We start from the raw sequence: 72,089 nt of genomic DNA, 5'->3' as shown, positions 1-72,089 counted from the left end.
GACATGATCGTGATAAGTTGCTGGTATGATCAACATGGGTTGCTGACATGATCGTGATAAGTTGCTGGTATGATCAACATGGGTTGCTGACATGATCGCGATAAGTTGCTGGTATGACCAACATGGGTTGCTGACATGATCACGATAAGTTGCGACTACGACCAACATGGGTCGCTGACATGATCGTGATAACTTGTTGGTATGATCCACATGGCTTGCTGACATGATCGCGATGGGCAAGAGGTGTGACCAGCATACTTTTAGGTTGCTGGCATGCCCATCATAAGTTGCTGGTATGACCATCATAATTATCTGGTAGGAACCAGATGGTATAGGTCTCCAATTCACTACACTTCATTGTGATGATAGGATTCCCTGATAGAGCTGGTCGAGCTGATCCAATGCTCGTCGTCGAACATGTATTTGATGGACAGGTTAATGAGTTGAGTATGTTTCAGGCAGGAAGAGTTATTGCTTAAAGTAAGGTCTTTGTTATTCAACAATTACTGCGCGTGACTAATGTAAATAATACATCACCTGTTGTTTTGCTATGAAATGGTGCTGCGGGCGAACAGTATTGTTAAGGATTACGAACACGATTAATATAAATGAAATATTTTCTGTGAAAGCTGTTACATGTAGTTCGGATGCTAATCTGTGGGTTATGTTATATTCACGTACATTTGCATTTCCAATTTGTGCTACTGGTACAACGGTGAATATCTACCATGTCAAGTAAACTGAGAACCACTGCCCTCGTAAAAATATATTCTATATATACTTTGCTAAAAATAGTCCATGTACCATACGCATTTCTCCACCCATAATGCAGACTCGAAGCACCCAAACAATCTGATTATTATTACCCCGGATAACCCAAGCTGCCTGTTAGGCGCTAGAAGGTTATAAATCACATGACTTATTCCACCGGGTACCCATTTTCTGCTGGATGAACAGAAGCAATTTTTAACAAACTCACTTGGCTACGCTGAGACCACAAGCATCACATGTGCTTCGTTGTGGGGCAGGACTGAATACCTCGGAACTCTCAGGAGTCAAGCTGCTAAACACGGTCACTCATCCAAGAACTCTCCGCGTCCATCGTTGCTTAACATCACCTAATTTGTGACCTGAGCGCTATGCACAGGACCACACAGCACCACATACTCCAGACACATACTCCAGACATGTACCCCGACACATACTGCCGACATATACTCAAGACATGTACCCCGACACATACTCCCGACACATACTCAAGACATGTACCCCGACACATACTCCCGACACATACTCAAGACATGTACCCCGACACATACTCCCGACACATACTCAAGACATGTACCCCGACACATACTGCCGACATATACTCCCGACACATACTCAAGACATGTACCCCGACACATACTGCCGACATATACTCCCGACACATACTCAAGACATGTACCCCGACACATACTGCCGACATATACTCCCGACACATACTCAAGACGTGTACCCCGACACATACTCAAGACATGTACCCCGACACATACTCCCGATACATACTCAAGACATGTACCCCGACACATACTGCCGACATATACCTCCGACAAGCAAAGCCACGGATGTAACGAGATGGTGAGTTGTGATTTAGGAGTAATATGCTCCAAACGTGATGTTCCCCATATTACAGGTGTTGACAGCCATAGAGTTTCCTCATTCAAAGACCTTACGGTGTAGTTGTATTTTTATAAATAGATAGTGATAGATTGGCTTTTGTGGTCATAGTTGAATTGCAGGACATGTAGACATATCATCAGTTATGCATATCAACTGCTGGAATTTATGTATAAAGAATATGTAAGTACATGTATATGTGTATACCATTCCGTGCTTTGTCTAGGAACCTCCCTGCAGTCAGACTCAGCTTCAAATGATATCAATATACTCAACAAAATTAGAAACTTGACACCTACATTATTTGTGTTCTGTCCTGCACAATGTAATGGCATGTTGACTGTTTGAACTTGGTTTTGGAGGCCGACGTACAAAATGTGAAAAACGTATGACACAAAAATCACGAACAGAGCGTTACGTAATCATAGCGATCACACGTGTGTTGGAATGCAAGAACACATGCATTGCTGAATAGGTAAGCGTATCAAAACAGCAAGTTTAATAAGAAAAGTGAGTATACAAAGACTGCGCAATGGTGGTGTTCATTATGTAAATGCATAATGCATGGCCAAAATTCCAAAGGCCCAATATAAGGCGCAATAACAAACGCTATCATTAACACCATTCATATGGATCTAAACGTTTTCCATTGTTATTTAATAGACGTTCACAACATTTCCGCTAAAACCTACCATTAAAAGATGGAAGATATGGGACATAATGGGCGATTATCAACACATGTGCTAAAATAATGATGTTAATGATATATATTTGTTCCGTTCCATGTATTGTGTGTCCAATTTCGTAACAATATCGACCTGACATGCAACATCAACGTTCATGTCGGTGTGAAAAAGGGTGTGTGTCGTTTATATTTCATGTAAAGGCGACTTTCGTGTCTCAAAACCGCCTAAAGGAGATATACAGTAAAACATTTAAATCATATCATTTATTAAGCATGTAAATATGAAATATCTTAAAAAAGAAATCTTTTTTCGCAAGTCAAAATTTGAAGCCAAATACATTTAAAAATTAGTCGTGTTCGAGTTTTCCTTCTCTGGAGTAAAGATGGGCATTATTCTGGTGACGTATGCTTTGCTCGATATTCGTTGAAAATGCTACGAAAAAATTCTAACCCCCTCGCCCGGTTGTGAAGGCCGCCAATGGGTAGTCAGCCTGTCATGGAACGTGAGGCATTGTTTTCTCAATAATAGGATTCTGCAATCCACGTATTTGTCTGTATTGTTACCTGGATGATAGCAGTATGGTATACATCTGTTTTTGTAATATTGCACATACTACTTCCATTGTGAGATTCAATTAAACAAGTACCAAGTTAATATTCTGCTTCAATGACACTATTAGTATTTATTTTTATGAAATTGTGTCATCTGCAGAATAACTTTTAACAAAAAGAGATTTTAATAATCCTTTTCATATTTGTAATAATTTGTAATATATTAGTATTATTTCGTTTCGCTATTAATCATAAGTTTATGATGTCTTTTGTATGTTCCGAGTGAGAATGCCCGTCTCGATTTTATATGCAATTAGTGTAAATATTCATGGCGCGTTCAGAAGCAGCATGAAAGATACCGAAGCCCATCCACGTGTTATCGCTGAAATTCCACAGCATCGACACCAGACAATATCCAACAATGAGTAAGTTTAGTTTTGCACCGCTTTTAGAAATATTCCAGCAATATCAAGGCGGAGGACACCAGAAATGGGCTTCACACATTGTTCCCATGCTGGGAATCGAACCGGGTCTTTGGCGTGACGAACGAACGCTTTGACCACTAGGCTACCCCACCGCCTCCAATATCCAACAGGCTACCACGCAATTCTTGGTGTATGTTGTTGGGCCTTCTTACACTGTGGTTTCGCTGGTTGTGATTCTAATATTCCAAATCAATATGTTGTGGTGATATGGTTCTGTATCTTGGGGTCAAGTATTTCTGAGTCACAGTTCACTGAAGCAGCCCAGTGCATCCGAACAATAGACAAACAGCTATGTCTCAGGGCTGGATCAACTCCATGTTCCCAGATACATCCCGCATCCATATGGACAGGTGATCTGATTTAATACTGCACAGTATTTTAGTAATATGATCAGTCATGAAAGTTCACACTACTGTCAAAGCCAGTAAAACCCGTAACGACTATCCTAGTATAGAGACTACTATACCTGCCACATAAATAAGATAAGATAATACTATATTATCCCGAAGAAAATTTTGGTTACATCGTAAAACACATGAGACAGAACAAAACAAGAAATCGCAAGATATCACATTTCAGTAAGCACTGAGATAGTAAACAAATAAATGGATGAGAGCACTAAAACGGGTGAAGAGTAGAATATGATGAACTGAAATGATGAGGTACAAAAGGCAGTGGTGTGAAATGGTATACATGATGTTAGATGATAGGTGAATGTATATATTTAAGATTAACTGTTGTTAAAATAATGAATACCGGCTGGTACAAAAAAGTGACGGAACCAGTTTGTTCTAGCTATCGGCATGCGCAGACGACGACTGCAGTGGAAGAAATTCAAAATCTTAAAAAAAAGAGTGTGAGAGCTGTCTTTCACACTTTTTTATAATTTGCTGCTCGTAAAGTAGGCCGATAGATGTTATTGACTCAGTGCCATAGATTTTGCGTGCTTGGTTAACACTTTTGTTGAGTTTAGCTATATTTTGAACAGACGGGTTACCAAACCAACAAAGAAGGTTACAAGTTAAAATGCTTTGGATAAATGTTTTGTAAAACAGTACCATAAGAAAACAATCAATGTAAAAGTTGTTTAAACGACGTAAGAAATACAATCTCTGCTGGCCTTTCTTGTACAGATAACATTGTCATTCCATTTAAGCGTACAATCAATGACTGCCTAAATATTTGTATTTTATCACTATTTCAGTTTCCTCGTTGTTGATTACAATAGGGTCCAGAGAGTTAGATGATATCTATAATCTGAACTGTGAAAATTACTATCTATTACGCATAAAACCGAACACTACTATCCACACTCCATCACTGCAACGGGCACTACTATACACATCCCACAACATTACTATCCACGAAACACAACACCGGGACTTCTATACATGTTATACAACCAGCAACACCCCTGAAGACCGAAGACCCGTGAAGAACAGGGTTAGAATTTGGTCTTCCGTAACCCATGCTTGTCGGAAGAGGCGACTAACGGGACCGGGGAGTCAGGCGCACTGACTTGGTTGACACGTGCAATCGTATCCCAATTACGTAGATCGATGCTCATGCTGTTGATCACTGGATTGTGTGGTCCAGACTGGAATATTGCAGCATGCGCCGAAAAATTAATCTCAATCACTCACTCACTCGCTGAGCTTCACCATCAAAATCACATAACACAGCAATCTACTATCCACACTACATACCAGTGGACAGTGTCACTGATATTACAGAACACTGCCAGATGACACCAAACATTGCAATCCATGTCAGGTAAGAATGAAATATCGATACCACAGCACTGAACACTCATTTCTATGTCAACACAACATTGAGCACTATTACCCCCCTTCCTAACACCAGACACCACTATCCACGCCCCATAACACCAGACACAACTATCCAAGCCCCATAACACCAGACACCACTAGCCACGCCCCATAACACCAGACACCACTATCCAAGCCCCATAACACTGGACACCACTATCCACGCCCCATAACACCAGACACCACTAGCCACGCCCCATAACACCAGACACCACTATCCAAGCCCCATAACACTGGACACCACTATCCACGCCCCATAACACCAGACACAACTATCCACGCCCCATAACACCGGACACCACTATCCACGCCCCATAACACTGGACACCACTATCCACGCCCCATAACACCGGACACCACTATCCACGCCCCATAACACCGGACACCACTATCAACGCCCCATAACACCAGACACCACTATCCACGCCCCATAACACCAGACACCACTATCCACACCCCATAACACCGGACACCACTATCCACGCCCCATAACACCAGACACTACTATCCACGCCCCATAACACCAGACACCACTATCCACGCCCCATAACACCAGACACCACTATCCACGCCCCATAACACCGGACACCACTATCCACGCCCCATAACACCAGACACCACTATCCACGCCCCATAACACCGGACGCCTATATCCACGCCCATTAACACCAGACACCACTATCCAAGCCCCATAACACCAGACACCACTATCCACGCTCCATAACACCGGACGCCAATATCCAAGCCCCATAACACCGGACACCACTATCCAAGCCCCATAACACCGGACACTACTATCCACGCCCGATAACACCAGACACCACTATCCACGCCCCATAACACCGGACACCACTATCCACGACCCATAACACCAGACACCACTATCCACGACCCATAACACCGGACACCACTATCCACGCCCCATAACACCAGACACCACTATCAAAGCCCCATAACACCGGACACCACTATCCACGCCCCATAACACCGGACACTACTAACCACACCCCATAACACCAGACACCACTATCCAAGCCCCATAACACCAGACACCACTATCCAAGCCCCATAACACCGGACACTACTAACCACACCCCATAACACCGGACACCACTATCCAAGCCCCATAACACCAGACACCACTATCCACGCCCCATAACACCAGACACCACTATCCACACCCCATAACACCGGACACCACTATCCACGCCCCATAACACCAGACACTACTATCCACGCCCCATAACACCAGACACCACTATCCACGCCCCATAACACCAGACACCACTATCCACGCCCCATAACACCGGACACCACTATCCACGCCCCATAACACCGGACACCACTATCCACGCCCCATAACACCAGACACCACTATCAAAGCCCCATAACACCGGACACCACTATCCACGCCCCATAACACCGGACGCCTATATCCACGCCCATTAACACCAGACACCACTATCCAAGCCCCATAACACCAGACACCACTATCCACGCTCCATAACACCGGACGCCAATATCCAAGCCCCATAACACCAGACACCACTATCCACGCCCCATAACACCGGACACCACTATCCACGCCCCATAACACCGGAAACCACTAGCCACGCCCCATAACACCAGACACAACTATCCACGCCCCTTAACACCGGACACCACTATCCACGCCCCTTAACACCAGACACCACTATCCACGCCCCATAACACCGGACACCACTATCCACGCCCCATAACACCGGACACCACTACCCACGCCCCATAACACCGGACACCACTGTCCACGCCCATTAACCACCAGAAACCACTATCCACGCCCCATAACACCAGACACCACTATCCACGCCCCATAACATCGGACACCACTATCCACGCCCCATAACACCGGACACCACTATCCACGACCCATAACACCAGACACCACTATCCACGCCCCATAACACCAGACACCACTATCTACGCCCCATAACACCGGACACCACTACCCACGCCCCATAACACCAGACACCACTATCCACGCCCCATAACACCGGACACCACTATCCACGCCCAATAACACCGGACACCACTATCTATGCTCGATAACACCAGACACCACTATCCAAGCCCCATAACACCGGACACCACTATCCACGCCCCATAACACCGGACACCACTATCCACGCCCCATAACACCGGACACCACTATCCACGCCCCATAACACCGGACACCACTATCTATGCTCGATAACACCAGACACCACTATCCAAGCCCCATAACACCGGACACCACTATCCACGCCCCATAACACCAGACACCACTATCCACGACCCATAACACCATACACCACTATCCACGCCCCATAACACCGGACACCACTATCCACGCCCCATAACACCAGACACCACTATCCACGCCCCATAACACCGGACACCACTACCCACGCCCCATAACACCAGACACCACTATCTACGCCCCTTAACACCGGACACCACTATCCACGCCCCATAACACCGGACACCACTATCTATGCTCGATAACACCAGACAACACTATCCACGCCCCATAACACCGGACACCACTATCCACGCCCCTTAACACCGGACACTACTATCCACGCCCCATAACACCGGACACCACTATCCACGCCCCATAACACCGGACACCACTATCTATGCTCGATAACACCAGACAACACTATCCACGCCCCATAACACCGGACACCACTATCCACGCCCCTTAACACCGGACACCACTATCCACGCCCCATAACACCGGACACCACTATCCACGCCCCATAACACCAGACACTACTACCCACACCATATTAAACCAGGCACAGCTATCCAGATCATATAACATTAGGCACAACTATCCACATCATGTAACACAAGGCACAACTATCCACTGCATAAAACATTAGGAACAACTATCCACATCATATAACATTAGGCACAACTATCCACATCATATAATACAAGGCACAACTATCCACATCATATAACACAAGGCACAACTATCCACATCATATAACACTAGGCACAACTATCCACATCATATAAAAATTGACCAACTTCCAAAGGCGATAACTCCAAATTTCTTGAAGATATCGACATGCCACTAATCTAAGTAGTCCCGGGTGCGGGCTTTACAACGATATATCACACAAGATTGTACTATTTGCCGTTCAGAAGAAGAAGATTATGAAACACAGGCACCGTCAAAACGAGCGGAAATGTGAAAAATGGTAATGTTTGTGTTTGTGTCGTAATTGTGACTTAAGTATTGATTATGACATAATACTAATGTGAAGCAAACATGTTTCCCTTTCAATTATCTACCATTTGGAACCCACAAAAACTCGATCCATTGTGTTTTCGCAGAGTTGTGACATTTTTATAAACCCTATGAAAATGCGCCTTAGAAAAATTCACCAAATTCCAAGGGCGATAACTCCAACACAATTCAAGATATCGATATGCCTTGGGATTTCTATGTAGTCCAGAGTGTGGACTTTACAACGATATATCAAACACGATTGTACTGTTTGCCGTTCAGGAGAAGAAGATTTTTAAACACAGGCAAAAATTTGGTCAATTTATCTATTATAGTTTTTGAGATATTGAGGTGTAAAGATTTTGACATTTTGGGCAGTCGTGAAGCCCATTTGTGGTATTCCAATCCGTGATATTGCAAACAGCGGCGTAAAGACCAATTCACTCACTCACTCACTCAAAACTGTGGACACCAGAGAGCAAGAGCGACACAGATGTGAACCGACCGTAAAGAAATGATTCATTATTGCAGCAAACAGCATTACTGCTAAGTATAAACTTTATAAACAGGTTTGAAAAAGAATCAAGTTATGACTCACTGCTCAGTGTTGACTGACACGGTTATATTTGTTAAAATATGAATCTACGCGTTTTCGTTTGTGTCATGGTGTATCACATCAACGCGGGACAAAATCCCAGATTGAAGCAGCCGAAAGAAGACTGTAATTTTTGTGAAAACCGAGAGTAGGATTAAGATGCCGACGAATCCAGTATCCGTATTATGATCTAAACAATCGAAAAAGGCACATATTGGACCTCGATATTCATATCACGAGCTGAAGATTGCATATGCCTCGGAACAGTCTGTACTGCATACAGCGTATTGTACGAGGTAAATGTAAATATATGATACATGGCTTTGCGACCCCTGTGATGCGTGTCACTGTCAGACCATGAGCTGAAGAACACTTTAACCCTAACCCTGCCATGTCGTTACTGTATTGTACTCGACAGTTCACAGCCAGCACGTATCCAGCTAACCGGGTGGGGCTATTTGCATAACAATGTCGAAAGCAGGCCCGCACCTGTGAGCTTTGTCAGATTGCTGCATGGTTTTTGGTTGTGCGGTGGAAATTGCAGCAACGGAAGAAGACATTCGACGTGAATGTGCATATAGAATACGGTCCTTCTGACTGGTATTGTCAGGAGGGATGGGATTGACAGTAATTGCAGGTAAGAGCCACCTCCTCCACAAATATAATCTTGCTTTACACAAACGTGATGGTTTGAAATGAAGACCCTATAGAGGTAGGGTATTGATTATCCTTTTCACGAGCTTCACGCCATAACAGTCACGGGTGAGTCAAATCCAGTAATACAGACGTGGTGTAGCCATGAGTCAAATCACGTGTAGACGTGGTGTAGACCTGAGTCAAATCACGTGTAGACGTGGTGTAGCCGTGAGTCAAATCACGTGTAGACGTGGTGTAGCCGTGGTGTACACAGTATGTACGGACAGATCAGCGTTGCGTAACACTCACGTCTCTACAATCTCTGTCTTGCAGATTGGTCTTTTCAGTACACGACGTGGAGAGGGTCAGCCTGTATCGAAATACAAATGAACACATATACTACCCGTCAAAATGTTAATGACTGAGTTGAGTTGAGTTTTACGCCGCACACAGCAATATTCCTGCTATATGGCGGCGGTGTGTAAATAATCGAATCTGGACCAGACAATCCAGTGATCAAAAGCATGAGCATCGACCTGCGCAATTGGGAACCGATGACATGTGTCAACCAGGGTGCCGTTATACAAAGCAACCTTAGCGCTACGCCAGTCGTAAGTCTATGTTAAGGTATGGGAGTTACGAACACCTTAGCCCTGAGATTGCTTTGTACAACGGCACCCTAGCCAGCGAGCCTGACCACCCGATCCCGTTAGTCGCCTCTTACGACAAGCAAGGGTTACTGAAGGTACATTCTAACCCGGACCTTCACGGGTTTACAGTTTAAGGCTCACTTAAAGCACTCACTATATGTTATGTTTGTATATGTGGTTACATCGAAGAAGAATTTCTCCACTAACTTGGGGGAACTAACTGCAAACCTTATGCAGATGAATTGCACGGATATCATGAATCAAATTGCTGAAACGCATGTGCACATATCGTGCATGTGAACAGCTGCGTTTTGGTGTAAGGTTTTGTTAAGAATTCACCTATTTTCACTGAGTTTCATCATTTATTGAACTCATGACAATAATCTTTTCAACGTTACGCATTTGTTTTACAATGCATCAGTTCATGTGTAAACTGTATATTTGAGTTGAGTTGAGTTGAGTTGGGCTTTACGTCACATAGGCATTATTCCAGCCATATAGTGACGAGATCAAGTCTACATTAATACACATTGTAAGTACAGAGTCAAAATGAGTTTTATTTCAAAAACATATATTCATTACATCGTCATTTAAAACAGAAAAAGTCATAGCACTAAATTTAAAGGCAGGCAATTTGTTAGCCACATTACACAGTTACAATTTATGATACAGATCAACTTCCCTCAGGTAGTTCACTATCAGATGAGCGCTCACGCGGGAGAACAGATCTTTCAGATTTGTTGCAGCATAATGTGTCAAGTCCACACAGTCAAGCAGAATATGCTTGATGGTGAAAGCCTCATCGCAAGAGACACACATGGGCCATCCGTTTTCAGCAGATAGTCATGAGTAAACCGACTGTGGCCAATACGACATCGTCGTAAAATTACCTCATCACGTCTTGACTGACAACCCAAGTAGGTATAACCAACTGTTGGCTTCAATTCATACAGTTTATTTCTTCCTACTTGAGTGTCCCACCTTGTTTGCATGAGGTCCCGAGTATAGCATTTGATAGTGGGTTTGAAATCACTGTACGGGATCAGCAGTGGAGATAAGGGCTTGTCAAGAGCTGCTTTTGCTGCAGCATCGGCTCTTGTGTTACCAGCTATGCCGACGTGACCCGGCAACCAGCAGAGGACGATGTCACATTGGCCAGTAGAGTGGTCGTTGTAAAGTTCTAAAATGTCCAGCATGATTGGGTGACTTGAAGTAACATTTTGAAGTGCTTGAAGGAAAGATAATGAATCTGTGAAAACGATGAAGTTTTTGGAATGATTCTGCTGTTTAATATAGGTCAAAGCTGAAAAGATAGCTTTGGCCTCGGTAGTGAAAATGGAACTGTTGTCGGGAATCCTAGAGGAGACAGTCCAATGACTGTAGCACTGGCAACTTGGCCCTCATCCTTGGATCCACCTGTGAAAATGGATCTATGGGTGTCATACTTGGAACGTAACTGGTTGTATTCCTGTTGGAACACCAAAGGATTTGTTTCGGACTTTTTTTAGTTTAGTGAAGGTAAGATCGACCTGTGCTTTCACCATCTGCCAGGGTGGCGAAGACAGGAGTCGGTAGGGTGCTATGATATTGAGATTTAGCTGCAGATCAATTTAGCTGCAGATATGCGTGGTTGAGTTCTGATTCCAAGTGGTGGAACCAGGCTTGGCAGTTTAGGAAACAGGCTCTCATAGAGAGGGTTGAAAACACAATTGTATGCTGGATTGGACTGATTTGAACGTAATTTAGTGATATATTGCAGTGAAAGTTTAATGCAGCTTTGTTCAAGGGAAGGTTCGTTAGCCTCTGCATATAGACTGTCTACCGGAGAGGTCCTAAAAGTTCCCAGGCAGAGCCTCAGACCATGGTGGTGGATAGAATCTAATTTGTCTAAATTGCTTTTGCAGGCTCCACCATAAACAATGGGGCCGTAGTCTAGTTTAGAGCAAACCAAATATCTGCACAGGTGAAGGAGGGTAGTCTGATCTCCTCCCTACTCTGTATTTGAAACGACTTTTAGTAAGTCAAGAGCCTTCAAACACTTTGTCTTCAAATATTTTATGTGTGGTAGGCCTCGACGGGCCTTACTTAAAAATAGTTTACGTGGTGAAATCTAACTTTGATTTAGGAGGGGGTGGTTCCGTCGTTACATCCCTTTCCTTTTATATAGAACTAGGGAAGGGTCTATATACCTATATGTCTTTCTAACGCTGTTTCTAAGCGTGACACGCCCCTGTGAATCAGACAATGTGGAACCTACCCGTACTTGAAATTGTCTGTTGTTTAAAAACTGAGATATGAACTGAGGTAATCTGCCCCTAAATCCAAATTCATGTAAATCTTTTAAGATACCATGTTTCCACGTTGTATCGTATGCTTTTTCTAAATCGAAACTTTGCAAAATCTAGTTTGGATCAGTTGACTAAAGTAATTGGCTACATTTACACTAGTGAATCTAATCTTTTGATGGGTAGTATATTTATAATTACCTTTAAGGATACATATTGAGGGTATTTCTTGTAAGATTGCGTGGTTTTAAGGCTTAACAACTATAAAACTACTGAAAAGCAACTGATTTAGGTAAAATTGTTTAGTGGGGCAAACATTTTCTTGATTGTGTACATACCTGAGCAAAACGGAGGGGATGTCCATTGTTGTAGCAGCTATTTATGATGGTGACACTTGCGGAATGACGGTCATACCAGCAATCTAAGATGTTGATCCCACCAACCGGTGATGATGTTGACCCGCAACCTTTCAATGTCACATCAGCAACGCATGGTCACACCAACACCCTATGGTGGTCAAACCAGTAACATGTAATATTCATCCAAGAGACTCGTGATGAGCAAACCAAGGTCTTCATACCAGAAACGTATGATGAGCATACTGGCAACCTATATGTGTCATAGCGACGTGCTATGGTTAGAACAACCAATGATGGTTAAATCATCAACCTAAGTCTGTCATACCAGCAACCTAATAGTATGTAACTCTAACCCAATTTGATCATGTCAGCAACCCATATTGGTCATACCAGCAACTTATCACGATCACGTCAGCAACTGATGTTGGTCATACCAGCAACTTGTCACGATCATGTCAGCAACCCATGTTGGTCATACCACCAACTTATCACGATCATGTCATTCACCCATCACGATCATATCAGCAATCCAGGTTGGTTATACCAGCAACTTGTCACGATCATGTCAGTCACCCATGTTGGTCATACCAGCAAGTTATCACAATCATGTCAGCAACCCTTGTTGATCATACCAACAAGTTATCACGATCATGTCAGCAACCCATGTTCGTCATACCAACAAGTTATCACGATCATGTCTGCAACCCATGTTGATCATTCCAGCAACATATCACGATCATGTCAGCAACCCATGTTGGTCGTACCAGCAACTTATCACGATCATGTCAGCCACCCATGTTGGCCATACCAGCAACTTATAACGATCATGTCAGCAACCCCATGTTGGCGATACCAGCAACTTGTCACGATCATGTCATCAGCCCCATGTTGGTCATACCAGCAACTTATCACGTTCATGTCAGCAACCCATGTTGGTCATACCAACAAGTTAACACGATCATGTCATCAGCCCCATGTTTGTCATACCAGAAACTTATCATGATCATGTCAGCCACCCATGTTGGTCGTACCAGCAACTTATAACGATCATGTCAGCCACCCATGTTGGTCGTACCAGCAACTTATCACGATCATGTCAGCAACCAATGTTGGTCGTACCAGCAACTTGTCACGATCATGTCATCAGCCCCCTGTTGGTCATACAAGCAACTTATCACGTTCATGTCAGCAACCCATGTTGGTCATACCAACAAGTTATCACGATCATGTCATCAGCCCCATGTTTGTCATACCAGAAACTTATCATGATCATGTCAGCCACCCATGTTGGTCGTACCAGCAACTTATCACGATCATGTCAGCCACCCATGTTGGTCGTACCAGCAACTTATCACGATCATGTCAGCAACCCATGTTGGTCGTACCAGCAACGTATCACTATCATGCCAGCAAACCAATGTGGGTCATACCAGAAACTTATCACGATCATGTCGGCTACCCATGTTGGTCATACCAGAAACTTATCACGATCATGTCAGCAACCCATGTTGGTCGTACCAGCAAGATATCACGTTCCTGGCCCCAACCAATGTCGGTTATAATAGCATCCATTGTCGGTCGTACCAGCGACTTATGTTGGTCATACCAGAAACGTATGATGTTCAGGCGGCAACCTAAATTGCTGAATTATGAGGGTTTACCTTGAATTTTCACGTTGTGTTTGCATTAAAATTTGGGGGCGTGACCTTTTGATGACCTATACTTACACCCGTGAGTAACCTGCATTTGACCTCTGATGGGTCATTGTCTAAGTATCAACGTTCACCTAGCTGGGCAATCTCTAACACCTTCTCGTGTTGTACAGTGTTGACTTGATATCAGCAGCGGTATTCAGCCATACTTCAGGGTGGCTGTGCTGTCTATGAGGCTGTGCAAACAGACTAAATGCCTTCAGCAAATCTCCACGTTAATGATAAGCGTAAATGCAACATTGGCGTGGAGTTCGGATACTAACGGATGAATCAATGAATATTAGGTCGGTGCATACAATCAGAAAGATATCTATAATTTACTGAATAAAAATATGTTTTGCATAGAGAACTAGCTAGTGATATAATTGTTCGAAATCGAGTTAGTGTAATCAGTACTTGTTCGAAATCGAGTTAGTGTAATCAGTACTCGCTCGGGCGAAACGCATCACGTGTTCTCCGTTTCGGTCTGCCAGGAATTACACAATGAAGTCATCCGCGATACTCATACAACTACCGCAATTGTGCAGCTTGTCGACATCGATGTAAAGTGTAAGTAGTTATGATTCATTTGTAATATGCAACATCATGTAACTCGCTGATATAGATTACAATACAGGATCAATATATGGTCAGCCATGTTAGTGTATTGACAGGCTAAATTAGTCTCAAATGTTCGACTCAAAATGAACCTCTTCATCAGCATGTAAGCGTATTTGATACAACAAACCTTCTGATAAATATCTAATAACAGTCGCTTTCTCGCCTCTGTTTAACAGACAAGCAATAGTTACAAAATTGCCCAAATGTAATGGGGCTTTAGTTCATGCATGAACAGCAAAACGAAATATGGATTTGCTTCTCCTTTTTATGACAGATGGAGAAACGTGGGGGAAATACATACACTGAGTTCAAACGTGTCCTGGGTTCATATTTCTGAACAGACGCCTCCAAACATGTCATTCTGATTACGTGCATTGCTTCTATACACAGACTGCCATTCCCTGAACCCGTGAAAGATGGCGCACAGGAACGACATCGACCATGGGTACGCATGGGTGGCCCTAGGCGCAGCGCTCAGCATTCAGCTTATGGTGGCTTTCGTTGTGTATTCATCAGGAGTCATTAACATCGCTATCATTGAAGAGGTGGAGAATGACATCACAAAAACGTCCTGGATTGGATCATGTCAGAGTGGCACATTCAGGACATAGATGTAAACAGTGATATACACTGTATATTTATGCATCAACCTTTTACCAATAGAAGCGACAGGTATGAGAGAAAATAGGGCAACAATCATTTTCATATATTGGTGTAGCATGTCGCACAAGAACATTCAACACAGGAGAACAATCGAAATCAGGGATTACATCGAACACATGCAGCCAAAATGCTGATGACGAATGTATAATGAAATTATTATTATTTACCATAGGATATTTATAAAGCGCACATATCCACGCAACTAGTACATGATCAAGGCGCTGGGTTTCTTTCACTCGATCATTGGATGTCAATCTCAAAGGCACATCATATTATCAATCTCAACTCTCATTTACCAACTGATTCGTAGGTTCTTTTAAGTGCACAGGTTTGTGTACTGTACACTAGGGGTTGTGACAACACTGAAAGAGCTGCACACAAAGTTGTACACCCGGTCACAGGTGGGCTCGATCCCGTTACCTAAAGCTCGCTGGATCACTAGCCTAGCGCCCAAGACAGCTCACCTACCATGCATATGAAATATACTCGTATGATGGCTAAGCTACGCCTAACTGGCAACATGTTTCTATAACTATTCGTAGTCGCGCTTGCTTCTTTTCGAGAAACACGCAACAAACTATCATTTGCGTACATGCAAATCAGTAATACTGTGAAGGCAACACATTGAAATGAGGATTAATATATGTCATTAGATCTCTTGTGGTCACCCGAGGATATACGTTTGCATCCAAGAACATGAATACCGTACGTGCGTCCTTTTTTGTATTGTCATGTTTGAATTTGTCGGATACGCATAAGATTCACGCCTCTTATTTCAGCTATATGGTGGGGGTCTATAATAATGGACCAGGCAATCCAGTGATCAACTGTGTACGCATCGATAAATGCAAGATCGATACGATGACATGTGTCAATCAATTCTGACCACCCGATCCGGTTTCTCCCCTCTTACAACAAGCAAGACCAATTCTAACCTAGATATTGATGTCAACCGGGGTTCCTTAAGTGCATACGTACATAGGCAAATATCTGTCGTTGTCAATGCTTCATGAAAGATGTTATCCCTTTCAAATATGTTCTTCCCGCAGGTCCTGTGTCTGGTTTCATTCAACATCGTGTTGGTTCCAAATTGACAACATTTGGTGGTGCAATTCTGGTGTTATTAGGCATGACTATCGCTTCGTTTTGTCGGACAGTAACAGGGCTGTTGGTTACATACGGATTTATTTCAGGTAAGCTCTCGCATTATATTCCAAATTCCAAATATGTAGCCTTAATGTATCAAACCATTGTGTCTCGCATTTCGCAAAGATATTAGATATGAGGCAATATGAGGCAATGCGTGTGAAACGACATCAGTGAGTGAGTGAGTTGGGTTTTACGCCGCTTTTAGCAATATTCGAGCAATATCACGGCGGGGGACACCAGAAATGGGCTTCACGCATTGTACCCATGTGGGGAATCGAACCCGGGTCTTCTGCGTCACGAGCGAACGCTTTTACCACTAGGCTACCCCACCGCCCGAACCGACATCAAGGTATATATTGCCACTAACTGAGCCTAACCACTATATTACTGAAACATGTTTCGAACCCACAGCCTCAGAGTCAGGCACCTAATCGCCAGCACACAACGTCAGCCGTCTAGCCCGCTCAGCCGCGAGTTCCACAAAAGCGGAAGTAGGACAGATGGTAGTCTGGACCACAAACCCATCTGATAAGTGTAAATTGACCCGACTCCCAATGCCGAAAGCTATGAATACGCAATGTCATTTAGAACGTGGTCAAGTGTAACATACGTTATATCTGAGATTACACTTTCTCTGTAACGAAGAAACTTTCTCTGAGGGTGTGGTTTCGAATCCCGGATGGGACTCAACCCAACACGCGTACTAGAATCTGTACTTTACTGAGAAAGTGTAGTCCCAAACGCAACATGTGTTACATTCGACCACTTTCTAAATGGCATTGTGTATTCACACGATATCAAAGGAAAGGGGTGTCACGAGGTCTACACACCATGTTCGTTTCAGGACAAATTCCTTTGAAACAGTACACGCTTTTCAAGCCAATAGATTGATCTACAAAATGAGACATAAATCACAAAATATCGAAGCCGTATTTTGTAAGTTAGGGTCTTCGGAAGCTCGGAAATTCAAAGCCACAATACCTGCTCATTTGTACTGCATACTAAATCTATTCGCTTAAAAATGTGTGTGTATTGGTTTATATTGGTAAATATAGTCTCGTCAGTGACAGTTTGTATATTGATGCTATGTTTTTGCGTTACAAGCCCCCGTGAAACAATACGGACACGATTTCAATAACATAATATTCAACAATACAATATCGAACTTATAATGCTCCTCTATGAGTTTCTCCTCATCAAGAACCTGAAGGTAACCCTGGTAAATATCGTTCTGTATTGTCACTGAAAACATTTGCGTAGATCGTATCATGTAGCGACATTGAGTGTAATCCTATAACGTCGATATACTTTCCAGTGTACACAATGCTCCCATGTCACATATACAGTCTAGAGCGAATGTTTGGAATATATAAGCAGTCCTACTGTTCACGTGCACCAAATACCACAGCACTGGTTGCATAACGTTTATTTGCTGGTGACATGGTATATTCCTTGCATGGGCAGGGGTACATACAGGCTAAGCATAGATGATAGATGGCTTGTGGAAGCCGCGCTGGCTGACCGGGTTAGACGGCTGCCTCTATGGGTGTGGGTTCGAATCCCCGATGGGCTTCAACCCAACAAGAGTACTAGAATCTGCACTTTATTGAGAAAATGTAATCTCAAATGTAACATGTGTTACATTCACTTTCTAGGCATTCATTATATTGCTTAGTGAAACGCTTGCATAGAGAAACAGAATGGAAGACTGTATAACGCATAAGAGACGCGGCGTGCTTGCGCTAAGGCTTGCAAATGTATGTTAACGCTCCGAAAGGAATTACCTTACACAGCAGATTGCCGTCGCATGCCTTTGTAGTCTTTTCCATATTGATGTCTGTTGACTTACTTGACGGAGGACCAACGACCGTCACGGTCATGGCTGAATAATATATTAACCAGATCTGTTATTTTGCAAGTGTCGTAGTGAAGTAGCAAGCAACACTCCTTGTCGATAGAACAACATATAGCTGGAATGTTGCTGAGTTAGACGTTAAACAACAAACAGACACACTGTTGTTCGTGTTGTTAATCACATGTGTTACCGGCGGTGAGTTAATTAATGATTAATCAGTGGAATATTGCTGACTGCGACGTAAAACAATATGTATTCGCTACTTAATTTATAATCTTTCGCCTTTTTAGGCTTTGGATTATCCCTTTGTGGAAACGTGGTAGGCGTGGTCCCTGGTCACTACTTCGAGAAGAGGAGGCCAGCAGCCTATGGCGTATGCATGGCAGGAGGTGCTCTGGGGCTGTTCATAGCAGGTCCACTCACAAGATACCTTCTTGACCAATATAACCTGCATGGAACTTTGTTGATAATGGGTGCCATTTCTTTCCATATGTCAATTGCCGCATCCTTACTGCGAAAACCATCAATACCTTCCAACGAATCTTTCATAGTTGTCCACAAAGACGAAGATGATGTATCAGCCAAAGAAGCATCCATTCAAGACTCCGATGAAATGTTTCCGAGAAGTGATACGACAGTTGCTGGTACAAACCCTACGAAGGATACCAACACAGATCAAACAACAATTCCATTTCTCTCAGAAGACATCACACCTCGAACACAGACCAACGAGGAACCGAAAATCCAATGTTGTAATATACGACTTTTGTCAAATATAATGACAAAAAGGGATTTTCTTATGTACAACTTTGCAATCTTGTTCTGGTCGCTAGGTGACGCTGCCTGTATATTCCATCTTCCGAACTATGCAGAAAGTAAAGGCAGTTCGCCACGACAGGCAGAAAGTCTGTTAAGTGCAATGGGAGCCGGTGGCATCTTCACGAGGGTAGTCATCGGTCTCATGGCTTCCAGTCCCAGTACGGAATACACGTTGCTTCAGTTTGGGATTGTTGGTGTTACCGGACTCATCACCATCTTCTTTCCCCTGTTTTCCAGTACATATCACTGCCAGATAGCGTTTGCATTATTGTATGGCTTGTACAGCCATGGAACAAATTCATTGATGGGACCATTAACTATACAACTTACCAGTTTGTCTGACGTTGCCATTGGTTTCGGTATAGTGTATTTCTCTTGTGGAATTGGATATCTCTTGGGACCAGTCATTGCAAGTAAGTTTGGAAGACATGCACAATTTGTATTAGTTAAATTCAATTTAAATTATTAAAATAACATTAGAGTTCACAAACCGCCTTTCCCAACTAGTAGCTGCTAAAATGCGCTTAACAAGGGGCATTTGGTTCCCGTGCAAGCTGAGTATGAAATTACGTGCCCATTGAAATCTGTATGTGAATAAACAGTACACAGTTTGATAAATGGGATCAGATACAAGATGGCAACAAGGGTACAACTACGGGAGGGATTGGGTGGGGGTGTGTGTCCATTATCAGAATAGTTCCCTGGGAACCTCGTGTTTGAAAAGCTGATTTAACTTAGGAGTTAATCCGTTGTCAGCAGGTCAATGTAGCACAAATAAGAATACGTGATGCACGTTGAATTTTACATTTGAGAACGTTCATGTTAAAAGTACAAGACAACCTTAATGTGCACAGACATGCTAAACTCGTTTTGATTATATTTATCATCGATAATATATTGCCGAGCAAATTGAGTATACACCAATATTGAAGAGTTGCTAAACATGAAACAATACTAAAACGTTTTATGATGACTATATTGATTATGGGTTTCAATTTGGACCACATGTTTGCAGCGGGTCGGTGACTGTTCTCTATCTAGCAAAGTTTTTAGATGTTTGCATCAAATACAATATTATGAAATGTAATAATTCTTTTGACAGGAATACATGATTCAAATAAGGCGTGTTTATGATGTTTATGTGTCTTTTCAGGCTTCATTTATGACGTCACACAAGTGTATGATTACACGTTCGTGTCCGGAGGTATGACTTTCAATAATAACACGTCACAATTTAATTCTGGACTCACGAAAGTCCAGAAACTCTACGCACTGTGGACACTTTCTGACAAGGGATTTGACCAAATCGAACATGCAGTTGTTATAAATACATGCCAAGGATGAAAAAATGAAAAAAAAACGTTTCGAAAACTGTCAATTTCAACTCGCTCGCCCATGGGCCTGCCCATGGGCGAACAGTGGCCCATGGGCGAGCGAGTGTAAATTAAAAGTTTTCGACATTTTTTGTGTGCATTTTTTCATCCTTGGCATGTATTAATAACAACCGCATGTTCCATTTGGTCAAAACCCTTGTCAGAAAGTGCCCACAGTGCGGAGAGTTTCTGGACTTTCGTGAGTCCAGAATTAAATTGTGACGTGTTGCACTCAGTTTCTTTCCCACTCTGTTGTTCTTCACGGGTTTTTCAAAAGCAAACTTAACAGGGAAAAGTCTTCAACAAGCTGGTTTAGATGTTGTCTGTTGTTGCTGTACATTTTCTGTTCTTAGTCGTATGTCAAAAGTCACGTGGTTTGGCGGCCATATTGGATTGAAAGTGTGCAAAAATGCGATATGCTATCAGAACGGCCTTAAACAGCATATATCTCCGTCAGCATCGACCCAATAGCGTCCATATTTGGTATGTGTCTCTGCCATCAGATTCCGATGATTTTCGACCGCTTTGTTCCAAGGGGATACTGCCCGCCGTTTGGCCGCCATCTTGGATTTCAACTTATTATTATTCAGATTGCCATAGCAACGAAAGCTGAAAAGTGAATGACTTGACATTTACTATATTGGTAGGCACAGCTGATGGGAAGCTCTCTGCACAATCTCAGTTCTGTACGTTGAATAGTTCCGGAGAAAATAGGGGGGAAATAGTTTGGCGGACAGACGTGCAGACAGACGTCGGGATCAGTTTTGCCGAGTTTGACCATTCCATACGCTACACTAGGTCCGGGCAAAGCAGAAACACCAATTCGTTTTAGCTCAGAAGCAGTAACAGCGGCGTCTTAGCTCGTCACAAAAAGTACTTTTTCTTGTGACGGACCGGTCAAATGACCATGGACCATGCCAAGGATGAAAAAATGAAAAAAAAACGTTTCGAAAACTGTCAATTTCAACTCGCTCGCCCATGGGCCTGCCCATGGGCGAGCGAGTGTAAATTGAAAGTTTTCGACATTTTTTGTGTGCATTTTTTCATCCTTGGCATGTATTAATAACAACCGCATGTTCCATTTGGTCAAAACCTTTGTCAGAAAGTGCCCACAGTGCGGAGAGTTTCTGGACTTTCGTGAGTCCAGAATTAAATTGTGACGTGTTTAATACATGTCTATATACAAAAACATTCACATTTATGTGTGGCGTATTGAGTAAGTGAGTGAGTTTAGTTTTACGCCGCACTCGGCAATATCCCAGCTATATGGCGGCGGTCGGTAAATAATCGAGTCTGGACCAGACAATCCAGTGATCAACAGCATGAGCATCGATCTACGCAATTGGGATAAGATGACATGTGTCAACCAAGTCAGCGAGCCTGACCACCCGATCCCGTTAGTCGTCTCTTACGACAAGCATGAGTACTGAAGACCAAATCTAACCCGGATCTTCACGGGTCGTGGTGTATGGAGTAAGATTATATACTAACCCGGTTTGAAATCAAAGCAATGTTAATTTCTACCATAACATTCCCTAATGTTACGATGTTACGAAGACAAATGTTCATAGCATTCGGCATGACATACCACTGTTATTTTGACGCGAGGGGGTTGGGGGGTGGGGGGTGTTTGCACAGAAACACGGATATCATGGGATCGCATCCCAATTGATCCATATTGGGTGTCGTGGGCTTGTGAATGACCTGTTGCTGTTCATCGTTCCTCCGTTTCGATCGTATAAAATCTTATGTAAATGACACCGAACAGTACGAAGCTGATGGTACAGTGCACCAGTATTTTCACACAGCTGAAGTAATAAGGTAGGACCAGTTGCTGCCTGGTTAAAACTGTGTGGAACCAAATTATTTTACCCTAGAATAAAGATTCACATTTATTATAACGTACTATTAATGGGAAAAGTACATTAAACAAATCGAGACAAAGAATAATTGCTATTTCTGCATTTTCAGGTGCATGTTTCATGCTAAGTTCTATGTCAACGGCAGGAATTAGTCTTTTCCAAACAACGGTGATTCCAGACAGAACATTATCGATATAACGGGATACTGTTTTGTGAATGAAGACATAAGAAAACCTGCGATTTCCAACATCCTTCACCATGCAACACATCGAATTGAGGCAAGTTGTATGTCTACCGGAAAACCAGGATCTGCTGATTGTCTTTGTGAACACCTGGTGTCATCACTAGTGATCTTGTCCTACAATTGTCATCCTCATTTTCAAGCTCGATATAATCTGTTTCCTCAGGTAATAGGGACTGATGTTTGAAGGGACGTGGTGGTGTCCACGACGTTACCTACTCGATGTGAGTAAATTTAGTTTTACGCCGCTTGTAGCATCATTCCAGTAATATCACGACAGGGGAACACCAGAAACTAGCTTCCGTAATTGCACCCGTCTGTGGAATCGAGCCCGGATCTTCGGTGTGATGAGCGAACGCTTTAACCACTAAGCTACTCCACCCTTCCCAAGTACATGTATATGTGAGATGTACAAAACAATAATTGTATAAAATACGCTGGTGTTGAATTTACCCGTCACAGACCACAAGTGACATACTCCATATAGTAATGCCCGATTAACAGGGTTGGGACGAAGCTGAATGTATTCTCTATGGTGGACCACGTGAGGTTTGTTTGTGAAGTAAAACTGATTTAACCACAATTAGCATTACCATATTAGTTTGATATAATTTGTAAATACTATTCACAATTTAAATCATTTCTAAGCGTCGAACCATATTTAACCAGTGAATTGCTACCAAATCAACGTAAAATCATAACTCAGTTTCGGTGCTGTAACTTAAGACTCGCAGTGGAATGTGGCCGTCATACAAACACCGCGTATAATGAACGTCTCCGCCTCTTTTGTCATGCTGCTGGCCTTGATTACATCGAAGATGAATTCCATATTTTATTAATATGTCCAAAATATTCCCAACAAAGATCTGATTGTTTTTCAATATATCTGACTCAACCACCGACAATTGAAACCTTCATCCGATTGTTGTCATCAGACAATATACATATTTTAAAATCATTGAGTAAATATCTTTCACAAGTTCGCCGTAGAAGGAATGAATAACTGTAAAATAAATCAATACTAAACTTTACTTAGCTTTACTCAGTATGTATTTACTTTTGCCAAATGTATGTATTATGGGCCTTGGGCCTAAATTACCGAATAAACCTGTCTGTCTGTCTGTCTGTCTGATATAATTTTAATTCTAACATCGGTTGCATTATGCTTCGATTGTCTTTGTGAGTGAGTGAGTGAGTTTAGTTTTACGCAGAAAACATATTTTATACAGATAGATTTTATACTGTATGTACCTATATAATTATTTATTATTTAGTATTTATAATGTATTAATACATTAGTCTCTCATAACCCTTAAAGGGTGGCTCACTTATGCTATATTTTATAAACATATTTATATATGTATTTTATGTGAGGTGAGACTGAAATAAAATATATGTCTGTCTGTCTGTCTTTTAGCAATATTCCAGCAATATCACGGGGACACCAGAAATAGGTTTCATACATTGTATCCATGTGGGAATCGAACCCGGGTCTTCAGCGTGACGAGCGAACGCTTTAACCACTAGGCTAGACTAACAACTAGTCTCTAAAATGAACATATTTTACTGAAAAAAGTTCATAGTAAAAAAAATATATATATAATGAAAAGGAGCCCTGAGACTTTCTTCATTTTCAGAAGCTGAGGAAATCTAGACTTGCCACATTTTCTAGACTTGTGTGAGCTTTCTTGGATATATTTGCTTCAGGGTCTGTACGAGAGACTACCACTAGGCTACTCCACCGCCCTGAACTCATTAAGCCCGAGAGCCACCTCACTTCTCAACACCTGGAACCCCTCGCTGATTGCCCACTCGCTGTGCCGAGACTAATTAGTGCTAATCAAACCTGATTTCCCTGGCAGGTTTCGGGGATGACAGGAAACTGTCTAGTCGTACAAACAATTCCTGATTGTTTAATTGTGTCGTAAAGATATATGTTGAAAGAAAGCAGGTGTGAATACATATCGTGTATTGCAAAGTTTTATGTAATTTTATTGCAAGTCTCTGTTGTAGACCTTTGGCGGCTTGTACATTTATATTTTATCACAATATGCATGTATTCTTTGTATGTATGAGATGAGACACACATAAACAAATTCTCTCTCTCATATCATTGTGTGAGGTTTAATTTTACAAAACAACTATGACAATGACATACTGTAAAGAAGAATTTACTTACATATTTTATAATCTTCGACGAAAATAGCGTTTTGCCGATACATTTCTAGTGTATACGAATTATTTTAATGAAAGTACTACATAACGCTAGTCTGTGACTAACATAGAGCACATTCATAGCTTGGCACTTTGTTTCATCTAGATTTAATGCAGAAAACATACGTGACCATACCAACATACATATAAAAAATGTATACTACATATTCCTTGCATAGACATAAAACAAAGAGTCACGTGATAGGGCGTCATCAAATTTCCTGAATAGAACGTTCTGTATCTCAACTGTTCAATATAGTGGCTGGTCATATGTTATCTGTAACCAATCGTATCATGAGATACCTGTCACAGAGAAAAGGACAGGTGATGGGGCGTGGGCGAAATTTCTGAAGAGCACGTTTGGTCACTCAACAGTTTGGATAGAGATTGATTATTGGCTATATCGTTGACCAGTCGATATGCTGGGTTTCGGCTTTATCAACTCAAGCTATCATGTAACAGTTTGTGTATTGTAAACAAACACACTGGTAACGATTATGAAATATACACATAAGACAAATAGGAGTAGATAGACACTTTGGCCAGTTTATTTGTCCCCATATTAGTGTTTTTCGATAAGTAAAACAAAGCGATTGAAATCCAAGCATTGAGTAGAGATAGCATTTATTTTCATATACATTTTACGCACACAACTAGTACATAAAACATAATGGTTTGCTGTACATGTAAATATAATCGTCACCTTGATAGGAATGAATATCCAAACTTAAGTACACGTATTACGGAATTTCATATACATTTTACGCACACAACTAGTACATAAAACATAATGGTTTGCTGTACATGTAAATATAATCGTCACCTTGATAGGAATGAATATCCAAACTTAAGTACACGTATTACGGAATTCACCCACCACCCACCCCACCCCAAATTTATGAAGGCGGGTGTGCCTATATTTATACTGAATGCAAACGAGGTTCATAAGATTACAGATGTACATGCATGCATAAACATTACAGAGAGGGGCGCGACTCCATAAAGCAGGTTGTCCAATGATATAACAGCGCATCTGTTTATTTTACACTTGTCACGGGGCAAACCTTTCAACAAGGACGTAACTACATATGCATTCTACCGGAGGCTGTTATTTCCAGGTCGAAATAGGTGTTTAATTATCTCATTACTGTAATCTGATTGAATGATTACACGCATGTGTATCGATACCGTAACTGTTATACTATCCAGCCTTTATTGACGATGGATCAATAGAGACTGAGTTCATTGATAAATGTGATAATTATACCGAATTTGATAATTACAGAGATCAAATACAAATGTTTTACACAATGCTCATGTAAATTGCATAGAAAACTGACAATTCAAATCAACATGAAACTTTCAACAGCTTGAACAAAAAAGCTTGAAATACCTTCGTATGGTTTACATGTAATAACTTATGATATTACTTCTGCCTATGTGTGAGATTTTTTTGAATTACCAACATACTGTGTTTTGTAACAAACGTAGTAAAATATTTCATTGTTGTAATAACACTGACATGAATATATATTCGATGCAAAGGTGCGACGTATCACTTTATATTCGATTAGGTAACATTATCAACTTTAGATTATGGAAAATAACTAGTTACAATTCAGTAAGCTTCAAATTAGTAAGTTAAATTATGTCTAATCTATTCGAGCTTGGATGTATAATTATCTGTGTTTATACATTATGTTTCATTATATGAAACATGACAACGTAATAATACCAAAATAGTAAATTCAAACTATTCTATTGTGTTTGAATTCTTTGTGTGTCCTTGAAATTTCGTATATTGTTTCCTATTTATTAGGAAATTGAAGAAAATATAATCTTCAGTAACCTCTAAACCATTACATCTAATTCAATCAATAAGCATACGAAGTATTTTAGTATCCATTCCCAATGAAGAGTACCAGACACTTACCTCTGTAAAAACATCATAATCCCCTTTCTCGCCGACATGTGTTCATTTGCTAAACGCTGTATAAGCCTATGATAATGATTAGCAATTGCTATCAAAACACTTTAAATACTTCTTCTGATTGACACTAAAGGCAGCATCTCTCGTTAAGAAAAGCTAATATTTGCTCAGTACTACTGAATTGGTTGAAATAATAGGTACAGTGCGATTTTTAAAAGTACAACACACATGTGCGTCTCTCGCTGAAGAAGAGGTGCTTTCTGTTGACGAATAAATGTGGCTCTCGCTTTGATAAACTGCCAATTACCTGCCACATACACACGTCACTTGCTGTGAGGAGCTGATTAATTTGCCCCATATATTCGTCTCTCGGCCTTAATGAGTTAATACGATTGTATTAAATATCTGCCTCATGGCCATAAAAGTGACTGGTTGCATGACGGGATTGGAACTCCGAAACTTGCCCACATGATCAAGGGGGTTAACCCATCAGCAAGCGGTGGGATGACACTCTGCAATAAAATACATTCTATGCACGATGTACATGAGGTCGTTTAAAATCATAAAATGTCAGGTTGTTGTAAATTCCCGATGATATATGTACATGTTTTAAGTGTGCGGCTGTCTTTCGGAACACGGCTCGCATTCAAATGTTGAAAATGTGTTCTTGACATCGTGATCGTTATGTGTTATCATATCTCAATATACACTTTCACTTACATTGGGACCATGTGCCGTATGTGCATATTGGTTTCTTATGGCGTCTTCATATTATTATTATAGGACAGCGCACATATCCACGCAACTCTTACATGCTCAAGGCGCTGGTATTTTTTCCGTCGATGATAGGATGTCAATCTCAACAGCACATCGTATTATCAATCTCAACTTCCTGGGGAGTATACAACTCTTGCAGCCTCTAGCTGCACCGAGTTATTGTGGCTTTCCCATCCTAACGAGGTTCCCTGGGTGGACTGGGACACATAGTCACAGTACTTTGTCCAAGTTCACTGCACGTTGCTGTACCCGCAACTAGGTGTTTGCATGCATTCATGTGGTCACCATCTGGATTCGTGGGTTCTTCTAAGTGCACAGTGTTGTGTGCTGTACACTAGGGGTTGTGACAAAACTGAAAGAGTCTGCACACAAGCTGACTACAAGGTTTTTACACCCGGTCACAGGTGGGCTCGATCCCGACACTTCAAGCTCGCTGGATTGTTTGTTTATTTGAAGCCAGCTTCAAACATGAGTCTACGCATTCCTTTGCCAGGTACTTTAGAGTAGTGATTAAAACGGATGCCATGGTATGTAGGTAGCATAGAGCTTATTGTGGACGTTACTTGACAGATGTCCTTTGCCAGGTACTTTAGAGTAGTGAATAAAACGGATGTCATAGTATGTAGGTAGCATAGAGCTTATTGTGGACGTTACTTGACAGATGTCCTTTGCCAGGTACTTTAGAGTGGTGAATAAAACGGATGTCATGGTATGTAGGTAGCATAGAGCTTATTGTGGACGTTACTTGACAGATGTCCTTTGCCAGGTACTTTAGAGTGGTGAATAAAACGGATGTCATGGTATGTATGTAGCATAGAGCTTATTGTGGACGTTACTTGACAGATGTCCTTTGCCAGGTACTTTAGAGTAGTGATTAAAACGGATGTCATAGTATGTATGTAGCATAGAGCTTATTGTGAACGTCAGTTGACAGATGTCAGCTCACGGCAGAGAGCTCATTATGGACGCCAGGCGATAGCATGGTAATTTGGTATGCGTTGTGTTATGTCCCGAGGTTACCGTGCGTGTCATATCATGTTTGGTGCTCATCCTCAGTGCTTTATGTGTCATCGCAGGGTGACTGAGCACTGGAACTCTATATAACTGGATCAAGCTGTCATAGTATGGCCTTTACAACATTCACTCCTTTACAGGGCAATATTTGGAGCCATTAAGGTGATACAGGAGAGAATCCCAATGTGCTGACCGTAAACGGGACAACCCGATTATACTGGCCATAAAGGAGGGCCCCGGCCTATATTATTATGGGCACAAATGAGAGATCCATGCTATACTGGCCATAAAGGAAGGGCCCTGCCTATATTATTATGGGCACAATTGAGAGATCCATGCTAAACTGGCCATAAAGGAAGGGCCCTGTCTATTTTATTATAGGCACAAAGGAGAGATCCATGCTATACTGGCCATAAAGGAAGGGCCATGCCTATATTATTATGGGCACAAATGAGAGATCCATGCTATACTGGCCATAAAGGAAGGGCCCTGCCTATATTATTATGGGCACAAATGAGAGAGCAATGCTATACTGGCCATAAAGGAAGGGCCCAGGACATATTATTATAGGCACAAATGAGAGATCAATGCTATACTGGCCATAAATAACGGGGCCTGTCTATATTATTATGGGCACAAATGAGAGATCCATACTATACTGGCCATAAAAGAAGGGCCCTGCCTATAATATTATGGCACAAATGAGAGGTCCATGCTATACTGGCCGTACAGGAAAGGCCTTGCCTGTATTATTATGGGCACAAATGAGACATCCATACTATACTGGTCACAAATGAGTGATCCATGCTATACTGGTCACAAATGAGAGATCCTTGCTATACTGGCCATAAAAGAAGGGCCCTGCCCTTAATCTAAATGAGAATGTCCTTCATCATCGGGCATAAATGAGAGATCCTTGTACTGTTCACAGATAAGTGTGCCTTGCTTTATTGGTCACATATAAGTGAGCCTTGCTTTGTTGGTCACAAATACGTGAGCCTTGCTGTATTGGTCACAAATAAGTGAGCCTTGCTTTTTTGGTCACAAATACGTGAGCCTTGCTTTTTTGGTCAATGGGTTCGGGTGTTTATACAAGAACCCTAATCCCAGAGGAAGGCGACAAACACAAGAGGTTCATGTTCATGTTATTCATACATATGTACAAATCATTTTATAAAATCATTTGATTTCACTTCCACTTCCACGTACGTGCACTGTCCTTCTTAATCATTCAAATATGTGCAAAATAACAGTTTATCATCGTATCATTTTATAAAATATTTCACTTCCACTGTCCTTCTCAGTCATTACAATTTGTACAAAGTGTCATCTAACATGCCAAGAACATATGATGCAGTGTCTGCATACCCACACACAGTCATCTGGTTGAAATCCAACTCCCACTAGAGATCCTCAAACTTCCTTTGCAGATCTCTGTACTTCTTTTTCTTTGGTGGGAGGCGCTGAACGGCGGCATATTGCACCATGTTGATTTCCGTGGATTTCTGCTCTCTTAATAGGAATAGAAGGAATTCGCAAAAGTGTGGAAGGGCCTCCTTGCCAACCAACGTCTTCAAGCGTCTTCAAGGTTGTTGTTTTTTCTCGGACCCGTTGTGGTGTAGTGTTTCCAGGTTATCACCGGGAGATTGCCTTTTATCCAGGTTGTAAAAGTCGCCTTCTTGCGAATGAACCGTCAGAAATGTGTGAACTGTGAGTGAGCCTTGCCATACTGGTCAACGAGGAGAGAGACCGGCTATCTGGTCATAAATGAGAGAACCTTACTGGATACTGGATATACATGGGATGACTCCGCCTTTATTGGTCTTAAATGGGAATGTCCGACTACACTAAGCTTAAATGAGAGAACCTTGCTACACTGGTGATACATGAGAGAACACGGTCTTACTGGCCCTAAAGGAGACAGTCCGACGATAGTGGATCCCCTTTCACAATGAGATCTTAGCGCTAAGGTGATCGTAACTCCCATACTTTAGCATTAGCCTACAACTGTAGTAGCACGGGAACCTGATCCTACACGAGAGCGTACCAAAATAATAATTCTATCAGTCAGGGCTTCTGTTTTCTAATATTGAAAACATGGGAGAAATATATGTCCAGGTTATTGAATGGTATAGTTTGAATATCGAAATCATCAATGGTTCGTTTCATTTATTATTAGTGGATGTTTGCTCGACGTATACGTACCATTAGTCGAAGGCGTGCCTTCAATCAGGAGTGTCGAGCTATCGACAAGGAATGTTGCCCGCTACTTCACTATGCTATGATGACTACACATACAAGATAACAGATCTGGTATAATATTATTCAGTTATGACCGTGAATGTCTTTGGTCCTTCGTCAAGTAAGCCAAAAAACATCAATATGAAATAGACGACAAAGGCACACGGTGACAACCTGCTATGTAAGGCAATTCGTTCCAGGGCGTTGACACTATATCCATTGAGCAAAGTCGTTAAACCCCTGACACACATTTGCAAACCTTTACGCAAGCACACCGAGTCTCCTATGCATCATACAGTCATGCATTCGGTTTCTCCATGCAAGCGTGCCACCAAGCAATGGTTGCTATGAAGTGACACTGTAAAGCCCTACCTAGCGATAGCTTTGTTTATTGTTAACGCCGCACTCAGCAATATTCCAGCTACATGGCTGCGGTCTGTAAATAATCGAGTCTGGACCAGACAACCCAATGATCAACAGCATGTGCATCGATCTACGCAATTGGGATACGATGACACATGTCAACCAAGTCAGCGGGCCTGACCACCCGATCCCGTTAGTCACCAAGCATAGGTTGCTGAAGTCCAATTCTAACCCGGAACTGCAAGGTTAATCGGGTCATCTCTAATCCATTAACAGTTGCAGACAGCACTTAACTATTGCAGGTTGATGTCGCCTTTGGCAACAACATCAATCCTGGGGACACCAGAAAATAATTTTCTCATAGCGTATCGAGCGTGGCGTGCTCACTTTACGTTCTGAACATTGGGTTAATGTCCTGATAAAAACGTTCCCCTTGAAGATCAGGGATAGTCTTCAGCAACCCATGTTTGTCGTAAGTGTCAACAAAGGCGATTGGGTGATAAGGCTCGCTCACAAATAGTGAGTGAGTTAATGTTTAATGTCACATCGGCAATTTTTAGCCATATCGTGACTATGTTAACAACAACAAATTAGACGTTTATAAACAATATGTACAGATTATAAAACCTGTCGTCACAGTTAGAATTAAAACTAGCATGTCAAGTTAAAACTAATAGCATTATTTGGACAATACATAATATAAACAGGCTATCGGTAGCCAACAACTTGTATCCAAACAGAATCATATAAAGTATTGCTCGTGGTATCAACCACTGGATTGTCTGGTCCAGAATGGATTTTTTACAGCATGACGCAATAGAGCTGGAATGTGGAGTGTGACGCTCAACAACATATAAACCGTATATGAACTGATTGAGACAACACAAACAATGAATCGGTGATAAAAATATGCCCATCCAGGAAACATAAACGCTGTTTTACTAAATATTCAAAACACAAGTCGCACACAAAGATTGATTCATACTGATCATCTTAATTACATGACTTTTAAAGAATGGTTTATAAAATGAAAGAAATGAGAAATATACCGTCTTGTTACTTGGGCATCTCGTGTTAAATACTCAACATTTATGGATTTGAATATGTTCGACATGAATGGTGATGGTAATTGCCTCCTTACATCTATTTAGGGCAACTTTTGACGGATGGCTACAGACTGAGTGTACAAGCATGAGTGAATGAATTAAGATTTCTAGTCACACCGGCAGTATTTCAGCCATGTAGTAACTAAAACACATTATACAGTCTTGACACATTAAACGAGCATATAAAAACCTGAGGACGTACTACTTTAAAAACAACGATAAAATCACAGATACAGATGTAAACCCAGCATGTAAATCTAAAACCATAGACAATACAACGTCGAAAACAAGATACTGACAGGGACGTACCTACCATTATAAAAAAAACCCGGGTTTACACATGATTTTTGCTAAAAAGGTTGGGCAAGCCCTCAATACTATCTAAACATAAAGCTTTGCAACCTATCGGGCTTCCACGAAAAAACTGGCTTTTTACGCGCCTGACTGATCATCAACAGATGATCATGAAGGTAGATCACCATACTAAGGATCATGGGGTCTAACGGTACGTTGGCTTCCTGCATGAACCCTAATTGGATTTACGCCATTACGACGACAGTGCTAGTTATATATTTACGAAACATATTTTCAAACAATTCAAGTTCATTTTTAATAAAACCCAAACCCACTCAACTATGTAATGATAAATGACCTGGTTAAAAAGATCACTTATTGATTTTACACTGTACAGTCACGACAATTGAGGTGTTTGGTAAATGTTTGTATACTAAATATGGAACATTGTGTTACAGCTTTCAGGAAAAGAGGGTACGTAAGTAGCTTTAATCGTAGAATATGTGTCATTTTAATGTATTGCTAGATTTGTCTGAATTGCTAGCAATTGAAGGGGTGGTGTAAATCCGGCTAGGTTCCATCTACAAATGACGAAATGTATCAATTTGAAAGTTGAAATGGACGATAATTCCCAACAACATTGAAAAACACCTTTTGCATGTGCAGCTCCAAAATTTGGGTCTTTCCTGCCCTCTGATGACATACAGCTAAGAAAAAACACACGACCCCGGGAGTTGTCTGCCCTTCACCAGTGCGGTCGTGTTCACGCTGACTCCCGAAGAACTGGAAAATCAAATCCAACAATACCGGACATTATCCAGCCTCATGTAAGAATGTCGAGTTTTGATTGGTTCACGTGACTCTGATAAAATACCATGTACACCCGTCACGATCCGCGAGCAGGGAGTACAAAAGCCATATTATCCCGCCACGCCTCGGTGACCACGCGAAGTGAGAAAAGCGTGCATCGCCAAGCCTTTAGTAACGTGCGCTGCATTGAGGTCAATCGATCAGCTGTTGTCAACATGACATCTCACATAAATAAAAACAAGTCGATTCGATGCGTATTGTTTTCTTTTGATTTAGTAAAAACATTCGGCTAGATAAATGCGTTATCACATCGTGTCGAGGGCAATACGGGGTTTTTTACAGTCCCGAGTAAGGTTGTTTTCCCCGAGCCGGAGCGGGGAATACAACCTTACTCGGGACTGATAAAACCCCGTATTGCCCTCGACACGATGTGATAACTTATAATAACAACGCCATCTAAGGGTAAATAAATGAAAATATTGCGGAATAACACCTGAAATATATTCCAAGAACGTATGAGCTGTGAATTTCCCATATTTTGATGTTTATGAAGCTATAATGGACTTAGTGGTGAAATTTTGCCCTCTGGAGAAGTGTCCCGAAAATACCCCAGTCATACACAGCGCCAGATAATTTTGTTAAAGCTGTAATGGTTCAGTCCCCTGTGATTGTGCCTAATAACGAGAAAAGTGGACACAATTGTGGACCCTCGTTGGCATAAAAGGCGAGAACCTGTAACTCTACAGATGACAGCACGTGTGTACCCACCGAACATAAGATAAGCGGGACGAGTGACAAAGACATTACTTATGTTGGTATTAGGCAAGCCATTGATAACACGAAAATGAGGTTCCGTGCACAACTTTCAGAAAATGAGGACAGGGTTATGAACCGTATATATTCCATGAGAGCAGTCCTATGTGAAGAGACGTGACTTTGATGGGCAGTTTGATAAAATAAATGACAAATTTTCTAGAAAATTCGCAGAAGTTTCAGAGAGGAAGCTAGGAAAGATGTCCAGTCGACGGGAGAGAAGATTTGTTATTTAGACACTAAATACACCGATGTTGTAAAATATTTGCATAAAGGCAATGATGTGAAATGCAGTGTGGCAATCAGAAACCTGTCAACTGATCAACGGGAAATAGACAACCACAACGTGACCTGTCAGTTAGTGAACCGTCTGATACGTGATGGTCTAAAGCTTAAAGATGTCCGTGCACTTCGTGCTAAACGCAAACGCAGGGCCGACAACAAACCAGGTGTGATTATCTCTAAACTTGACAGTGGGACAGAAAAACAAACTTCTGAAGGCGAAGGAGAGTCTGAAGAGTAGTACAGAGTTTCCTCGTGTGTATGTTGACCGTGCTATGTCGAAGGAAGATCGCATCGAGCGGTCGAACCTCCAGGCGGTCATCAAGGAGATCGGCGTGGATAAGAAGCTGAAATTTCAAGGCAGAAGACTGGTGAATGTTCGTGATTAGGACAGATTGCGGCTCGGGCTATGGAACAGTTGCTGGTGGCCCGTAAATGACTCCGCAAATAAACAGTTTAGGGAATCTGCGCTGGAGAGAAGCAGTCTCCGGGGTTTGTTAAACTTTCTTGAAAGATAAGAATAAGCTATCCGTGAAAGGATACTCAACGTGATCCAAGGGCGAGACGGGGCTCAGGAGGAGTCGGAGCCTTGTCTTAAAGAATCTTTTGTACAATTTTGTAATGTGGACATTTTAGACGATGACACGGACGATATTATTTGGATTAGATTATCGCATAAGTTACTGCAAGATTTCGTTTTAATTTTGTGTGTTTGTTTCTTACCACCCGCTGGTTCATCTAGGGTAGAGGACGCCGAGTACTTCTTCGAACTATTGCTTGAAAATATGGTTGAAATATTGCCGATGTGACTTTAAATCTTAACTCACTCACTCAGTCACTGTAAATACCGGCGGCAAACCTAACATACGTGTACACGCGCGCTCTGGCGCGACCTTCCCTCGTCCAACAAGACTGCGACAGTCCATCAGTGAAAGTGACTGAAGTGGACATAGATGTAACGAGCAGAAATATACTTCAAATATACTGGATTATGAGTTAATTTCACGCAGCCCATTCATCTTTCGATCGTTGAAAAAGGTTAAACGTTCAAACGACAGAACGAAATAAAAAATGTGTGATTTCGTCTTCCTCAACCGTCTTCATTGTTGTAAAACGCATCTGTCGGCGTTAATTGAATCCACACACCGTTACTGATGTCGGTACAGTTATAAAACCATAGAACTGCTTCATTCAACACTTGAATAACGTAGAAAGTTGACAAAGTTTTGACATCCATCTCTGACCAGCGGTTGTAACATGTCGCGACACACTTACTGTGACGGTGTAACTGTGAAAGAGACTGAAGCGGACATAGAAGTAACCTGTTCGTGTGGTGTATGATGAACACAGAAATGTCAAAACTACCCTAAAACACGATACTGTTAAGTTTATTTGTTTATATTACGTGACAGATTCATATAGAATCTACACACAAACACTTTTGTTGAGAAATCCACTTACTGAGGTCGTATTTTACTCACAAACATCGTCCACGTCTGGCAGATATCACAACAATGGGGGTAAATCAGAAATTTACAAAAAATTGTCTTATGTTAGGTGTTTCTGTAAACTAATCAGGGGCACCTTTAGAATACAGCACCACAACTGCTCGTGAGGACGATCTCTGTCGTGTGTCACGTGTCATTAAGACAAGTAACCAGTTTGAAAGGTGCATGCATGAATGAAGCGCTTTTATAAAAATAAGGTGATTTTGTGACAGAAAAGTGATGTAGGGACACTGTAGGGATAATGTGGATCGCGCTGAGGAACGAGGGAGACATGAGCATGTCTAGTGATGGCACGAGGGTGAGTTAGCCTTCGAATCATTACTGAACAAATGTCGCGTTAAAGAGGATTGAGTGTACATTCGACGTTTGTGGTTTCCCGTTTTTAGGTGAAAAAAGTATTAAAATGCAAAAGGAAAAACAGCAAATGGTACTCACGTATTACACCGGACCCTAAACCCAAAGCCCAAAGCCCAAAGCCCAAGCCCAAGCCCAAGCCCAAGCCCAAGCCCAAGCCCAAGCCCAAGCCCAAGCCCAAGCCCAAGCCCAAAGCCCAAGCCCAAGCCTTAAGCCCAAAGCCCAAAGCCCAAAGCCCAAAGCCTAACCCCAACCCCAACTCCTTGAAATAATCCTAATAAATAGAACAGATTGACCGAACCGGCACGAACATTATATTGCTGACGTGTCCAGTGTAACCCATTCTTACCGCTTCGAAAAATAAAATACGGATAAAAAACATTTCTATGTAATGGTGCAAATTACTGAATGCAAAAAATAAATATGTATGTCAGTTCGCATTTGTAAATCATTTAGACCTAATAGAAATATATAAAATATTTATCCATAATTTAAATAATTAAATGGACCAAAATTGCGAATAATAGAATATGGCAGAATGTGACCGGTGTAACGCATTCTTACTAAATTCAAAAAAAACAAAATACAAAAATACACAAAATATAACACCTCAGCATCCCGTAATACAAATAACCGCCATAGAGCGCGTTCCGCCATATTGGATAGTGTTTACAAAATCACGTTTCGCGAAGGCCGGTATTGAGACGCCTATTACATCACGTATATTTCATATTCAGCTTCGAAAAATGCATCACTAAATTCCCCATACATTTAAGAATCACATTGCAACTGGTCGTTGTCACCAATACCAACTGTCTAGATAAATGAGACGAAACATATTGGGTGTGTAAACAAACGCTGTGCTGGAAAGAATGCGCTTGTTTGAAATGTAAACAAAGACAAATTCCGATTTTACACTGCGTAGCATTTTCTGAAATTTTCCAACATCCACCCGTCTATTCATTGCTTGCAATGGCTCAATACCTTTGGAATACGCATGGAAAGAGTATTGTAGCGAGAAATAGGAAATTATAAATAGATACAATGCAATGATTTGATAATTCATAAGAAATTGTCAAAATTTCTGTGCAGCGTGACGCCATGACTGACGCAAAATCACGCAGAACGACAAGTGTAATTATCAGCATTTTTGGCTTCTTCTCTTACTTACAGTGAAAATGATGAAAACATAAAACAATACACAGATAGTCAGAATTATTCTGATTACTTACATGTCATATTTATGTACAAACGATCCCTGAATCAATGGAAGGGTCCTCGCAAAATCCAGCTGTGTATCCTTGTCAGCAAAGCCGCCGTTTTGTAATCGGTAGTGATATAATATGTTGTACAAATTAGGCGGTTATCTCCCATTTGACAGACAGTCAATATTGACAGACACCGAACTAGAAGGTTAATTAGGGTAACACCTACGGATATTTATAATGGAACAGTCCACTGTCTAGTGAAAAGAGCAGGGTGAGCCTGAAACATGTTCGTTTCTGAGGAAGTTTGATTGTGTATAAATAGAACTTTGTTGTGATTAAATGATAATCTGTCTTCTCTTCTCAAAATTGTTTTTACTATCAATTACTATCGAATATAAAAACAGCAAAAAAACAAGCAATGACGTCAACTTAAATGTTGTATTATTTTCGGCAATTTCATTACATTTGAAGATATGGCTAGTACTCTGGTAATAACGATGCAAAATTAGTCAAAATACATCTACATAAACAGGAAAATATGGGAATCTAAGAACTAACTTATATATCGGAAAGGGCCATCCAAATCGTTATTACGTGCTTTCACATTTAGTACGTTGTCATCTTTTCTTATAAATTGTGAAACTACCAAAGCGTATCCGCTCACATTGGGGAACTTTGAATTGGAATAGTTTGGGTCACCGCGTGAACAAAAAATAACGAAAATATAGCGTCCGTATCCACAACAAATTCTCTCCATGTGATCTGAGTTACATTGACCAAATGTTAAGCATAACGGAGTTATGCCCCTTATCATTATACGTGTATGGCCTCTCTGTCGTCGTTTTACGTCATATAGAAGATCCATTTTTGACATTTATTGCGAGTCATTTTTAATGTTGAGCGTATAACGTTATGCATAAGCACATAAACCCAATTCATATACACTTACGTCGTTCAGATATCAGGCTGTATTTTCTTCGCTCACACTTTCCGTAAAGATGCCAAATTAAAAAATTCGTTTTCTTTTTAGGGTTTGGGGAGTAATATTTCATGGATTATTTATTTCAACATTGACAGTAGTGATAATAATCGAACGGTTGTTGTTTAATAAGACCACGTTCACGGTCTAATTAATATAACGAAGCCAACACGATTATTCAAGACTAACAAACATTTTGCCTTTGTGGCACTTTTAGTATCGGCTAACACTGACTTACGTAACTGAAATTTGAGTAAATGAATTACATTACTGCGTCTAATACATGCCGCCCCTGTTGAGAATGAGATTCGTTGGACTGTAAGTTTTAAATTGATCATTGATTTAAACATTTAAATACTGCTGCACAACCTCAGCAATACACTGTGCATAATATATTACAATAATGTTATCACCAGAGCTCCTCATATATATATATATATATATATATATATTAGCCATTAATATATATATATTAGCCATTACCAGCATGTACAAAAATGTAACCGTTTAACTTGAATTTAATACTCATCTGTTTATTATGTTTCAGTATGTTTCTGCTTATATATTTGAGACTTTAGAGACATTGTCTTATGAATCTTTAGGCTGGTTGATAGATTGATAAATATAATTCTACTTAAAGATATATTTAACAGGTGTAACCTATCCTCTGATATTTAAATATACTACTTCTGTCTGTTCTTTGCCCCCTGTTGGCACAAAAGCACTTATGGGTTTTACGGGGTCTTATATAAGGCATGGTCCCCCCACCTTGATGTAGGTAGAGTCTTATTTAGCGGACACTGGTAGGCGTCGACAGTCTCTAGCACTCCTTCCTCTCCTCTCTCTGTGTAGTGTGTATCCCGTGAAGATCCGGGTTAGAAATAATCTTCTGTAACCCTCGCTTGAGACTAACATATAGTTTCCGAAAAGGACATATTTATAGTAAACGTGTTTTTTTAAAATTAATAAAATATCAAATGAAAGAAGCCCAGAGAGTTTCGAGATTTGCATGGACTTTCTTGGATGTTTGCTTCAGGGTCTGCATGACAGACAACCCACGCTTGTAAGAGGCGACTAACAGGATCGGGTGGTCAGCCTCGCTGAATTGGTTGACACATGTCATCGTATCCCAGTTAAGTAGCTCGATGCTCATGCTGTTGATCACTGGATTGCCTGGTCCACACTCTAGTTTTAAATTAGTTTTACACCGCTTTTAGCAATATTCCAGCCACATGGGCGTGTCACGCTTAGAAACAGCGTTAGAAAGACATATAGGTATATAGACCCTACCCTAGTAATATAGTACTAGGGTAGGGTCTATATACCTATATGTCTTTCTAACGCTGTTTCTAAGCGTGACACGCCCTGTGATTCCAGCAGCATCACGGCGGGGGACACCTGAAACGGGCTTCACACATTTTACCCAAGTGGGGAATCGAACCCGGGTCCACACTCTATTATTTACAGACCACCGCACAGAGCTGGAATATTGCTGAGTGCGGCGTTAAACAACAAACAAACCTAAACCAAAGGCTCGTGATAACAAAAGATGCCAGGTTATGCATCTTACTACGGTTATAACGAACACGTTTATAACGAACTTTTTGGCCCCCGAGACTTGCTGTATATGCTGGTCGAAATACGTATAACTACTGTTCTAGCGAACTAAATTTAAAGGTCGCTTTGAGTTGTGGGCGTAGTTTACTGTTATTCGAAATACTTAATGTAAATACCATATCAAATCATTTGCATATATCACCTACACAACAATAAAAAGGTTTTATTTATGATATGTGCGACTAGGTCATAGAACTGCAATATCAGGTAGAGGGAAGGCAAAATGTTAAAGTGTGTATTGAAGATAAATAACATTTAGGACACGAAACGCAGTTCTTGATTATTTCACAATTCAGTATTTACTGGTAGTGTGTCGTACGTTTGCGTGGGCAATTCAAGATCACACGCTAGAAACTTGTTAGAAGAATCTATTCTTGAGCTGAAGTTAGTGACTCGGTTGGTTTGTTGTTTTACGCCGCACTCAGCAATATTCCAGCTATATGGTGGAGGTCTGTAAATAATCGAGTCTGGTCCGGACAATCCAGTGATCAACAGCATGAGTATCGATCTACATAAATGTGAGCTGAAGTGTTGCCCGAGAATTATTAACTGATGAAGGATCTGACGTGAACGGTACAAGAAAGAAGAATAACGAAGGAAGGTGACAAAATATTGATGTATCTCTACGAGAGTGTCTTGTTAGAAGACGAATATCCCTTCTTATTGAAATCCTGTGCTTATAAAGATCTTTGGACCGATTTTTGTCTGACGATTTGCAAGTTAATGTGGTATCTTATATCTTTTAGCAATATCCTTAAATAAAACAAAACTAAAGGCATGATCATGCTAGCTCCTTTTATATATTATGCATATATGGAATGAGGGTAAAGTTAGAAAATGAGAAAATATGAACTAATATTCTGGCCTACCTCCATAACATAGTAACACTATTTCCAAGAAGTGACGCGCATTCATACGCAAACATTTATCCTCTTGCCTGGTAACACCTGTGAGAATAAAGGCGTGTGGCCTTGCCTAAATTTCCGTTGACATTAAATGTACTCGTTTTTTCTGGAAGCAACTCAGAAATAAGCACTAGAGCAACTTTATTTACATAGGGATCTTTCACACCTCAGGATTTCAGTTCACTTCGTGAAAATGCATTTGGTATTTCGCTCTAGAAGCGTAATAAAATAATCTGATGAGTTTCCCTCATTATCTCCCTTTAGGAAGTACTCTTGCGTTAGTGAAACGAAAAGTATTCTACTTCCGTTGTGATCGCTGACCATTGCTTGCACCTCTTGTTTTCATTACCTTCGCTTTCCACTACAGTGAATATGCCTGGCATTGATAAAATAATCAAGGGAATTTTGCATTTTAGAAGATTTGATCGACCTTTCATGGTAGAAGAGTTTCTGAGGGTGAAAGCGGACCCACAGGTGTGTATTTGTTGTGATGATGTAAACACTACTAAACAGCTGATGCTCCAGTAAAATCCCTCCAAATAACACGTTAATCATGTGATCGCAATCACAAATATCACGAAAGAAATCGAATATACCGCAATACTGGTATGTGCATGGGTTTTCGGAACAGTGGTAGTTCCCGGGGACAATGCTGCACAATGAATGTCGCATTTATTCCTGACCAAAGTCCACGCATTGATCATGTTGATAGTATCAAGTCGTTGATTTATTACCTGCTTGCATCAAGGGTAACAGTTGGGTAAGAGTTCCGCCCGTGGGAGTACTGCACTTTACCGGGCGCACTTTTTCAGATTAATTAGCGTTGCTGGGGTTCCCTAAGGATCGTAAAGGGTGGCATACCCTAACCCTAAACCCTAACCCTAAGGATCGTAAAGGGTGTAATACCCTAACCCTAAACCCTAACCCTAAGGATCTTTAAGGGAGCAGGAAGGGCTGTGCCCGGTAAAGTGCATTCTAGCCTCGTCCGTAACCCCCACTTGAAATGTCAAAATGTAAAATTGGTGTTGTAGTGTAAATAAGAATTAAGGGTAGGGTTTGGGTTGGGTTGTGTTTAAATTATGGTTAGGGTTAGGTTAGTGTTAGTATGCATCGGAGTGGATACGAACTCACTAATACTAATGAAAAAACCTGGGGTGCGGAAATCTTTCCAATAGTCGAGAATGGCTTTCCTCGTGTGCAGCCAGAAGTGTGTATTATAATATGTGGTCTGTGTTATTATATTTTTTAAATTGGAGCACCTTTAGAATCCCCCACCATGACTTGTACAGATGTATCATCCTACTGCGAATGACATTACAAGTCACGTGACCATCCTTCACATACTCCTTCAATGTGAAGAAACTTTTGCAAATGAACCTTACACAACAGGACTCGAACCGGTGACACGCTCTCTACTGATTGCGCTACGGGGCCCTTGAGAATAACATGTTCAATACGTCGCGTCACTGATAATGATTGGGTAATAGTTGCTGCCAGTAACCATGTCACGGTCACCGCCACGTTTGGTTTACACCAAACACCAGCATGCATGTGTTTATCGTGTTTATGAGTAATTGCAAATACTTACATTGACATGTGAATAATGCTTGGTAGAATAACATTGACAGCATCAGCAATGAGGAAAGGAAAGATAAAAACCCAAGAAAAATACCCTCCCAGTAAAGTAAAAGTAAGGGGCAAGCCCCCCTATAATCACCCATTGAAACGAATTTGTTAGTTTCTGTTTACATTACAATGTTAACAAACACTGCACTGAAGCCTTACAAATGTGAGGCCAGTTTGACCACTGTCCCTATGGGAACACAACCAAGAGAGTCAGTGTAATACATTTTTACAACAATATTGCAACATCATGGTTTAGAATACAAAGATACAAATATGTTTGATTTCATGTGCTCTTATTTGGTTGGGGGTTCTAAACCCAGGCCACAGAGGACTGCATAGAACAGAAACATATTGTCTTGATTCAAGGTGCTGCAGCAGTGAAAACCTGACTAAAACATTAAGCAGTGACTGAGCCATTCATAAGTAACTGAATGAACTCCTCCTTAAAGAATGTATGAACCAAACAATTAATGATTATAATCGTTGTACATGATTTTCCTGCAGTAGTGGTTACCATGTAAACTAGATTACTTCTGTAAATCTGTTTATTTTGTTTTAAATTCTGTTCATCTCATTTCTACATAAGTATCATATAATATAAGCATATGATATAGGGTTACCCTCGGTGTCCGTCCGTACGAAACAGGGAATGTATTCTATCCACTTCTCCACCATAACCGCTCTGTGGAATTCAATGAACTTATACATGGGCTTTCTTGGGACTCTAATGGTGTGCATCTCATATTTTGTTTTTTTTATTTTATTGTTTTTTTGTAAGTTTAGAGACATTTGAACTTAGGTACATTTTGCTGAATTTCTCTATGATGATAGTGTAATAGGGGATGAAGTCTATCCACTTCTCCACAAAAACTGCTCAACAGAATTGTAGGGACTCTAAAGGTGTGCATTTCATAATTTTTTATGCAATTTCTTAATTTTGTCACTTTTACAGATGTTTGAACTTAGTTGAATTTTGTTCTATTCAGCCAGTGTTCGTTCCATCCAACAGGGGGTGTACGTTATCCACTTCTCCTCAAAAACTACTTTATGGAATTCATTTAGATTACACATGTGCTTTAAAGGGACTCTAAAGGCGTGCATCTCATATTTTGATTTTGTATTTTATTTATTTTTCCAATTTTAATGCCGTTTGAACTTAGATAAATTTTGTTGAATTTCTCTCTGAATATAGTGTTGTAGGGGGTGAAGTCTATCCACTTCTCCACAAAAGCAGCTCAACAGAATTGATTGAGCTTCTACGTGTGTTTCATTGGAAACTAAAGGTCACATAAACCCTAGGGGTAAAAATACATAAATCACTAACTGGCATCGTTATAAATGAAACCCCGCCATTAAAACTACTCATTTCGACCTTTAATTGACTTAAATCGACCTTTTGACAACAGTGCACAATTCTCACCACGAACGAAATTTCAACCAATCAGAGCTGCCGACTCTGTGACGCCATATGAGGAATAGCTTTGAGGGCCGATGCAGAATTCATCTACATTTTAGGGGTAAATTATCTTGTTTACAGGCTTGTATAAACCTGAAATCGTGACAATTGTTGTGGAAAATGAAAGCTATATGTTCTCACAATCTACTGTCATTTAATTTTGTCTCCTGCTTTGCCTAGTTTCCGAAGTTACAACTTGTTTTCATAGACGCTTCTGTCACAATTGATTGGTGTCGTTAGGCCCTATTTGTATAATGACTGATCCAAATTGATCCCATTTCTGTGTTTTTTTACCTCGATATTTAATCATGTCATGTAAAAATCTGTTTGTATTCTCAAAACAGTGTCGGCCCATAAGTTTTCACATGCAATACAGCAATTAATACTCCCTTGTTGTAACCCGTGTTAGGTGGTATAAACCTACACATGTTATTTGTCATCATTCACTTGATGGTCAGTTAATGAATTTATAACAGGTATAATTAGTGGTAACACACTTAGATTACCCGACAAAGGTTCCCATTTGGCATTTCTTGTGTCTGGAGTAAATATTCAACATTATAAACATCGATCAAAGGATTAACCGATAACACGCTGATTGATTAATTACTTTTATCTTACACAGCCGGAATTGTCAAAAGGTAGTGTTTATGTATGTAGATTTACTAATCTATACTGAATACACTCTGCCGTGGTCGGTGTTCATGTGAAAAACAACGCCCTTCTTCAAAGGATTAACCGCAATACATTGATTGATTGCCCATTATTGGCTAACTAAATTACTGTTTTAATGAAAGGCGGACATTATGCAATTAGTTGCCAGGTGTGCTATCTTGGGTGACCAATGAGACTATACACCAATACCTGAAAAGATTTATCACTTTTTCGTGATATTAAACTGTTAAAAGACACATCATTTGGAACAGTTTTGTGGATATTGATGGATACATTCCTCAAACAAGGTAATGGCCTGATATTGTTCCTATAACTTTAATCTGTTTTAATTTTAATATTTGCATTTTGTTTTTATTCATTTGTCGTAGCATTCAACAGAATCATTGTTTTCGCCAAGAAGTGTAATGAGACAGACAACATACACTAGGGTGTGTGTGCTAATTATGATTCACATTGGCAAACTATAAAATGTCTAGATATTACAGTTCTGTTATAAATTCACTATAAGTATCAGCAGATCGCCAGCTTTTTATTTAGTTTCAAAATGCATAAAAGTATGATAATAAACTAATTAGGATTATAAGACCAAATATAAAGACGCATTACTGACTAGTATCTACATACTGGTGAGTGGACATTAACCATGTGAATGTAGCAAGAAATTTATCGCAGTATTGTGACTTCGACCCCACCTCGCTTCTCGTGGAAGAAATCGCTATGTTATAAGTTGTGTCATGCAAAATCCTTTTGGTTATGATTCCAATACATATTTAACTATTTAGTAGAAAGTAGTTTTGATTTTCTAACTTGATGAAAACAAACTATAATCTCATTAATTCTAACAGACTTTACGATTTTCAAAATGGCGGCGCTCTGTCGGGAACATCCGCCAGTCTGTGGATAAATGCTATTTAGGTTTGTTTTCACCGAAGTTACAAAATCAAAACTACTTTCTACTGGTAGTAAAATATGTATTTTATTGATGGCCAATAGGATTTTGCATGACATAGCGATAACATAACAATTTCTCTCCTGGCAGCCAGGTGGGTGTCAATATAATACTACTTACAATATTATTGTTACTTCGACCACAACCTCACTTCCGAGGAAGAAATCGCTATGTTACAAGTTGTGTTATGGAAAATCTTTATGGTCATCAATCATATACATATTTTACTATAACTAGTAAGTAGTTTTGATTCTTTAACTTCCGTGAAGCCGATCTGAACACAAGTAAGATATCGCTTCAGGCTTCCACAACGCCGCTTCGCGACTCACAAACATAACCCATTTAGCACCTAACTGCGGGTCCTGTGGAAATCTGTGCATGGTGACACCATCACCCGACCCTAGGAGCAATTGACGACAAAGCAACGATTCGCATGTCGCCGCTCATGTCGAGAAATCATCAAAATGATGAGCGCATACACTACACACTTTCTATACAACTAACTGAAAATCGCTCCTCATATGACGCCACTGCAGTGCTCTGGCGACAGAGTTACGTGAACCTGTCTGTGGTTTCAAGGCGGGCGAGAGGGAAGCAGGCTTAATTTTTGGCCACTTTTAATCGCCGGTATTAATTAACCACAAGTTTTAAAGAATAAATTTGGTGTTCCGCATAAGACTAACCACAAATCTTTCATATGTAATGGTTAAAAGAGTAACAAAAACAAAGTTTAGTGGTTCTTTAATTGTAGCATGTTTTTGCATAGATTATTACCAAAATAGGGTCTTGAACATAATCTAAAAGCAGACCATGAAGAAAGACCTATATTTGTATATTGTAGAAAGTTATGATGTTTATCTATGACAAAAGGTAATGTAAGATATTATCGATACCACAATTTCCTTATTGATAATCATTATTAACTTATCCTATCGACAATATTTCCAATTATTGATCATTTTAGCCAGCAATAGCTACAAACATGATTCTACAGCTGTAACCTGCTCTGAAATTTGAGGTGAAGCAATTTCCACACAATATGACGTAAATTTGCACAAAGCTGTATGCATCGTATAGCGACCGAATTGTTTAAGACATGAGATCTTTTAATCCCATGATTGTATGTATTAGAGTCACATATGTCTCTTCATTTTCAGCCCAGCTCGGTGTTCTTTACCTGCATGGACAGCCGAGTGCTGGCATCGAGGTTCACCACCAGCCATGTTGGGGACAACTTCTTCATCCGTAACGCTGGGAACCTCATCCCGAATGCCAAGCACTTCAGCTACGAGTCTGTCACAACAGAACCCGGTGCGCTGGAGCTAGGCTGCATCATCAACAACATTAAACATGTGGTGGTGTGTGGACACTCCGACTGCAAGGTGAGTGTCTTAGCGAACACATATGCCGGGGCACATTCCACAAAGTGCTCTAGTCTTAGCGCAAGGCTATCGGGAATCAATGTATCAGAGAATCTTAGTGCTACAATCACTTTGTGGAGCATGTGGTGGTGTGTGGACACTCCGACTGCAAGGTGAGTGTCTTAGCGAACACATATGCCGGGGCACATTCCACAAAGTGCTCTAGTCTTAGCGCAGGGCTATCGGGAATCAATGTATCAGAGAATCTTAGTGCTACAATCACTTTGTGGAGCATGTGGTGGTGTGTGGACACTCCGACTGCAAGGTGAGTGTCTTAGTGAACACACATTTACTCCACCAGGCCACATTCCACGAAGTGCTCTAGTCTTAGCGCAGGGCTATCGGGAATCAATGTATCAGAGAATCTTGGTGCTACAATCACCTTGTGGAGCATGTGGTGTGTGTGGACACTCCGACTGCAAGGTGAGTGTCTTAGCGAACACATATGCCAGGCCACATTCCACAAAGTGCTGTAGTCTTAGCGCAGGGCTATTGGAAATCAATGTATCAGAGAATCTTAGTCCTACAATCACTTTGTGGAGCATGTGGTGGTGTGTGGACACTCCGACTGCAAGGTGAGTGTCTTAGCGAACACATGCCTACTATGCCGGGGCACATTCCACAAAGTGCTCTTAGCGCAGGGCTATCGGAAATCAATGTATACGAGAATCTTAGTGCTCCGATCATTTTGTGGAGCATGTGGTGGTGTGTGGACACTCTGACTGCAAGGTGGGTGTCTTAGTGAACACACATTTACTCCACCGGGCCACATTCCACAAAGTGCTCTAGTCTTAGCGCAGGGCTATCGGAAATCAATGTATCAGGGAATCTTAGTGCTATAATCACTTTGTGGAGCATGTGGTGGTATGTGGACCCTCTGACTGCAAGGTGAGTGTCTTAGCGAACACATGCCTACTATGCCGGGCCACATTCCACAAAGTGCTCTTAGCGCAGGGCTATCGGAAATCAATGTATAAGAGCAGCTTAATGCTCCAATCACTTTGTTGAGCATGTGGTGGTGTGTGGACACTCCGACTGCAAGGTGGGTGTCTTAGAGAACACATGTCTATTCTGCCGGCCCCATTCCTCAAAGTGCTCTAAACGCTACAACTATAGAAAACCAATGTTAAAGTATAAGAGCATCTTTGTGTTTGGATCACTTTGTAGAACGAGGTCCTTGTGATAATATATTTGACTTACTGACCAGATCTGGAAAATTAAAATTATGACCAGTATACAGGCATAATGCAATATGCCTTTACACTGTTGGTAATACAATACGTTTTCTGTGGTCCAGTATATTGGGTAAAATATATATAACATATTTCTTCATTATTTGAAGATTCCAGCTGAAAATATACACAAATGTTGTTTCACTTAAAAAATGATTGGCATAAAGGTGGAAGTGATTTTTCGCAATTACATGTACATGTGTGCTTAGTCTAGCCTTCAAGCAGGAATAGAAAGAAAATAAATGAGTACCTTGACCATTTCCTGTTCAACATACAGCAAGCTAAACAGACCACCTCCAGTTTGGCCTAAAATGTCACCAGCTTGAAAATATGTGATCACGTTCAGCATAAGTCATAACATTAAAAATTGTAGCTCTAAATATTTAAAAATGTGGTTGGTTTTAATTACTGGATGGATTTACATTTACAAAAAAACACAAAATGTTTTACAAAAAAACAACCAATCATAGATGTTTCAGTCTGCACTGAAGGCTCCTTAAAGAGCTTCTTAAACTGCGCACTTGATGATGTTATCATATCATCAAGTGCGCAGTTTAAGAAGCTCTTTATTATCATATCATCAGATCATTAGGATTTCATTTTCCAGTTAAACTTATTAACAAACAACAGAATGGCATTCATAAAATTGCTCAGTGAAGGTATATAGTTTTGTGGACATTAAGGTCCCGAACCATCTCGATGGTCCAGTAGATAGGGCACCTGCCAAGAAAGCACATCCTACCACACAGTATTTCAGGGCTGGAAATAACTTTAAAATTGCTAGTGTACTCCGGTACAGTGGCACAAGTAAAATCACTTGCCCTGATTATTTTTCCACTATACTGGCTGATTTTCTTGTTGAGTTTTTAAATAAACAACATAATTAACATTGGAAAGTCAACTGGACACCGGTACAGTGTGATATACAAATATGCTTGCCCGACAGAAAAAAACACTGGACTCGCACGTCAGGCAATGGGTTATTTCCACCCCTGTATTTAAGCAACAACTTGATATGGTACTTGTTGTTACCCTGACTGGTGCCCAGCATTAAGAGGATGAAACAAGAACCGGTCAGTCTGGAGTTTACTGTGTATTAGTGGGGTGTCCATTTCAAACAGTGGCAAGCAGGGCTGTTGTGAGTCTCTTGCATGTTCTGTGAATCGAACCACCTTCATGAATTTGTTATTTGTGATCACCAGTATTGAATATTCAGGAGTGGTTTTACATTAAATTAGTTGTTTATCAAAACACGATCTGCAAAGTGGAATATATCCAATCCTGGCAGGATATCAGCCAACAGATATACAGTCGTGCCCCGTTTATCCGAACCTCAGATATCCGGAAAACTCACCTTCCGAACGAAAATTCCTCAAAACGAATTCACAATGTTGTAAAATTACTCACTTATCTGGAAATCCGGACAGTCATATTCACATACAAAACGCTAAATTATATGCATTTTTTCTCGTATATCTGGATGGCAGAGCACCTGTCAGCATGTTTACACACGCATTTTACCGAGTGGCTTTGCGTGCCCTAACATAAAAGAAGTCGGCAGTCTTTGAAGCGTGAGAGCATTAACTACCTGTAATTAGCAAGGTGACACTGAGTTAATTTTGAGTTGTGATTGGCAAGGCAAGACGTCCCTGTTGTTTTGGTAGTGACTTTAATCCGGAAGTTTATGTTAGGTACAGCAACAATGCAAACGTCTTGGGTCTATTATGTTCGTTTCTTTGTATGTCTTTTTACATATGGTCCGTGGTTCAGATATCCGGAAATTTGTTTATCCGGACAATTTCAAGAAAAACACAACTGTCCGGATAAACGGGGCACGACTGTATTATTTTGACATTAGTGTGATCACTGGTCTGTGTTATAATAAATTAACATTGTAAATGTAGACATAACATGCCAAAGAATCCATTTTGTTATTGTTACAATGAATTTAATGAATAAAACATCATCTCCTGACTTGTTATTGAATTTGTTTCTCAAAATATGTGATATGTATCATATTTGCCTTATAGTGGATATGACCGCCTCCGTGGTGTAGTGGTTAGAGCATCCGCCCGGAGAGCGGAAGGTCGTGGGTACGATCCCCGACCGCGTCATACCAAACTATGGTACTTGTTGGTCCTTGCCTGGCGCTCGGCATTAATGGGTACAACAAGGACTGGTCGGCTCGGAGTCAGTATAATGTGTCTGAGTGGGGTATTCGTGCTTCACTGCGGCATGATGGGCTAGCACTATTAAACCAGCTTAAGTCTGGGCTAGTACAAGCAGCCGCACATACACATACACACGCATGCACGTCGTCATATGAGCGAAATATTCTCAAGCACGACGTTAAACCCAATTTCACCTCACCTCACCTATAGTGGATATGTTGCAGAACTTGTGACTGTGGATCTCAGTAGAATAGTATTATAAAAGCAGGCTGAGTTCAGACTGGCACTTCAGCCACACCCACTCAAACTACCACACCACACCACACCACACCACACCACACCACACCTCACCACAGCAGTATCGGTGTAATACTCTTGAACCTGATATTTCAGGCCATGAATGCACTGTACGGCCTCCGCCACGACCGTCAGCACCAAATAGGCACACCACACCACACCACACCACACCACACCACACCAGTATCGATGTAATACTCTTGAACCTGATATTTCAGGCCATGAATGCACTGTACGGCCTCCGCCGACGACCGTCAGCACCAAATAGGCACACCACACCACACCACACCACACCACACCACACCAGTATCGATGTAATACTCTTGAACCTGATATTTCAGGCCATGAATGCACTGTACGGCCTCCGCCACGACCGTCAGCACCAAATAGGCACACCACACCACACCACACCACACCAGTATCGATGTAATACTCTTGAACCTGATATTTCAGGCCATGAATGCACTGTACGGCCTCCGCCACGACTGTCACCACCAAGTAGGCACACCACTACAGATGTGGCTCAAGAAGCACGGCCAGCCCACAGTGTCCAAGTTTGAAAAGCTGGAAGCAGGAAACAACTACTCCGGACCTCTGACATTCCAGGGCGAAACCGAGAAAAGCAACTTTGACGCATACATTGATCCAGAGAACAAATTTTCAATGGCGGACAAATTTTCTCAGGTAGGTTGGCTATTGGTGTCTGGTACTGTGCATAGAGCTCCGCCACAAGTTAGTTGAAGTTAAGCAACATTGGTCGTGAAGAGTCCTTGGATGTGTGACTGTGTCTGGCAGCTTGACTCCTGAGAGTTTCTAGGACTTCAAACCTGTCCCACAATGAAGCACATGTGATGCATGTGGTCTCACCCTGAGCAAGTGAGTTAACATTTGTTCATGAATTGTGTCTGTTTACACAGTGAATGGGTACGCACTGGGGTAGGTCCTATAACTGTTGACCTTCTAGTGCCTCTGTTCCAGGTGAACTGTCTTATCTATAGTTATGACACACCCCTGTATAGATATGACACTCTGTTCCAGGTGAACTCCCTTGTCTATAGTTATGACACACCCCTCTTTAGGTATGGCCCTCTGTTCCCGGTGAACTCCCTTGTCTATAGTTATGACGCCCCCCTCTGTAGATATGACCCTCAGTTCCAGGTGAACTGTTTTGTCTATAGTTATGCCCCACCCCTGTTTAGATATGACCCTCTGTTGCAGGTTAACTGTCCTGTCAATAGTTATAACCCACCCCTCTGTAGAAATGACCCTCTGTAGATATGACCCTCTGTTCCAGGTGAACTGTCTATAGTTATGACCCACCCCTCTGTAGATATGACCCTCTGTTCCAGGTGAACTGTCTATAGTTCTGACACACCCCTCTGTAGATATGACCCTCTGTTCCAGGTGAACTGTCTTGTCTATAGTTATGACCCTCTGTAGAAATGACCCTCTGTTCTATATGAACTGTCTTGTCTATAGTTATGACCCACCCCTCTGTAGATATAACCCTCTGTTCCAGGTGAACTGTCTATAGTTATGACACACCCCTCTGTAGATATGACCCTCTGTTCCAGGTGAACTGTCTATAGTTATGACACACCCCTCTGTAGATATGACCCTCTGTTCCAGGTGAACTGTCTATAGTTATGACACACCCCTCTGTAGATATGACCCTCTGTTCCAGGTGAACTGTCATGTCTATAGTTATGACCCTCTGTAGAAATGACCCTCTGTTCTATATGAACTGTCTTGTCTATAGTTATGACCCACCCCTCTGTAGATATAACCCTCTGTTCCAGGTGAACTGTCTATAGTTATGACACACCCCTCTGTAGATATGACCCTCTGTTCCAGGTGAACTGTCATGTCTATAGTTATGACCCTCTGTTCTATATGAACTGTCTTGTCTATAGTTATGACCCACCCCTCTGTAGATATAACCCTCTGTTCCAGGTGAACTGTCTATAGTTATGACCCACCCCTCTGTAGATATGACCCTCTGTTCCAGGTGAACTGTCTATAGTTATGACACACCCCTCTGTAGATATGACCCTCTGTTCCAGGTGAACTGTCTATAGTTATGACCCTCTGTTCTATATGAACTGTCTTGTCTATAGTTATGACCCACCCCTCTGTAGATATAACCCTCTGTTCCAGGTGAACTGTCTATAGTTATGACCCACCCCTCTGTAGATATGACCCTCTGTTCCAGGTGAACTGTCTATAGTTATGACACACCCCTCTGTAGATATGACCCTCTGTTCCAGGTGAACTGTCTATAGTTATGACACACCCCTCTGTAGATATGACCCTCTGTTCCAGGTGAACTGTCTATAGTTATGACCCTCTGTAGAAATGACCCTCTGTTACAGGTGAACTGTCTTCTCTATAGTTATGACCCTCTGTAGAAATGACCCTCTGTTCCAGGTGAACTGTCTTGTCTATAGTTATGACCCTCTGTAGAAATGACCCTCTGTTACAGGTGAACTGTCTTGTCTATAGTTATGACCCTCTGTAGAAATGACCCTCTGTTCCAGGTGAACTGTCTTGTCTATAGTTATGACCCTCTGTAGAAATGACTCTCTGTTCCAGGTGAACTGTCTTCTCTATAGTTATGACCCTCTGTAGAAATGACCCTCTGTTCCAGGTGAACTGTCTTGTCTATAGTTATGACCCTCTGTAGAAATGACTCTCTGTTCCAGGTGAACTGTCTTGTCTATAGTTATGACCCTCTGTAGAAATGACCCTCTGTTCCAGGTGAACTGTCTTGTCTATAGTTATGACCCTCTGTAGAAATGACCCTCTGTTCCAGGTGAACTGTCTTGTCTATAGTTATGACCCTCTGTAGAAATGACCCTCTGTTCCAGGTGAACTGTCTTGTCTATAGTTATGACCCTCTGTAGAAATGACCCTCTGTTACAGGTGAACTGTCTTGTCTATAGTTATGACCCTCTGTAGAAATGACCCTCTGTTCCAGGTGAACTGTCTTGTCTATAGTTATGACCCTCTGTAGAAATGACTCTCTGTTCCAGGTGAACTGTCTTCTCTATAGTTATGACCCTCTGTAGAAATGACCCTCTGTTCCAGGTGAACTGTCTGCAGCAACTACAGAACATTGCAAGTTATGATTTCCTGAGAGAGAAGCTGCACAGGAACGACGTGCGGCTCCATGCCATGTGGTTTGACATCTACACCGGCAACTGCTTCATGTTCAGTCGAGAGAGGAAGATGTTTGTGGAAATTACGGAAGACAATTATGCTCATTTGATTAAAGATGCTCACAGTGATCTCCACTAACAGTCAAAGTTTGTGTGGGCTGAAATCTGGAACAAGATCATAAAACTACACCGAGGAACAAGATCATAAAACTACACCGAGGAACAAGATCATAAAACTACACTGTGATATGTCTCTGACCATTTATTGCCAACATAGCACTGTATCATAATATTTAATGAGTGATATTCTGTCATCAATCAATCTTGATTTCAGTACTTAAAAAGGCCACAGGCCTGTAGTACATTTAGAGTTTACATGAGTAGATAGAAGTCATATGTAGTCTTTGAGTGTCAATTATTTTGTTAAACAGACTGAATTTATGAGAAAAAAGTCCAGTTTATAGAAAAAGTTCTTTCAATCTGATTCTCATCAGCCCACACAACTGATGTCTAAAAGTCCTAAACCTTGCCGCTGATGCTGACATCCTTGCATCAGGTAAATGACACATATCCAGATTACTATCTGCAAAGACATACATTTCCAAATATGGGAAGCATTATTTTGTTATCTGTCTTTAGGTGTAAATTGGTGGTGTACATTTTTATCACATAATTCAAGATGCAGGGGCAGAAATAAAGTTATTAGTGTTCACTGGAGGTTAATTTCCTGAGAAAAAATATAAATAATGATATGACAAAATTCAAGGGAAAAGAATTCCTCAGAACAAGAAATCCACTGCAGAGCATTTCAGACCCGTTTCATATTTTGCTAAATTGACGGGCTCATTTGTGAAAAAAGGTAACTTGGCATGTTTCAGTTTATCATGTTATAGTTTTAAGAAAAGAGACCAATGACTGTGAGTCTATTGAATGAATGCTTGCTTGCTGAGCCAACGGGTGATGTAGGTACGATCTGAAATATTACCGACGACATTGCTATTTTTTGAGTCAATTATTATTGTGTTCAGTTCAAAAACTGCCATTAGAGTAGTTACAGAACACTGGTAGGTGCAAGGGTTTGGGGATCAATGGGATGCTCTTTGTATTATATCAGTGAGTTGGAGTAAGAATTATACAATGTGTACTCTATCCACCATTACCCTACAAAAGCCTGCCAACCCTCCCCTTCCCATTCCTTTCCCCAATCCTTTCCTTGCCCCAATCCTTTCCTTGCCCCAATCCCCTACCCTGTTATCTCTACAAATGTGAAGTTTGTGAATGTAATATATGGAGTGTTTGTCTGTGAAATGTCATTCTTTGGAATGCATGTAGCAAATTCTCTTTTTTTAAGAACATGTTTTCTTCATGTATACTGAACATCATTGAAAATGCACCACCTGTATTAGTTTGGATTTCCAAGAGCATAAATGAGCAATCGGTGTAAATTTTACATACTTTTGTAGTCCAATGATTGGTAAAGAAAAGAAACAAGAACCAATCCAATAAAACAGTGAAGTTTTAATTCAGCTGACCATGAAAGAAAGATGGAGTCAAATTGGAAAGTCAGTAACGTGTATTACTTGTGTGTTAGCAGCAACACAAGCTGTGCAACGTCTCCTCATTGCACTGATAAGTCTCTGAATAATGTTTTGAGGCAATGCATTCAACTCTTGTTGAAAGGCATTTTCAAGTTGCCCAATTGTTGTTGATCTGTGGGCGACGTGAGAGGTGTTGGCCGATGTAATCCCACAAGTGTTCAATGGGAGACAAATCTGGTGACAATGCAGGCCATGGAAGTGGAGGAATGTTGTTGTTTGCCAGAAACTGTGTTGCAACATGTGCAGTGTGCCCTCGAGCATTGACCTGCTGGAATGTGTGCAGATCTTGATGTTGGTTAAAGAAGGGAACGACGTTGTTTGAAGAATGGTGTCATGGTAGTAAAGGGCATTCACTCTGCCACAACAAACTACCAGAGCGGTTTTGTGATGATAACTAATCCCCCCCAACACCATAATGCTGTCTCCACCCCACCGATCTCCTTGCACAACACAGTCCTGATGGTAACGTTCTCCCTGTCGACGCCATACCCGTAGACGCCCGTCAGCATTTCGCAAGTGAAAACGTGACTTGTTGAAGAACACAACACCATGCCAACGTCATAACAACCACAAACGATGCTGTTCAGCCCATCGTTGGCATTCACGGCGATGTCTATCAGTCAGGATGGGTCCAACATAAGGGTGTCGACACTGCAATCCACGACGTCGGACGGTGGAAGCACTGATCAAACCACGTCGGCCTTGGACAGCGTCGGCGGTTCTGGCAGCTGGCAACGTACGATCACGAATATAGCGACGAACAATGTCTCGATCTTGTCGAGGGGTGGTAACACGTGCCTGGCCAGGACGTTGACGGTCCGTGGTGGTTCGTGTTTATTGGTACCTGTTGGCAAGTCTTATGATGGTGGAATGATGGCAACCAAATCGTCTGGCAATGATCCTGCTTGATGTGCCAACCTGCAACATGCCCAATGCCTGTTCTTGTTCCTCTGGTGACAATCTTGGCATTGCAAAATAAACTTTACTTGCGGAGGTACAGCTAAAATGAGAACGTTGTTTTGCCGACGGTCATTTATACCTCTAATCAGCATGTTTGTTGTTGTCATGTGATGTGTTCCATGATGTGTTCGGGCAATCCGTTCTTTACTGTACAGCATTATTTATTGTCTTTTGTGTTATTAACAACCTTTCCAACGTTCATTTTCACTCTCAAAACAATCCTAATACCATCTTTCAAAATTTACAGGTGATGCGTTTTCAGTGATGTTCAGTTTATTATACAGTCAAGCAGTGTGTCAAATTGAAGGGTCCAACATAAATACTTCCGGTTAGTCGAGGTTTGACGCAACTGTAAAATAATGACCAAATAATGAATACAAGGGGCCCAGCTTTTGCTTCATGATAACCATGAGTTTGCACATCAAGTTTGACACATCACAGTTTGACACATCACAGTTTGACACATCACAGTTTGACACATCACAGTTTGACACATCACAGTTTGACGAAACATCCAAGTTTGACACATTCAAGTTTGATACATCCAAGTATGACACATCAAGTTTGACACATCGAAGTTTGACACATCAAATTTGACACATCACAGTTTGACACATCACAGTTTGACACATCAAGTTGTCTTGATTGACACATCACAGTTTGACACATCAAGTTTGACACATCACAGTTTGACACATCCATGTTTGACACATCAAGTTTGACACATCACAGTTTGACACATCAAATTTTGACACTTCACAGTTTTACAACTGTGCTTGACTGTATGAGAATTATTTGCAATAGATATATCTTCGATATTTGTTATCTTTGTTTAGCAACACTTTGTTCAGATAATATATTTACATGAAAGTGATATTGGTATGTTTTTAGGAAGAAGGTTGATCTGTTGTGATGTGGAAAATCCAAGCAGTAAATGTCCAATACGGGTAACAATAGAATCATCGAATTACCATTAACAAACATCAATTAAACATTTTACTATACCTTGCGATTTGTTCTCTGTATCTTAAAGTGAGACTGACGTGCTATGACTGTTGTCTTGTTCCAAGGGGCATGAAACTCAACAAAAGACAAGGGTTTGATTCCCCACATGGGTACAATGTGTGAAGCCAATTTTTGATGTACCCAACACGATATTGCTGGAATACTGCTATAAGTGGCACACACATTAAACTCAACACTGAATCAACTACCAAGTTCTCACTGCAGCTATGGTGATGCTGTACTTGATATTGGTGATGTTGTACTTGACACATCTCTGTGTTCACACTTTACTTCCTGTAACACGACATGGCCGAACCAGATGTCTGTGGTGCCATAGTCAGCTGTGCAGAATTGCTTAGCTTGGGCAGGACAGAATTCCATGATCATGGGCTCCATACCAGGCTGCCTGTTTATTGCGTACCTTGGGTGACACAGAATCCTATGATCGTGGGCTCCAGACCAGGCTGCCTGTTCATTGCGTACCTTGGGCAGGACAGAATCCTATGATCGTGGGCTCCAGAGCTGGCTGCCTGTTCATTGCATACCTTGGGAAGGACAGAATCCTATGATCATGGGCTCCAGAGCAGGCAGCCTGTTCATTGCGTACCTTGGGCAGGACAGAATCCTATGATCGTGGGCTGCAGACCAGGCTGTCTGTTCATTGTGTACTCCTATGATCGTGGGCTCCAGAGCTGGCTGCCTGTTCATTGCGTACCTTGGGCAGCACAGAATCCTATGATCGTGGGCTCCAGACCAGGCTGCGTGTTCATTGCGTACCTTGGGCAGCACAGAATCCTATGATCATGGGCTCCAGAGCTGGCTGCCTGTTCATTGTGTACCTTGGGCAGGTCAGAATCCTATGATTGTGGGCTCCAGAGCTGGCTGCCTGTTCATTGCGTACCTTGGGCAGCACAGAATCCTATGATCATGGGCTCCAGAGCTGGCTGCCTGTTCACTGTGTACCTTGGGCAGGACAGAATCCTATGATCATGCATGGGCTCCAGACCAGGCTGCCTGTTCACTGTGTACCTTGGGGAGGACAGAATCCTATGATCATGGGCTCCAGAGCTGCCTGCCTGTTCACTGTTTACCTTGGGCAGGACAGAATCCTATGATCATGCATGGGCTTCAGAGCTGGCTGCCTGTTCACTGTGTACCTTGGGCAGGACAGAATCCTATGATCGTGGGCTCCAGAGCTGGCTGCCTGTTCACTGTGTACCTTGGGCAGGACAGAATCCTATGATCATGAGCTGCAGACCTGGCTACCTGTTCATTCTTCTGGGTTTCTCAGCGTCATGTCTGTGGTCCTGAGTTTCACCAAAGTGGTAGATGCCTCAGATCTTTATCACTCTGGGCTTTCACCTTTCACGCCACAATATCCCTGGAATCCTTTCAATGTGATCTTTAAACCCAAGTCACTCACAGCTTGTAACATGTACATTGTTCACCTGGCACAGGCTGTGTTCCATCAGTGCCAGTGCCAGGATGTAGCCAGAAGAGCATTGTCCACATAATGGTATGTACATGTTGCAGTGTCCGACCACCCGAGACGGGCTAGATTTCTGCCGGACGGTCTAATTTCACAGCTAACCATTCCAATGGACAGGTGAAAAAAATATTCAGATAACGTGTCCACTAGGGGTGTCGCGATACGCGAATGTATCGATGCATCGATACATTTTTACTGACGATACGATACGCGATACATGCTTGCGTGTATCGATTCCTATTTCAAAACTTTATCGATTCAAATTTTTATGCTATATCCATCTCCTGCAAAGTCTTGATAGTAAAATTATACGAGACTGCTTCGATAAATAGATGTAGCTAGCTTTACTTAAAAAAAATAGGTTGGAAACTAACAGGTTTTGTGATTGGCTAGACTATTATGATGGACCAATCAGCGAGCGCGTACGTTGCCGGTAAGGTAATGCTATGAAAAGGCGCGAAAATTATGTATCGCGATACGTATCGTATCGTGACCTTAAAATCGTGATACGTATCGTATCGTGAGATTGGTGTATCGTGACACCCCTAGTGTCCACTGGTACTGTCTATTTCGTATTTAAGAAGGACTGGTTAAATCTCTTCTGGGCTGGTAAGTTGTTGAAGTTACCAGCCCAGATGTCTGGCTGGGTTTTTGGCTTATGTCATACACTGGTTGTAGGTGTGTTCTATCAGTGTGTACGTACCTGTTACAGGTGTACCCATTCAGTGTGTACCTGTTACAGGTGTACCCATTCAGTGTGTACCTGTTACAGGTGTACGCATTCAGTGTGTACCTGTTACAGGTGTACCCATTCAGTGTGTACCTGTTACAGGTGTACCCATTCAGTTTGTACCTGTTACAGGTGTACCCATTCAGTTTGTACCTGTTACAGGTGTACCCATTCAGTGGTATCTGTTGCAGGTGTATCAAGTTAGTGTGTACCTGTTACAGTTGTACCCATTCTGTGGTATCTGTTACAGGTGTACCCATTCAGTGTTTACCTGTTACAGGTGTACCCATTGAGTGTGATTGTAGCAGGTGTATCCATTTAGTGTGTACCTGTTACAGTTGTACCCATTCCATGTATACCTGTTACAGTTGTACCCATTCAGTATGTACCTGTTACAGGTGTACCCATTCCGTGTGTACCTGTTACAGTTGTACCCATTCTGTGGTATCTGTTGCAGGTGTATCTAGTTAGTGTGTACCTGTTACAGTTGTACCCATGTAGTGTGTAGATAATTTTCAACTTCAGAAGTACGTACGCCTTATTTTTTCAATATAGGAGTACTGGAACAATTTAAGAGTACATTTAGAGTACTGAATTGAATTTAATGGAGTATCAGTAATCTTGTGTTTCGTTTCATATATGCACCACAACATTGCTACTCTTGTGTAAACAGGTCAATAAACAATAAAACAATACTTTTTCAGATAAATACATCTGTAAATGATTCTGAGACCTAAATCGCTGCTGTAGTGCTTATCTGCTACGTTTCCTAAATTATTTCCTATCTTATCATGCTTATTTTTTATCCGTACATACGCCGATACGGCCTTTATCTGGAGCCTTGCAGTGTGTACCGGTTTCATCTCCTATTTGAGTAAATATTTCAGCACAATTTGCAGTTACAGCATATTGTTGTATAAAGATCAAACTTCACAGAGCCTTCATGTTTCATGTAATTAATCATGATCATACTGACATCTACAAACTGTAATTTTAGGAATAAATTTGTATTGCATGACATGTGGTATATTACATGTATTTTTTGCTAGTACTTGGAAACTTACAAATAATTAGAATTTGTACAGTATGTTTCTCTAGTTCATTTGCACGCGTGAAGGGCCGGGTTAGAATGAGCCTTCAGTACTCCATGCTTGTCGTAAGAGGCGACTAACTGGATCAGGTGGTCAGGCTCGCTGACTTGGTTGGCACATGTCATCGGTTCCCAATTGCACAGATTGATGCTCATGCTGTTGATCACTGGATTGTCTGGTGCAGATTCGATTATTTATAGACCGCTGCCATATAGCTGGAATATTGCCGAGTGCGGCGTAATGATAAACTCACTCACTAGTTCATTTGTGAAAACGTGAGCTGTGATTTATTTTAACAGAAGCAACTACATAGGTTCCATGTCCGGGGTGTTTAAATTTTCTGAAACATAATTTTGTCTTCACAATGCATGTTGGGTGGACATTTTGAGATTAGGGGACCATTCCCTTTTCATTTCATGATTTGGATACTCCAACTGCTTTCGAAATGTCTGCTTTTTTCTCCAAGATGAAGTCACAGTGCAGGTGGCCATGACTTGCTGACTTCATTGTGTTGGCCTGTTGTACATTACTTTATCACTTCGGTGTAGGACCTGGTGCTTGTATGAAGCCAGCAATATATCAACTGACCATGTATCTCCACCACCCATGAATTGAAACAGCCAGTGTGAGTTTTCCGATTTCTTGTTTAAGCAAACAATCATTCAATTGTCTCAGGGAGAAGGAAACAAACAAGTTCCCAGCCAGGGAGTGTTCAGTTTACATCAAAATAGAACATTAGTGTTTCTTGTGCCTAGAAGTTGATCTGGATTTGATTCCCAACATGGGTACAATGTGTCACATTGTGTGTGATATTGCTGGAATATAGCTAAAATCAAGGTACCGTATATTACTGTCTATAAGCCAAATTTTGAGGACCAAAAAAACCAGTCTGTAGAAACAAAATATATTATGCATTTTCTGTCAACTACGCTTCGTTTCGATCCGTGAGTAGACGCAATATATATATGATTGTGAATTCTTTGAATAATGTGGACCAAAGTTATAATTATTGGTAACTGCCAGTTGTCTGTGGTCTGTGTTTGCCGCGATTAGGACCCCATCGCCGGGGATCGACTTATGCACGAAACATACCATTTTGACACTGATTTTAAGGGTCAAATTGGGTGTCGTCTTATCCCTGGGGTGGTCTTATAGACGGTAATATACGGTACATAAGATTATTTATTTGTCTGTGATGTTTTGTTCATGCAGCGGACAATACTGTCTCACCATACTGCTTCTGACACATCTTCAAACTTGTTGATTTGTTCATTAATGAAGTCTATATGTGATGTTCACGTATAGTTAGATATCTTAAGACTGTTCATTATGTTTGTATACAAACACGTTTGTAAGATGATAAACTGTTTTACATTTGCTGTCATCACAGATTACAATTGTTAGTGTTTTGTGTAATTGGTTTCCATGACTACTGAAAGTAGTAATGCAGATTGTATCTTTTCAGAAAGAAAACTGGTAGAATGGCATTGTTTCTGAATGTAAACTATACTGATGGAAATAAATATATGAATAAGTATTATTATGAAAATAATTAAGGTATTATTATGAAAATAATTCAAGATAAAATCTATCTTCATCACCTCAGCTGTGAATTATTGTTCAAAAAGGGTTACTACACCGAAGTTGATCGCTTACTCTCCAGTCCAGTAATTAGACCTTTGACCTAAATCACTTATTTCTTTCCATCAGTATATTCAAATTTTCATTTTCAGTTTGTAGTGTGTGTAGCCAGAGTCTGCCTGTGATATGTGCCAGTTTATGTCATTGTGTGTCGCTGTAAAACATTGTTCCACAATACATGCTATCAATAGGCATTTTGAAATGTGAATTTACAAGTTGTATGTACAAGTATTTCTTTAGAAACTTGCTTGTTAGACAGCAGTTTTTAGCATTTATTTTTCAATATATATGTTTCATTGTTGAACAGATACACACAGGTTTTGTTGAAGTTGAATGAATGGTTAAGGTCCAAAGGATGTGTGTGACCTACATCAAACAAGCTGTTATCAGCTGATACAAGATTGCTGATGCAGTGTTAAACAGTCAACATGGCATGAAACTATTCCGAAGCCTGACCAACAAAACATTTAATTATTTAAGCAAAATTATTATCTTATTGTGAATGTTTGTCTACCTCACTTAATTGTAAACATTCCTTGCAGTCTCATCAGAACCATGGATTAGATGTGCAGTGTTAAACAAGAGTTGTTATTGGTTGAAAAACATAAATTGACACCTATGTTCCATCTGAGTCTTCTAACACAGTTAGTTCTGACACTAATAATGAGATGGCATTATTACAAAGTTGGATACTTATCAGAGTTTATATAGAGCTTTGAGACAAAATAATGACATATAGATTATTCTGTACCAGCCAGTAACACTTCCCGAAGTTCCCCAGTATACATGTAGGAACCATTGTGGAGAGCTGGTTTAGTGTGATATGTAGGGAATGCTGTGGAAATGATGTGATTGTGTTTTTATTAAGTTTCTTTGTTTTCTGGGGACATTACAGAGCTACAATTCACCATGCAGTGTTGTCTGCAGTGTCAGGTGTATATAATCCTCCAGCTTAGACATCTTATACAGAATGTGAAGCCATTACTGGTGTCCCCACGCTGTGATCTTGCTGGAATATTGCTAAAAGCAGCGTGAAACCATACTCACTAACTCTCTCTGATGCAGAAGTCATATGTCAATATTGCCATCGTTTTGGTGTGTAGATTTCTATGTTGCTTATATTTGCTAGTAGGTTTTAGCACTTGCTTGTATCCCTAAAGTAATATTGGTTCTGGTGCTTCCACAGTTCAAGCTGTGGCCAGTGGATTGTCTGGTCCAAACAAGATTATTTACAGGCTGGAGTGTGGCGTTAAACATCAATCAATCAATCAATCAATCAATCAGCAGAGGCAGGCCATCAGGGTGATATCAGAGTCAGGGTGTGGTCCAATGGTTACAGTGTTCATGTGTGTGTGTGTGTGTGTGTGTGTGTGTGTGTGTGTGTTTTAGAAGTGCAGTTTGTGATATTAACTTGATGATATTGATATCCTAATCTTGATTTGTGTTTGGATACAAACTGTGCAATAATATCCGTTGTACAAAGTAACTAGGAGGAATTCTTGCCAGGTAGAAATCTGTGAAGATCTGGGTAGAGTTATTTTCAGTAACCCATGCTTGTCTTAAGAGGTGACTAACATATGGCTTATGGAACTCATTTGCTTGATTGATGCCTGTGATCGTATACCCACCAAGTAGACCGATGATCATGATGTTATTCACTGGAGTTTTTACAAACCGCCATCATGTAGCCGGTAAATTACTGAGTGCTGGGATTTTTTCCACTCCCTTCAATTTTGCACTTATCAGAGTTTAAATGTATAGGATCGCTCATACTGCTGACAGAACCGTTGTAACCAGAAACTAAACTCTTTCTTCATCTGTACGTGATGTATGTGAATTGATGGATTTAATAGATTCCTCTGTAGGGATTCCGGATAAGAAAACGTCTTCAGCAATGTATGCTTGCTGTACCAAGTTACTGAGTGCTGAGATTTTTTCCACTCCCTTCAATTTTGCACTTATCAGAGTTTAAATGTATAGGATCACTCATACTGCTGACAGAACCGTCATAACCAGCAACTAAACTCTTTCTCCATCTGTACGTGATGTATGTGAATTGATGGATTTAATAGATCCCTCTGTAGGGATTCCGGAATAGAAAACGTCTTTAGCAATGTATGCTTGCTGTACCAGGCACCAGAACTTGTGAATAAAGACTGTTTACAACCAGTTTAAGGCTTTCTCTTTGTTTGGTCTCTGCGTCTATCGAAAAGTAGCAATGTCATTTTCACTGATGGAAATAAAATTGCACTAAACTCATTACACCTTAAATTTTATCTACCAAATGTTTCAACTGACATTTGTATTCAAAGAAAGCACATCACAAATGTTCAAAACGCTTGAACTATTTTGGTATTGTTATGTATTCGTAGGTAACATAATACATTTGTTCTGAAGATCGCCCCTTTAGGTCCTCGTCGCGGCTGGTCACCTTATCAAGTTGAAGTGAGATTCTACCATGCCTTCAGTAAATACTGGATAGTGGTTAATCAAAGTCATTCAGAGGCATATAATCACGTTATATACCTCTGATTTTCCAATACAGTATGTATTATTTTTTTTATCTTAATAACACGGTTATGGTAGAATGGAGATAAATTATAATAGCTCTAAATTTTGTATTTAAAAACTCACGCTATACATACAGGGATTTCAATTCAAATTTAGAGCTATTATAATTTCGTTATAAACCTCGAATTTTCCAGCCCAGTATGTTTATCTCCTAAATGGACCTCTGCACAAGTTAACTTCCTTAATACTAATGTGATATGATGTGAATTTGTGATATGATGTGAATATCATTGTGATCGGGAAATGACAAATAGGCGAATTGGGATGTAGGCGAAATGAGAACATGCCATACAGGGTTTGTTTCAAAATCAGACAAGTGGTTAAGGCGTTCGCTCGTCACATCGAAGACCCTGGTTCGATTCCCTACATGAGTACAATGTGTGAAGCCCATTTCTGATGTCCTGCGCCGCGATGTTGCCGGAATATGGCTAAAAGCGGCGGAAAAACTAAACTCACTCACTCACTCACTCGGGCGTCCAGAGAGGCATTGGTCATTTGTGTGTTTGTTGGATCCTATATCCACGATCTGCTGCAAACAAACTGAAAAACTTACGGCGTTTGAGCACCCATATTCTGGCGTCTGCCCACCTGCATGGCACGTGAATGTACAGCACGTTGCAGACGTCGCACGATCGATACTGCTACTTCCGTAATGTTGAAATAAGTGTCTTTCAGCTTTTGGTTGATAAACAAACGAGTGCATGCGATTATGGGTAATCCGACACATCACTGCTCTCTCAGATCGACCGCCTCCGTGGCGTACTGGTTAGAGCGTCCGCCCGGAGAGTGGAAGGTCGCGGGTTCGATCCCCGACCGCGTCATACCAAAAGACGTTAAAATATGGTACTTGTTGGTCCCTGCCTGGCGCTCGGCATTAATGGGTACAACGAGGACTGGTCAGCTCGGAGTCAGTATAATGTGTCTGAGTGGGGTATTCATGCTTCACTGCGGCATGGTATCTCAGTGGGCTAGCACTTTAAAACCAGCGTAAGTCTGGGCTAGTACAAGCAGCCGCACATACACATACACATGCATGCACGTCGTCATATGAGCGAAATATTCTCAAGCACGACGTTAAAACCCAATTTCACCTCACCTCACCTCACCTCACCTCACCTCTCTCAGATGACACCCATGAAGTTCCGGGCCAGAATTGATCTTCAGTAACACATGCTTGCCGTAAGAGGCGACTAACGGGATTGGGTGGTCAGGCTCGCTGTCTCGGGTGACACATGTCATTGTATCCCGATTGCGTAGATTGATGTTCATGCTGTTGATGACTGGATTGTCTGGTCCAGACACGATGTTTTACAGACCGCCGCCATACAGCTGGAATATTGCTGAGTGCGGCGTAAAACTAACCTCACTCACCCTAAGGTGCTTATTGTGACTCACGGTGTTGTGTTGTTCGGGATCGTGAAGTCTTTGGGGACGTTCTTTCTATAAAAGGTACTACTTTCTATGCCAAACATTGGTTTATGTTAGTGTATTTAACATCTTTATTGTACAATATATATTAGTTTTGGGGCAGGGTATTCTTGCTCATGGGTATATGATTAGCCGCATTCTTCTAAACTGGGATCAGTCTGTTGCGTATTTATTGTGCTTGGAAGGAATGATCGAACATAAAATAGATTACAAAATGAATGAGTGTGTTCATTGCAATTCCTGCGATCTGATTAGGCAAGTTACCTGTTGACATTCATAAACAATGAATGCATGAACGAAAAGAGAACTGCACCTGAAAGTTGAGATTAGCAATGGTTCCAAATCAAATTCTGACAAGATGACAGTTGTAGTCCCTGAATATAATTCATCAAATGCTGTTTTTCAGACAAATATATATAACGAACATGACACCCAAATGGTGTCAGTCACTGACCAGTGATTGTTAAAATGCCAAATGCACTTTTCATTTAGACAATTCCACGAATTTTTCATATTTGATCCAAGCTTTCTTTCAAGGAGTGTGTCAAGGCTACTGTAGTAGTACACTTTAATGTGTGTACAAACGTGTGGAAGTACACGTTCATATATATCTGTCTCCGTGGTATATTTGCATTGTGTCTCTTTGTTCTTTTCAGCCGAGTGGTTAAAGCGCTCGCTTCAGACCCGAGTTTCGTTCTCTGCATGGATACTATGTGTGAAGCCCATTTCTGATGTGCCTCGTCATCAGGATTTGCTGGAATATCGCTAAAGGCGTAAAACCATACACACTCACTCAGTCATTTCTTAATGTCCCCAGTAACCTATTTGGGATGGAGAGGATGGAGAGAAGGACATTGTTTGCGTTCTTACAACATCCAAAGCCTCAGTCAAACTTTGAAAAACATTTATGGTAGACATGTGGAGGACAAACCACATAGTACAGCTGTATATACTGCTGAAACAAATAACTACTCTTGATGTAATCACTATTGTGCTATCTACTGAAAGGGAAGGTTTTTTTCCCTCAGTATATATACTAGGCACATAAAGAAACTGCATACAAACATTTAAAATCTAAATTTATCAAACCTGTGTAGACACATAAGGATTTAAACTCAGAGATTAGTGACATGTATCCAACATGCATGCACGTGCCACGTTCCGTGTCGTCAGTGGGTTCGTCCTTGAGACGTGCAATACGTTGTTGCACGTGCATTCCGGGAAAGAGAAACAGAGCAAATGAATGCAACAAAATACTGTCACTTTGGAAAGCTCAACCCCTGCCCTTGCGATAGTTCAACAAATTAAACGGCTATTGAAACGCATAGCATGCCAAGGCTCACGTCTGCACAACGTCATGAGACCATTGGGGTGGTCCGTGGGGGAATGTCTCAACGACAAGTGGCTGCACATTTCCACTCCCACCGAAACACCATTTCTGCACTGGTGAGACGCTACCAGAACACAAATGACGTCATCGATCGGCCACATTGTGGACGTCCACGTGTAACAACGCCAAGACAGGACAGATGGAGAAGGGTGACCCATCTTCGCCACAGGTTTCAGACTGCAGTGATGACTGCCCGAACCATCCCAGGACTTCGCCGTATACACCCCAACACAGTTCGACAACGACGTCCCGCCATACGGCCTATCCTGACACAACGTCCTCGACAAGCTCGCCGAATGTGGTGCCGAAATCATGTCCGCAGACCCTTGTTTTGGTGGAGAAATGTTGTTTTTACAGATGAGTCCAGGTTTAACATTTCCCATAGTGATGGACGTCAACGTGCCTATAGACGCGTGGGAGAACGTTATGCACAGGCCTGTGTCTTGGAGAGGTATCGCTTTGGTGGTGGTTCCGTGATGATTTGGGGTGGAATAACAGCACGCCAAAGAACTCCTTTGGTGATTGTTCAGGGCAACTTAACTGGTGTGGGCTACAGGGATCAGATTCTACGACCTGTGGCAATTCCTTTTCTGCAACGTCGTGGCCCTGGGTTAACATTCCAACAGGACAATGCCCGCCCTCATACGGCAAGTGTTACTATGGATTTCTTGCAACACCACAACGTTGACTTACTGCCTTGGCCTGGAAATTCACCGGATCTCTCCCCGATAGAGCATGTTTGGGACGAGATGGATCGATGTCTACGCCGTCTTCCTCATCCGCCAGATAACGTCCTTGACCTTGCAACAGAACTTGAGAGAATCTGGCGTGACATCCCACAAGCCTTCCTTGCACGTTTGATAGGCTCTATGCGTCGTCGATGCACTGCTGTTCTCAATGCCAATGGTGGGCATACCCGATATTGAGCTTGTGACATGGTCGTTTGACCCCTGTCCCGCTTGTGGACTCGTGACGTCATTGTGATTGACTTTTCAATTGAAATTCTCCCGACTTGTTATGGTCTCATGATCCCTCCATTAAAGTTTATATGTACCTTTGACATGGTTATCGTAATTATCAACTGGGTGAGTGAGTGGGTTTGGTTTTACGCCGCTTTTAGCAATATTCCAGCAACATCACGGCGGGGAACACCAGAAATGGGTTTAACACATTGTACCCATATGGGGAATCGAACCCGGGTCTTCGGCGTGACGAGCGAACGCCTTAATCACTAGGCTACCCCACCGCCCCACTTGCATGATGTGTTATAACTTTTATCTTGATAAATACTCACCATAGAAGTTGCACAAGGTAAATACGCGAGCTAGACCACCATGACGGAACGCATTTTGAGTTGTTCGTATGCAAATACACATAAAGAAAGTTAACTCAGTAGCACAATGGTGTCTGCTGTGAAAATACTGGAGAGGTAGGACACTCACGATGGCTTTAGTTCAGTCTGATTTTGACCCATCAGGCCTCGAAACTCTCATGATGTATTGGAGGATGTTTTTGGTAGGGTCCATGTTATCTGCAGCGGCGGTGGTAGATCCATCTCTCTTGAAATCCGTGCTACCCTGTTAAGCTATATAAGTCATGAACGACATAAAATATCAATAGTTGTGACACCATTTTATCGAATATCCCATACTTCTTTACAGGGTATGTCCACTAAACATATCACATAAGCAACGTGTTCTAAGGGACTTCAAATGTACATACATTGAATGTATGCAGGTCATGACGTAGTTTTGTGTAACAAGTTCCTGCTTAAAAAAGGGGCAGTGGGGTAGCCTAGTGGTTAAAGCGTTCGATCGTCACGCCGAAACCCGGGTTCGATTCCCCACATGGGCACAATGTGTGAAGCCCATTTGTGGTGTCCCCCGCTTTGATATTGCTGCAATATTGCTAAAAACGGCGTAAAATCATACTCACTCACTCACTGCTTAAGAAATTGTAGTCATTCTACTTCTTGCACGTTACCTGCCTCAAGCGTAACCATGGAAACGGATGTTGATGTAGTACATTCAGTTTTCCCGACTGACGTACTGCTTTGAGACACAACAGGAATGTGAGATGGTGGAGCAGCTTCAGTTTGAGCTTGTCTACACTTGAACATCTTCTTCCACGCCATCCGCATGTCGTCGTTCTTCAGACCGTACACGATGAAGTTGATGAAAGAATTTGACGCCGCGAAGACGGCGAATGGCCGTGCTAGTGACCCGTCTGTGATTCCCAGGAGCTTGGACACTATTCCGTTCAATGCTGCTGGTGCCCAGAACACAACAAACAAGATAAACACCAGGAACGATAGAATGGATTGCCTCTGTTCAGCTTTCAGTCTTGCACTTGTCATCTCTGCCCGTATTTTCCAACTCTGCCGGATCACGCAAAACAAATGGATGTAAATAGAGAATGTGGAAAGGGTTAAGACGACTTGACAGATGGTGAGGAAACGGCCATACGGAGATGCCAACATATCTCGCAGAACACAACCCTTTTCCTCATTCCAATTCTTGAGAGAAAGGGCACCACCTCCCGTCACGAAACAGATTGTCCAAACACAAACGGCAACCAATACACACTTCGACGTTGTGTACGATGTTCTGTAGAGAAAGGGAAACCGAACAACAAGAAGACGCTCAAGCGCAATAACAAACAGGTGGGTAATGGACACACCTAGTCCAGAGGTCCACATCCACAACTTTATAATACACGCCATTTCCAAATTCTTCAACCCAGGAACTAAGCCATGCAAAAGATCATAAGGAAGGACGACAGCACCCACAGCAAGGTCCCCGATGGCGAGGCTTGAGACCAAGACGTAGTTGGGTTTCCTTAAAGGCTTGGAGAATATCACGGTGCCAATTATGAGCATGTTACTCGTTAGAATGAAGGGTATCAGGCTGGCTTTAATCATCAGGTAGGTAAATGTCTGGTCGGTTGTTATCATGGATGTTCCATTGGAGGTGTTTGTAAACTGAGTCCAGTTTTGATCAGAATCAGTTGTATTGGTGATCACATGAGTCACATCCATTGTTACCTCTGACTGCTCCTTGCACTGAACTGACGACTGATGACAAATGCCTGCCTGCTGACGTCTGACTACTATCTGTATCTGGCTGTGGACTGACTGGTGACTGTTGTAGAATGCTGACGTCAACCTACTATCTGTTTCTGGCTGAGGACTGACTGTTGACTGTTGTAGAATGCTGACGTCAGACTACTATTTGTTTCTTACTGTTGACTGTTGTAGAATGCTGACGTTAGACTACTATCTGTATCTGGCTGAGGACTGACTGTTGACTGTTGTAGAATGCTGACGTCTGACTACTATCTGTATCTGGCTGAGGACTGACTGGTGACTGTTGTAGAATGCTGACGTCAGACTACTGTCTGTTTCTGGCTGAGGACTGACTGTTGACTGCACATTGTGATGCGAGGCTGTCCTTTGACTGTTGTCAGTAACTACTATCTGCTGACGAGCGATCTGTTTGAAGTAGCCAATGATCAGGGTC

General features: G+C 41.4%; 2 protein-coding genes and 2 long non-coding RNA genes across 4 annotated transcripts; all 4 read left to right on the top strand.

The window, feature by feature from the left end:
* Positions 1 to 17,101: 17,101 nt before the first annotated feature.
* Positions 17,102 to 20,818, top strand: LOC124258504 (monocarboxylate transporter 12-like). Its single transcript, XM_046692578.1, has 3 exons — positions 17,102 to 17,162; positions 19,264 to 20,205; positions 20,808 to 20,818. The coding sequence occupies exons 2-3, from the start codon at positions 19,353 to 19,355 to the stop codon at positions 20,816 to 20,818; spliced, it is 864 nt and encodes a 287-aa protein (XP_046548534.1). The 5' UTR covers positions 17,102 to 17,162; positions 19,264 to 19,352.
* Positions 20,819 to 20,942: 124 nt separating this feature from the next.
* Positions 20,943 to 34,062, top strand: LOC124258534. The gene is made up of 3 exons (XR_006893611.1): positions 20,943 to 20,996; positions 33,666 to 33,681; positions 33,874 to 34,062. It is a non-coding gene; the product is annotated as an uncharacterized LOC124258534 (long non-coding RNA).
* A 7,924-nt stretch (positions 34,063 to 41,986) lies between these two features.
* LOC124258454 (beta carbonic anhydrase 1-like) lies at positions 41,987 to 54,977 on the top strand. Its single transcript, XM_046692559.1, has 4 exons — positions 41,987 to 42,157; positions 47,547 to 47,771; positions 51,964 to 52,194; positions 54,598 to 54,977. The coding sequence occupies exons 1-4, from the start codon at positions 42,056 to 42,058 to the stop codon at positions 54,805 to 54,807; spliced, it is 768 nt and encodes a 255-aa protein (XP_046548515.1). The 5' UTR covers positions 41,987 to 42,055; the 3' UTR covers positions 54,808 to 54,977.
* Positions 54,978 to 62,627: 7,650 nt separating this feature from the next.
* LOC124258466 lies at positions 62,628 to 65,352 on the top strand. The gene is made up of 2 exons (XR_006893604.1): positions 62,628 to 65,096; positions 65,316 to 65,352. It is a non-coding gene; the product is annotated as an uncharacterized LOC124258466 (long non-coding RNA).
* Positions 65,353 to 72,089: the final 6,737 nt, after the last annotated feature.

The sequence above is a fragment of the Haliotis rubra genome, unplaced genomic scaffold, assembly GCF_003918875.1.
Source record: "Haliotis rubra isolate DU_JTF1 unplaced genomic scaffold, ASM391887v1 Scf1173, whole genome shotgun sequence".
Classification (NCBI taxonomy): domain Eukaryota; kingdom Metazoa; phylum Mollusca; class Gastropoda; order Lepetellida; family Haliotidae; genus Haliotis; species Haliotis rubra.
The sequence above is the reverse complement of the archived record's forward strand: the minus strand, read 5'-3'. Positions and strand labels throughout refer to the sequence as shown.

Coding starts and splice junctions, on each gene's coding strand:
- LOC124258504 (XM_046692578.1), top strand. CDS start 19,353: ATGGCAGGAGGTGCTCTGGGGCTGTTCATAGCAGGTCCACTCACAAGA.
- LOC124258454 (XM_046692559.1), top strand. CDS start 42,056: ATGCCTGGCATTGATAAAATAATCAAGGGAATTTTGCATTTTAGAAGA. Junction 47,772..51,963: donor GTGGACACTCCGACTGCAAG/GTGAGTGTCTTA, acceptor CTGATATTTCAG/GCCATGAATGCACTGTACGG. Junction 52,195..54,597: donor TGGCGGACAAATTTTCTCAG/GTAGGTTGGCTA, acceptor CCTCTGTTCCAG/GTGAACTGTCTGCAGCAACT.